The 72,089-nt window shown below is 38.1% G+C and overlaps 2 protein-coding genes and 1 non-coding gene across 3 annotated transcripts; all 3 read right to left on the bottom strand.

The window, feature by feature from the left end:
* Positions 1-59: 59 nt before the first annotated feature.
* Positions 60-166, bottom strand: LOC136207592 (small nucleolar RNA R71). The gene has a single exon (XR_010676726.1). It is a non-coding gene; the product is annotated as a small nucleolar RNA R71 (small nucleolar RNA).
* Positions 167-31,428: 31,262 nt separating this feature from the next.
* LOC136205173 (uncharacterized protein At4g14100-like) lies at positions 31,429-34,369 on the bottom strand. The gene is made up of 2 exons (XM_065995666.1): positions 33,848-34,369; positions 31,429-31,764 (listed from the first exon to the last, which is right to left on the bottom strand). Exons 1-2 carry the CDS (start codon positions 34,314-34,316, stop codon positions 31,589-31,591), a joined length of 645 nt encoding a protein of 214 aa, XP_065851738.1. The 5' UTR covers positions 34,317-34,369; the 3' UTR covers positions 31,429-31,588.
* Positions 34,370-37,295: 2,926 nt separating this feature from the next.
* On the bottom strand, positions 37,296-43,440 carry LOC136207488 (uncharacterized). The gene is made up of 4 exons (XM_065998740.1): positions 41,991-43,440; positions 39,540-40,111; positions 39,239-39,458; positions 37,296-38,975 (listed from the first exon to the last, which is right to left on the bottom strand). The coding sequence occupies exons 1-4, from the start codon at positions 43,230-43,232 to the stop codon at positions 37,629-37,631; spliced, it is 3,381 nt and encodes a 1,126-aa protein (XP_065854812.1). The 5' UTR covers positions 43,233-43,440; the 3' UTR covers positions 37,296-37,628.
* Between the last annotated feature and the right edge of the window lie 28,649 nt (positions 43,441-72,089).

Here is a 72,089-nt window from a genome sequence, read left to right as displayed (position 1 = left end):
CTTGGGACCAATTAGCCCAAGCATTTTTATAAAAATATTTTCCCTTAGCAAAAACCGCAAGAGTCATCAAAGAGTTGACATCTTTTACACAAAATGATAATGAAACTCTTTATGAAGCTTGGGAACGTTTTAAAGAACTTCAACGTTTATGCCCACACCACCAATTGCCAGATGCACTTTTAATGCAGACATTCTATAATGGATTAAATCCTACGACTAGAGGTTCATTAGATGCTATGTCTGGAGGGTTATTTATGAAGAAGACGTCCGCCCAAGCAAGAGAACTTTTGGAGGAAATGGCAATCAACAGCAGTATGTGGCCCGCAGAGCGTGGACATATACCAACGGCGAAACCATCATCCTCATGTACATCATCGGTTAAAGGTATAATGAATCTTGATCCTGTAGCAATGTTACAAGCCCAATTTTCTGCCTTATCGCACAAAATTGATAAATTTATGGCACCATGCGATCCTAATGATCCGATCCAGAGAGACATTGACTACGAAGGTATGAATGAGATAGAACAGGTAAATTTTGTCCAAGGACAAAACCAAACTACTAATCCTTATTCTAATACTTATAATCCTGGATGGAGAAATCATCCTAACTTTAACTGGAAAGATGGTAATAATAATAATAATGCAAATGCTAATCAATATCGTATAAATAATTATCAAAATCAAACAAGAGATACGATTAGCACTTTATCTTCAAAAATCGACAAATTTATAGATGCTATGAATGGAAAGGTAAGTAATCAAGACGATGGTTTTAAACGGATCGAAAATAAATTCGATCAGCTTATCAAAAACCAATCATCTAGCATCCATAATTTGGAGGTTCAAATTGGACAACCTGCTAAATCAATTCCATCCCGCAAAGAGGGAAGTCTTCCCAGCCAAACGGAAGAAAATCCGAAAGAGCATGTTAAGGCTATCACTCTTCGTTCGGGGAAAAACTACTTAGGTCCGGAAATGCCCGGAAATTCAACTTTACCTGGAAATGATTTACCAAAATCCAAAAGAAGATACGTTAAAACAAAAAGATACGCCAATTGACTCTAATCCAAAACCTTTTGTACCAAAGCCACCTTTTCCACACAGGGTCCGAAATAAGGACCATAATAAACAACTTTTATCATTTTTAGACAAACTTAAAAATTTGCATATAAATTTAACATTCATGGATGCAATTACGCAAATCCCTAATTATGGAAAATTCTTGAAAGATTTAATTTCAAAAAAGATTAGTTGGGAAGGAATTTCATCCATTTCACTTTCTGAAGATTGTAGTTCGATAGTATCAAGCAAATTACCTACTAAACTCAAAGATCCTGGATGCTTTACCATTCCGTGTACTTTGGGAAATATGGAATTCCCAAGTTGTCTTTGCGATTTAGGAGCTAGTATAAACTTGATGCCATTGTCTATTTTGAGAAATTAGGATTAGAAGAAGACATCAAGCGTACCAATATGGTTTTGCAATTAGCGGATCAATCCACTAAAAGACCATATGGTATAATTGAAGACGTTTTGGTAAAAGTTGACAAATTTATTTTTCCTACTGATTTTGTTATCTTAGATTTTGCTTATGATGCTAATTGTCCGCTAATCTTTGGTAGACCATTCATGAACACGGGACGTGCTCTAGTTGATGTGTCGGAAGGAAAAGTAGTTTTACAAATAGGTGACGATAAGATCGAGTTCGATATGAATCAAGCGATGAAATATCCTATGGAGGATTTCGCTTGTATGAAGCTTGATTTAATTGAAGAATGTGTTAATGACATTGTTCAAAGAGAAGAAATAATAGAACCTGTAATGGGCGAAGAATTAGAAGATAAGGACCCAGAGCCTTTGATTCGAGAAGATGGACCAGTTCCGCCTTCAGTAATAGTTCCACCTAAATTAGAACTTAAAGAATTACCAAACCATTTGAGGTACAACAAAGAATATTGGGCTATTAAGGAACTTAACTTCGATTTACAACAAGCAGGTAAGCTTAAGTCCAGATGGACAGGACCGTATTTAGTCGTCAAAACATTCGACTATGGTTCTTTGGAACTTGAGGAAACCAACGGCAATCGTTTTAAAGTTAATGGTAATCGATGTAAAATCTATTACGAAAATATCTCCGAAATAGGAACTAATTTCGTAACAAGATTTCCTGACATATAAATCATTTTATTTTTCTAATAGTTAGTTTTTATTTATTTTTATTTTTTATTTTTATTTATTTTTTTATTTTATTTTGTTTTAGATTATATCATTTTATTAGAATTTCAGATATAGAAAAATATATTCGAGTCATGATTTTAATTAATTTTTTGGAATTTCATGAGAATTAGAAGAAATTCAGTGATTCTCAGTTGAGAATTTGAAATTCTCAGTTGAGAATTCACATATATAGAATTCTTAAGGAGGTAAGAAATTTCTGAACTTATAGAGAATTTAAAATTCTCAGTTGAGAATTTGGGTATAACTAGCAGCCAGGAAAATTTCTGGACTTGTAGAGGATTTCAGATTCTCAGTTGAGAATTCTGATTAAAAATTGAAAGGAAAATTTCTGAACTTACCGAGGATGAGGATTCTAGGTAGAGGATCAGAAATTTGGAGTTTTGACAACTGATTTCCGTAGGGAAATCAGCGTGTCGCGACCGCGGGTCAGAATCCTCGGTCGCGACACGGGGGAAATTATGTCCAAATTAACCCTTTTTCCAGCAGATGCAACTCTTCAGAAACGAAAAATTGAGTTTTTTCATTTTTAAGAGGTTTGTTTCATGCCTTTTCATTTCAAAAACAACACCTCTTTTTATCCTAGGATTTTATAAATAGGTTCTAGAGGTTCAGTTTTCTGTCACTTTCTTTTCATCTCTATCAGAACTATCCCTGATTTTCTTACCATTCACAAATCCATACACTAAGTTCAGAACTTTTTCTTTCCAAACATCATGGCTTCCTCAAGCACTTCATCTAAGAAAGTTATTGCTTCACGCAATAAACGTGTTGATATATCAGAGCGTTACGGATGTCACTTTCCTATCTTCAATCATGAAGAGGGAAGGCGCTTCTTGAGGCTCCGATACACATTCTTTGTCGGAATGCTATACATGGATGACTTTCTTAACGATCAGTTGGGAATTAAAGATGATATGAGTCGCTACATGGAGCGATTAGGATGGACCAGATTTGTTGATATGAAGTTTCCTATAATTGGAGACTGGATATTAGAGTTCTTCTGTACATTGCGTTTTGTTAACAAACGTCGGGTGCATCTCAGTTTTCGTCGGGATGGCAAAACTGTCACTTTTGGATATCCTGAATTGCATGCTTGGTTTGGTTTTCCCTTGAAGGATACTACCCAACGTCATCATGGAAGAGATATGACGTCCACTGATATTTGGCGAATGCTCACCGGTATCTGGCCTTTCCACCCAAAACTTGCCTATAATAAGTCTTTCTATTCCAACTCTATACTGTATTTGCATAAGTTTCTGAGTCACAGTCTGTTCGGTCGCACGTTCAGTAGTGTCGTCCAAGAATCTGATCTTTATGTCCTTGGCGATATATTTCAAGGCAACGTGGTTGATTCTTCAAAAATTCTGATGGAGGGTCTTGTTGCCGCATCCAGATCAAAGGCTAAGAAGGTTGGGTTCGGGAATATTATATGTGGAATAATACTAGGGACCAAGGGCAGTATTTTTGTTCCTTGGAGTGATGCAGAATCTTTCCCGATGCTAGACTATGAATTTTTAGAATTTGAAGGTCTAGTGAAGCGAGTTTTTCGATCAGGACCAAATTTTCTTTCTGCACCAGAACGTCAAGCCTTCGTGCAGTTGAAAATGGATCGAAATAGGGATAAGAAAATCCCGATTGAAGGGGACGAATTTTTAGCATAGATCTAGACCAATGAATCAATTAAATGCAAACTTAATCCATTCATTAACTAACTAATTGATTAATAATTACATTTCAAGTTCCTAAAATAAGATTCATTTAACTTAAATTAATAAATGCACATAAATGCTTCAATTAATTTTAGTTACAAACCTTTCATAATCATAATTTTAACATTTATTACTTAATGCATTTTTTTATTTTAATTTTCCAATAATAAGGATAAACCTTTGGTTTTCCTTATCATTTAATGTTTTACATTAATGTTTTTAAGTACAGATCACATTTTAAAGGAGTACAGGTTCCAAACTATCAAGAAATTACATGAATTGAAGTTATTATGCAGAATTGGGTGACCACCGTGTGATCCGCGGCCGAGAATTAATAGATTCTCGGTAACTTCAGCAAATTTACTCCAAATTCAGACAAAAATTTTTGCTGCCCAACGCGATTCGCGGCCGCGAATTCTGGATTCTCGGTAACTTCAGAAATTTCTTCAAAAATTTCAGCGACAACATTAGTTTAAAAACGCGATCCGCGACCGCGGATACACATCCACGACCGCGACACGCGTATTTAAGGCACTCCAAGTCCGATTTTGGCCTATATTTTCCGCCTCTTCACATTTCACCCTATACCTATTCCTTTTCCTATTCTCCTTCTACCTAATTACTTTTCCTATTTCAACTCTACCTATTCCAATTCCTATTCCTACTCTACCTATTTAACTTCCTACTCAAACCCTACATATACCTATTACTTACACAAACCTTACATCACCTCCAATTTTAACCAATCCCCTACTCTTACCTTTTCCCAATACCTTACTTTTACTCTTCCCAATTTCATCATTACCCTTTTCAATCACCTACACCTTTCAACTTCAAGTCTCCACAACACCTCTACTTCATCTTCAACCTCAAGCTTTTCTCTCTTTTCTTTCAAACTAAACCCTAAACACCATAACCATGCCTAGAGCAAAGCGTGTTGGACACAAGCCGGCTGTCACTGAGGCTAATCGCCTAAGGATTAGTTGCGGAGCTTATTTCAACATTCATTCTGAAGAAGAAGTTGGACGTTTCAAGCACTTTTCAAACCCCAATCGTAAGTTCGTGGATATGCAGTTTTTTGACTTTGATTCGGTAAGAAAGCTGAACTTCACTACACAAATTACTGCTTTTATTGAAACTTTGGGATGGGATACTTTTGCTTCTATGCGTTTTCCACAAATTCAAGAGTATGTGGTTGAATTTTTGGTTACTTTGACGATGAACAAAAAGAGGACTGAAATTTCTTTTCGGAATAATGGTGTCACCTATACCGTTGATTATGAGGCTATGGGTAACATGTTTGGTTTCCCTACTAGTGACTTTTATGATAAGCCTCGGGATTTTGATAATAACTCTTTTTGGCAAACTCTGTCTGACCAAACTTCTTTTGACTCCAAAAACACTTCGAGCAAGTTGATTAAGGACAATTGTGTGTTCTTCTTTCACAAGTATTTGAGTTTTTCACTTTTTGGTCGTGTTGAGAGTTCGAAGATTCAAGTCCGGGATTTGTTTGTTTGGGATTGTTTGTTCAAGGGTTTACGGGTTGATAGCATTGGAATGCTTTTTGACAATTTATATCGTGCTTCGAGGGCTCACACCACTCAAGTCCCTCTCGGTAATTTAATCACCGCTATTGTTTTGGGGGCACGGGATGAATTGGCTACTTTTGATATGTCCACCTACCATGGATATGTTCCGGTTTTTGGACATTGCGGCACTTGAGCGGGCTCATTTATTGGTTTCTGCGGCTCCTCCTGTTTTTATTTCGTATGCTACCCGTATTGCACATCTTCGTGGCACTATGGGTGGAGGTGCTTCTAGTTCTCATAATGTAGGTACCGACGAAGAAGGAGTGGAGGACGGTGGAGAAGCTGCACCACAAGCCCAAGCAACACAAGATAATGATCCGGTGGATTTAAGGCGGATTTTGAACCAAATCAAATAATCGACAAATGAATTTGAGAATTGATGATTTGGTGGAGAACAATATGGTGATGAATGACAACCTCAATACTTTGAGGCATGCGCATCGTTCAACTCGGCATCGGATGCTTTCATTTTTCCGCCGCCGAAATGTGGAAACTTCACCAACACCTCCGGATTCCCCGCCACATGCTTAGGTTTTATCTTTTATTTTTATCTTATCTTATTTCAATTTCAGTTTCGTACATTTTTATTTTCTTATGTTTCGTACAATTTCAGTTTTTATTAATTTTCTGATGAATGTTTTTGCTATATCTTTCGTTTATTTCCGTTTGTTTTATCTTTAGTGTTTTATCTCCATTTTTGCACCCATGAGGACATGGTCGAATTTAAGTGTGGGAGGAGATATTTACATATATCATTTTATGCAAACGAATGAATGAATGAATGTATGCAAATGAATGAATGAATATATGCATCGCTTGTTTTTCAAAATACAAATGCAACGTATATTGCAACACTTTTAAATATATTGCAACAAATGAAAAAACTTAACATTTTTTTTTATGAAATATCATTTTTACATTTATAAATATCATAAGTTAAAATTTTTATGATTATTTTTAGGTTATCATTATCGATAGAAATAAATATTTCTATACGGGTAATATTTTTCAAATTTTTCACAAATCTTCGACACGATTTTAAGTAAAATTGTCTCGAGTGAATGTATTTAAGTAAAAAACAATTTCTTAATTTTCAATCTCTATTTCATATCATGAAATTCATGATACAATAAATCTTATTTTAAATTTTCAATTAGGTTTATAGGCATTAAATTAAACTAACAATTTTTTTTCGATTTTGATTTTGTCTTACATTAACACCAATTGAAGTTTTTAAGGAAACTATAGCCATAATACATGTTGAATTTTAAGTCAATATAGGATGAATGTGCTAATTTTCTTTTTCCCAATTCATATTAATTAATCAATAAATCGTATTCTTAACTTTTGGCCACGATTGAGACCAACCTTATCACAATCGAGGTATGAAAGGGAAGAAATTAATAAGTAAAGCGTACTTTTGGCCACGGTTGCGACCAACCTTATCACAATCGAGGTATGGAAGGAACGTTTAAATAAGAAAAATTAAGCGTGTTTAAAGTTTAAAGTAACGATTGCGTCCACCCATGGCATGGTCGGTACCTCTTAAGCGAACACAAAACAATTGCATATAAAGTTACGATCGAGACCACCCTTATCACGGGCGTAACTAAGCAAATAAATTAAACTTAATACTCATATATAATAATTCAAGTTTGGGAAAGGAAATTTGGTGCTTTGAAATGCCTTGAGATGAAAAACTCAATAACATGCGTGCTTACATCGTCCCGAATACTTCAATTTAAAAATTGAAATACAAGACGAATGATATATCGTATTTATACTAAGTTAGTTTGATATTTTGCGTATAAATTTGCCATACGAAGTTAGTCTTTTCGGCTTAACTAATTTAAAAGGTAAACACAAAGATATATGTCTTATTTTTATAAAGAGATTAGTTAAGGAATAAATTCAGTGAAATTTTGCTCGGAACTAGCAAAAGATTAAGTGTGGAGATTTGTTAAGCCCAAAATATACCTAAAATATCATTAATATTTACATCATTTTTATTACGAATTTATGTTATTTATATCTGTTTAGATTACTTTTACTTTCGAATATCTTTCTTTCTTGCAAGGTACTTGAATATTTGGTAAAATCCAAATAGGAACGAAAAAGGATCTAAAACAGAAGAAAAACCCTACAAAAGGAGTCAAAGATGACGTAAATCGAAAGCGCCAAGTCGAGGACACGAACGAAAGCAAGAAGTAAGAAAACCTGCCGGGCCGCGACAGTGGATCCTCAATCCGTGGCCGCGACACGCGTGCTATAACCTTTTCTCCCCTTCGTCCGTCGCTCAGCTCAGTGCTACGTCATTCACGGCCGCGGATTACTATCCTCGGTAAGTGTAGAAAATTCACCAAGAGCATTTAACACATGCTGAAAATCCAAGAAACGCGTTCGTTCAAGTGGATAAAGACGTCCTTTCACAACGGACACGACTCTTAACCAACGGATACATCACTTCAAACACAACCCTTCAACATCTATAAATAAAGAGTTGATGTTGAGAAAAAGTGTAATGAAATGCTATAATATAGATATAGAAATCAGAGCGTAGAACTTATGTCGAAGTTCTAAGTAAAAACATTTCGAGAGTTAGAAATTAGATTCTGTACAAAACAAGATGAGGTACACATATTGTTTATAGTTTAATTACAACTCAGTAGCGTTTAGACATTGTTCCAGTTTTAGTTTGCATCATGGTAGTGGCCGACCGAATCCCTATTACGAAGTTACAACGAGAAGATTGAGTAAAGTGTTCGCCCCCGAGCCTGACAACCTCCTAGGAAACCCAAGGAAGCGGAACCGATCAAGCCCTTCACTTGCACGCCCTCGAAGAACTCGATGCTCCTTATTCTCTGTAAACTTGTATCAATTTATATTTCATCTAATAAAGTCCGTTCTATTCGACAAATCGTTATGCAGCACTTATGGTAACCAATCCAATATAAGTGAGGCTGGTGTTTTCATTAATATGCACTTGAATTCAAAATCATTACAAGGAAACTTTGTTGAACACTTAGGCAAATTATCATCTCGAAAGAGTTTTAATTTGAGTAAGGGCAACTATCCCGAAAGGGTTTTGTCGCGTTCAAAGCCAATTAATTAGAGGTTCCGTCATTTATTTCATCATCATAATCGATACAAAGTTTAAGTTGTTTTCTTTGCTTAATGCAAATGAACAAATTCATTCATTTTTCTAATAAGTTCTAAATGTTCCTGTTTTGTAAAATTCATCCTTAAAATCAGATGATCTTTCTAACAATCGATTTATTCTAAATACATAATCTTATTCCAGCATTTTCAAATACTCAAAGTTCACAAATTCAATCAAATAAATTTCCTAAATTCAATTAATCCAATTTTCACTTTTCATTTACATTTAATAATAAATCCAACAAGTTCGAAATTAATAATTCAAAAATAAGTTTTTTCGTTAAAAAAACGTATCCCTGTGGGATCGATATTTTTATTACTACAAGCGAAACCGTGCACTTGCGGAAAGCACTTAGAAAGATCACATCCATAGCCCCATCACACACTTATCATTACATTGTACCACTCTACCGGATACTCATCAAGTTTTTGGCGCCGTTGCCGGGGATTTATAATTTCTTGCAATATTAGACAAAAACGTTTTATTGTTAGTCTAAGCATTCTTTTTGTATAAATTGTTTATATCAACTTTTACTAACAACATTCTTCGTGTACTTAAATTTTCTTCATTTACTTTTTTTTGTTTATGTACACCCGATCTAGGAATGGTACTCTCGTTCCTATTGATCTTGAAATCGAACGTACTCTTTGTAGGATCCGGAGAGAAAGATGGCCAACCTCAACAACGAAGTTAACCAAACCGAGGCAAACCAACGACCGCCCGTCCAACCCATGAACAACATCCGCCATGGAGGGGGCGACGATGTTGGGGTTTTGTGTCCTATAGTCAATTGTTGCAGGATACAAACTTATTGTAAATGAATTGTTCTTTATATCATTTGTTTTAATGAGATATATGTTTTATAACTATATAAAGGCAATCCCTTTTAAGCACTAAATAAAGTCTAATAAAAGGAAATCCGTAAGTTTGTTTAAAGTGATTATAAAGTGTTCATACAAGCATGAAGTGAGACAAAACTTTATAATAAACTAATAAACTTAAAACCACCCCAAGTCAAGTGATATATTTAGGATTGATATATCACAGTTGAGACTTGTATGTAACAATGTCTTCTGTCCGACAAAAAGCTGATCTCACAAGCTTCACATATATAGATATCTGGACAGTTACATAGATCCGGTGAAATGTTGTTCATTAGGATTGGGGATCCGACTTGAGATAACAGGATGGGTAGATTCATCCTTATCAACTGTTCATCTCATTGGTATTAATAGGTATAACTAATCCTCAGACTCAAAGGAATGTTAATTGGTCATCCTGAATTACTGAATGTGAGACTTTGATCCTGTGGTCCCACGATCCTTAACAGAGATGACTCTGGGGTGTGAACTGCAAAGGTTGGGTGTCACAGGAAGTAATTTCAGGGTAGTTATACATTGGATTGAGCATTTATCACTCCCGATTAATGGGAGATACATCCAAGGATCGCTTGTGGAAGACTCGACTCTAAACCCTTGCAAGGTGATAGCTTAAGAGTAGAAATTTGGATTTCACTTAACCTATCTTTTTGAGTTGACTCGGCCAATAACAAGTAAAACGAACGTCTCGCTATATGTGACTTGACATTACCCATAGTCATAAGATTCAGTTCAAGGATGTAGTTGATAAAGGATCGTATTATACCGTAACTAATACGGAAGGGTTAACGACAGAATCAACCTGTCTTCTTAACGGACTCTGGGGGAATGATTACGGACTTGCCAATAACATACTCTGTACATCATTCCGTTATGCAAGGGATTAAATATAATTCTTGAAGAAATTAATTTAATAGGTTGCATACGGCCAGAAGTAGTAAGGACCTAATGGATCACACATAAGACTTGGAACCAAAAGAGAGATGGATATGATTAATAGATGGAAGCCCAATTAAGCCCAGTAAGGCCCAAATACTAGGAGGGGGCCGAAATTTATATATGTTAGTAAGGAATTAATTTTATTCCATTAATCCTAATTAGATTAAGATTGTGAATTAAATTAATTAAGAGATAATTTAATTAGGAGTTTTAATTAGATTAATATTCTCCTATTATTATCCAATTAGGTTATTTATTATTATCCTAGATATATTAGATATATAGTGAGATAATAATTACGAATCCTTTTCCGAATTGGATTCCTATTAAGTAACCTATTCCTATCTAACTAGGGTTTAGATACAAGCTAATATATATACCCCTCCCCCTAATGAATTTCACTAAGCCTATCCCTCCCCTATAAGTGATTTTCGAAATTACTATTTAAGAGAGAGAAAAGAATTCTATTCCCAAGTTCGTGAACAAGAATTCATACGGCATTCCATCGATTGATTAATCTTATTCATCCCTCTTTCTCTTTGATCTTGTGTTGGTTTATTAGAGGCAATCTATTTTGGTTGCATCTCATAAGGGTTGAATTCATCTTAGCCTCACCGTATTAATCTTTGTGATTGGAATCTCGGAGAAGAATTGTGGGCGCTTCTTTAACAACGGTAGATTGTTCATCGAAAGGTATTCCTTCTTATCCCTCTTTATATGAAATAACGATTAACGGATCCTATGGTTAAAAGGAAGTAGGCTAAAATTTTTATACCGCTGCTATACCTTAGCCTTAATTTCCTTCAAATGACACAAGAACGATGATGGAGATCCTTGCTCCGCATATGCCCCAAAATCGCAACGGAATCATCGCTCCTACCATCCCGGCCAACACATATGAGATAAAGACTAACATGATCCAATTGATCCAACAACTCGGTCAATTTGGAGGAGAACTTCATGAGAATCCTAACGAACATCTCGATAAATTTCTTATGTGTGCCGATACTTCTCGGCGAAATGGTGTTCCGGTTGAAGCTGTACGTCTAAAGTTGTTTCCTTTCTCTTTGACAGGTCAAGCGTTGGAGTGGTTGCACTCGTTGGAGGCAGGATCAATTACATCATGGGAGGAGCTTGAGAAGGAGTTCCTTTCCTACTACTTCCCGCCATCCAAAATGGTTAAGTTGAGAAATGATATCACATCCTTTAGGCAACTTGAATACGAGGCCCTTCACTAAGCTTGGGCTAGGTTCCGGAAGTTGCTCCGAAATTGCCCACAGCATGACATCCCCAAGCACGATCTTGTAAGTACCTTCTATCATGGTTTAACTCCCACTAATCGTGCAACCATGGATTTCGCTGCAGGTGGGTATTTGTTTCGGAAATCGGCAAGCGAGGCTTATAAACTTATCCACGAGTTAGCTAGAAAAAGCGTCCAATGGCAAGAAGATCGGCTTCCCGGACCCTCACGACATCAAACATTTACTGTGGAAGACGAGGCTCCCAAAATATCCATGGTTGAGATGAATAAAAAGCTAGACGCCTTAATGGCATAAATGAGCCTAAAAAATACAGCACAGGTCCTGATGTGCTCGCATTGCGGTGGTGACCACCATGGTAAAGATTGCCAAGCCAGAAGCCCTTTTGTCGATGATGCCGAGAGCGTAAGTTATGTAAGGGGGCAGCCAAGGTACAATTCTAATTATAACTCCTATCATAACCCGAATGCTTATCACCACCGTAATAATAATAACAACGGATGGAAGCCTCAACACCAACACCCGAATTTGTCTTATGGCAACAATCAGAATGTGTTGAAGCCCCCATCCGGATTTCATAATGAATACAAGGAGCAAGGTTTGGGCCAATCCCCCAACGCCTAAGGAGGACAAACTTCTCAACCTCCTAGCAACACGCAAGACTCTACGGTAATTAATCTCCTTAAGGAAATATCTTCCCGTCTTGCTGACAATGAGGCTTTTTGTAGGGATTTGGGACATCAAGTGGCCCAATTGAATCGCCAACAACAAGAGAGACAATATGGGTCTCTCCCAACTAACACCGAACAAAACCCGAGGCCCAAGAATCGGGAGACCGCACAAGGAATTACACTCCGTAGTGGTAAGGGTTTGGAACCACCGGTTCCAAAGGCGATTCCAACCGCTCCAAAGGTAAGTGACGAACCGGAAGTGGTAAGCAACCCCGGTTCGGATCCGAAACCCATGACTTCCTCGGATAAGAATAAAGATGTTTGTGATCCAATTGGGACTTACGTACCGAAGCTCCCTTTTCCACAACGACTTAAAAAGGAAAAATTGGATCACCAATATGGCAAATTTTTGGAAATTTTTAAAAAGCTTCACATTAACATCCCGTTTGCGGGGGCATTGGAACAAATGCCCACCTATGCAAAGTTTCTTAAAGAAATCCTCGCCAAAAAGAGGAAGTTAGAGCAAAATGAAACGGTAGCGCTAACGGAGGAATGCTCCGCGATTATAATGAATAAACTCCCGCCTAAACTCAAAGATTTAGGAAGTTTTTCTATCCCATGCACGATTGGTAATGTTGAGTTTAGTAGAGCTTTTATGTGATTTGGGTGCTAGTATCAATCTAATGCCTTTGTCCGTTTTTAGGAAGCTCGGCTTGGGAGAGCCAAAGCCTACCAATATGACGCTTCAATTGGCCGATAGATCCATTGCCCGGCCGAAAGGAGTTGTGGAGGATGTCTTAGTGAAAGTGGACAAGTTCATTTTCCCCGTCGATTTTATGGTGCTCGATATGGCGGAAGACGATTCGGTACCCATCCTCCTAGGACGACCATTTCTTGCAACGGGTAGGAGTCTCATGGATGTCCACGAGGGTAAGCTTATACTACGGTTGCAAGACGAAGAGGTAGTGTTTAACGTGTACAACTCCATGAAATTCCCTTCTCATTCCATAGAGGATTGTAACTTTTTAAATTCCGTGGACTCTATTGATCTGTTTGTTGAGGATTTTTGTGATAGGTCTTCCATGGAAACCTTTTCGGATACAAATGATAATGAGCACTTGGATGAGGAACCATTGAACAAACCGTTTGTATACTCCTCCGAGATAGAACAATGTTTGTTGGCAAGGAGCCGGTTCGAGGGTTTGGACTGGGATAGCAAAGCAAAGCCAAAGTCGTCTCTCGAAGATCCTCCGACTTTGGAACTTAAACCCTTGTCTCCTAATTTGAAATATGTGTTTTTACAACCTCCTAGTTTCTTACCCGTTGTTATATCTTCACTTTTGGCAGAGGAAATGGAGGAAGCATTGATTGCGGTGTTACAAAGACACAAATGCGCATTTGGATGGACCATTCACGACATCAAAAGGATTAGCCCCACCATTTGCACACACCACATCTTTATGGAGGACGAAGTCAAACCCTCCGTGCAACCGCAACGACGACTTAACCCAAACATGAAAGAGGCAGTAAAGGCCGAGGTAATCAAACTCCTCGATGCAGGTATAATCTTTCCTATCTCCGATAGTCAATGGGTTAGTCCGGTCCAATGCGTTCCCAAAAAAGGGGGCACTACGGTAACGAAAAATGATCAAGGGGAATTAATTCCCATAAGAAAAGTAACGGGGTGGCGAGTATGCATCGATTATAGGAAACTTAACGAAGCCACCCGAAAGGATCATTTAACCTTGCCATTCATTGACTAAATGTTGGAGAGAATGGCGGGACACAAATTCTTTTGTACCCTCGATGGCCTATCCGGCTATATGCAAATCCCCGTTGATCCTTCGGATCAAGAAAAGACGATATTTACTTGTCCATATGGGACGTTTGCATATAGGTGGATGCCGTTTGGGCTTTGTAATGCCCCCGCCACCTTTCAACGGTGCATGACGGCCATATTCTCCAAAATGATTGAGGATTTCATGGAAGTCTTTATGGACGATTTTTCAGTTTTTGGGTCGTCCTTTGAAATTTGCTTAAACAATCTTGATAAGGTCCTTCAACGATGCGAGGACACTAATCTCGCTCTTAGTTGGGAAAAATGTCAATTTATGGTACAAGATTGTATAGTGTTAGGGCATAAAGTGACCGGGGAGGGAATCGCGGTCGATCCGGCCAAGATTGAGGTGATTGAGAAATTGCCTCCACCAATCAATGTAAAAGGGATCCGGAGTTTCTTGGGTCATGCGGGTTTCTATAGGCGATTCATTAAGGATTTCTCTAAAATAGCAACCCCCTTGACCCAACTCCTCCTAAAGGATGCGGAATTTAATTTTTCTTCCGAGTGTTTAATTGCATTTAATACACTTAAAGAAAAACTGATTAACATGCCCATCATGGTGAAACCCGATTGAGATCTCCCCTTTGAACTAATGTGCGATGCTAGTGATTTGGCAGTAGGTGCTTGTTTGGGCCAACAGGTGGATAAACTTTTCTGCCCAATTTTCTATGCGAGCAAAACTCTCAATGAGGCCCAACAAAACTATTCCATCACGGAGAAAGAGATGCTTGAGGTAGTTTTTGCTTTCGATAAATTTAGATCCTATCTTGTGTTATAAAAAATTATCGTATACACTGACCACGCAGCTCTTAAGTACTTAATGACCAAGCAAGATGCCAAACCTCGGTTGATACGATGGATTCTCCTCCTACAAGAATTCGACATTGAAATCAAAGATAAAAAAGGGGTGGAGAATGTCGTGGCCGACCATCTTTCCCGTTTGCAAAGCAAGCAAGCCGAATCTCCGGAACTTGTGGAGATCAAGGAGACCTTTCCCGATGAGACACTTCATATGGTAACACCTCTACCTTGGTATGCCGACATGGCAAACTACAAGTCCGGTAATATTCTTCTCTCGCACCTTACCTACGAGCAATGTAAGAAGTTCTTTCACGATGCTAAGAATTATTTTTGGGAAGAACCCTTTTTGTTTAAAGCTTGTGCTGATAATATTATTCGTATGTGCATACCGGAGGAGGAGGTAAATCATGTGTTACAAATGTGTCACACCCAAGAGCCGGGGGGCCATTTCAGCCCAAGTCGAACTATGGAAAAAGTTTTGCAATGCGGATTTTATTGGCCCACCATGTCCAAGGATTCCCAAGACTTCATCAAGTCATGCGACGATTGTCAACGGAGCGGGAATATCTCCCGTAAACATGAAATGCTCCAACAAGGAATCCTAGTTTGTGAACTTTTTGATGTTTGGGGGATAGACTTAATGGGGCCTTTCCCTAAGTCGCATAACAATGCCTACATTCTCGTGGCTGTTGACTATGTCTCCAAATGGGTGGAGGCCGTTGCCTAACCCTCAAACGACTCTAAGGTGGTAGGAAAATTTATAAAGAAAAATATTTTTACTCGGTTTGGGACCCCTCGAGCTATCATTAGCGACGGGGGTTCCCACTTTTGCAACCGTCAATTCGATCAACTCTTACATAAATACGGGGTTGCACACCGAGTATCCACGACCTACCACCCGCAAACTAGTGGGCAAGTTGAGGTTTCTAACCGAGAATTAAAATGTATTTTGGAAAAAAAGGTTAGCTCCTCTAGGAAAGACTGGAGCCTAAAGCTCGATGACGCTCTTTGGGCCTACCGCACGGCGTTTAAAACGCCCATCGGAATGTCACCTTATCGATTAGTTTTCGGGAAATCATGCCACCTACCGGTGGAATCAGAGCATAAGGCATATTGGGCTCTGAAATTTTTAAATTTTGATGTACAGGTTACAGGGGAACATCGTCTCCTCCAACTCAATGTCCTTGATGAACTTCGTCTAGGTTCGTACGAAAATGCAAAACTTTACAAGGAGCGTACAAAAAAATGGCACGATAAGCACGTGCAAATCCGGGAGTTCAACAAGGGAGACCAAGTTCTCTTATATAACTCTCGTCTCCGTTTGTTCCCTGGGAAATTGAAAAGTCGGTGGTCGGGACCATACACGGTCATCAATGCACACTCCTCCGAAGCGGTCGAAATCTAAGGCCCCGATAACACAATCTAACGGGTGAACGACCACCGATTGAAAATATACCGAGGCGGGGCTCTCCCACAACATGGCGAAGCCACATATCTCTGGACTCCATGACCACGCACGCACGAAAGTCGAGCTACTCCGACTATAAACGTAGCCCCGGTTTGTATTTTCCAAACCTTTTGTCTATATGTATTATATCCGTTTTTCACCTTCCTTTTATTTTCTTTCTTTTTCGTCGTGTGCATTTTCTTCTTCTTTCAATTTTTTTTCTGTTTTCTTTCTTTCAAGATCGTTTCGTCTCTTTTAAATAAAAACCCACAAAAAAACAAATCCTATCACTAATCCAAAACTTTTGCATGGAGCGTACACACCGGTACACCCCGCGTAGCCGAGCTTCTGCTCCTATTTTGGTACTCAAACGCACGGTTACGCGGGGCGTAGCCCTTTCCACGCCTCGCGTTCCTTTCGATTCCCTCAATCAAACTCAGTCAAAGGCGAAAAATAAAGGCTACGCGGGGCGTGCCCCATTCTACGCCCCGCGTATCCTCGGGGGGGTTGCGTACTACCACTCCCCATGATAGCTTTTCCTCTTCCCCACACCCCTTTCCCACTTCTACACTCCATCTCTTCTACCCTTCAATCATCCCCACTCTTTTCAAATTCAAAATTTCTTAAACCTCCCTCCCTCATTAATTTTGCCTTTAACCACCCCCTTAATTACTCATTAAAACCCATAAAAACTTAAAAATCATTAAACCAATGAAAATTAAAAACTCTTTACAAAACCGAAAAAAATGTTTCACCTGCCGTCCTCCACGCGGGGCGTACTCCCATTCACGCCCCGCGTATTATCCCTTCTTCCACGCCTTTTTGGTCAGAGACCGAAGTACTCGTGGCGTGCTCTCTAATACGCCCCGCGTGCCTTGGCATTTTTGGACCAAATTTGGTCAGGAGGTGGGATATGTGTGGCGTGGCCCCTTCACGCCCCGCGTACCCCACTGGGAATCCGAAACTTCCTTGGATTCCCACCCCTTCTCTATTTAAACCCCTATTTCCCCTCCCCCCTCCCTCCCACTCACTCCAACTTCCTAATTCCCTCATCTCCCTCACTCCCTTTCACCATGACCCGAAGTAAGCGACCCGCCAATGACCGTCCCCCGCGGTCCACTCGTGCCCGCTCTTCCCGTTCCCACCAAACACAATCACCACCCCCATCTGAACGAGAAGAAACACCACCTCTCACCCGTCAATATCGCGCCCCCTTTCACATTCTCACTGAAGGGGAGGCCATCACCTACCAAACCATCTCCTCTTCCACTGTCATGGCTCTCCCCTACATCAACCTCAGCGTGCTTGATCACTATAATGTTGGTCGTGCCTTCGAGGATCGCCTCCGCGCCCTTGGCTAGCACAACCATTTTTGTGCATGCCACCATATGTACACGTCATTGGTCCATGAATTCTACACTTCCCTCGCTTCTAATGGTGTCCCCGATGCCGCCCTCTTCACCTTTCGCCTTCAAAACCGCCCCCACTCCATTGACACGGCTTGGATCCGCACCCATTTCACCATGCAAACGGATCCCGGCACCACCCATTGGCCCACCGATGACACTGCCTGCAAATTCTGGGCGACCATTACCGGGTCGGACACTTATAACGTCTCCAACCTCCACCCGGGAAGCATCCTCAATCATGTCCTCTACCTCCTCCATCGCTTCATCAACTTTTACTTTTTGGAGAAATCCGAGGCCAACAAGGTCAACAAGATTGAGCTTCTTTCCCTTTATTGCTGCGAGAACGACCTTAAGTTCGACCTCTCCTACCTTGTTGCCACTATGCTCCACCAAATGCCATCACGAAGGCGAGCCAAGCTCGGGCTCGGGCACTTAGTCACTATTTATGCCTCTTTGGCTCTTGGCTCCTCCGCCCTTGAACGCCTTCACCACTATGAAGCCCGCCCCTTGGACAAAAATGCCTTCCAAACCCTCAAACACCGTGCCTCCGGGCCGGGTGAAAGTTCAGGGGCGGGCCAGCAACAAGCGGAGGACGGGTGGGACTTGGACCTCGGCCTTAACTATAGCCCACCCCTAACCATGACTTCAACTCTATCTATGCCCGGTTGGACATTTTAGAGGGGAACCAACGACGCGATCGGGCCCACTTCGACTCCCGGTTTGACACCCTAGACGCTCGCTTCGACGCCTCCGAAGCTCAAAGGCAAGCGGACCGGGCCAACTTCGACGCCTTTACCACCACCTTCTTCGCCCACTTCAACATTCATGGCCATCCTCCTCCGCCTCCACCCTAGTTTCTCTTTGTTTTTCGTTTTATGTTTTTATGATTTTGTCATTTCTGTGTTTTTCCTTTTCGTTTTTATGTTTTTCGCTTCGTGTTTCTTTTGTCTTTCGTGTTTTTAGTATTGTATTTTCTTTTATTTTAATATATATTTTACTTTCCTACGGTCTCTCTTTGTGTTTTGATTCGTTTCTTTTCCGCCCTTCTATTTTATTTTGCCCTCACTCATTCTTTACGTGTTCGTTATTTCTGTTTCTGCATGCATTAATAATGTTCACGCGAAGCGTACCCCTATATATGCCCCACGTGAACCACATTCACTATTGAATAACTACTTCATACTCAGTCTACGCGGCGCGTCTCTCTTTGTGCGCCTCGCGTATCTGAGCCTCTGGCCCCAAATCACATCAAATGCATCTCTTACGTGGGGCGCCCCCATGGGTACGCCGCGCGTAAGACCAGACCTGCAGGGTCCTTTCTTTATTTTTAATTCTATCTTTCTTTCTGTTTTTGTTTTCATTTCTTTTGCGACGTCCTTGGAATAGACGTCATTTTAGTCACGCGGAGGGCCGTGCAACCCCGCACTTACAGTTTGTCTTGCACTAACAAAAACAAAAATAAAAATAAAATAGACAAAAATAATTGAACTCATTTTTTGGCTCATAAATCACCGAACACACTACCTTCTACGGACAATAATTAAAAGTTCCGTTATTCGCCGTCAAAGGTAAAAACATCGAAACATAAAGGATCGGTTTAATTAAGAAATTTTAGTCTTGAATTTGAAGTTATAGAATTTATGCAAAGCCTAGGTTCGTACTAAACAAAAGCATTGAGTCCTAACCCACATGTTATCTCTATAATGAAATTTAAAAAGGCAATAAAAACGAGATGGTTGAAAATTTGACGAGAACTTGAAAGTACACAATTTAACCCGAAATTCTTGTGAGGTATTTTTGAGCCTAAAAGAGTTCGTACGAGAACTCTATTTCTTTTACAATCTTTCGAGAGCTTTGACTTCACTCGACTCATAGAGTTTGCATCTAATACCGGGTTAAGTACACTTATTTTGGTAAGAAGGGCAATAGATGATAAAACGAACCCACTTAGGCTAATTCCTTTCTTAAATTATTTTTCTCGTTTTTATTAACCTTTAGGAAGTCCCCTCGAGCCTATTAACCGACTTCTTTGCTAAATACCTTTTTAACATTTAACCATTTTTCCTCTTGTTCAAATACCAATAAAATCAACCGCATCAGAATCACCCAAAACAAGCCGAGGCCTTAACAAGTAAGAAGCACAATAAGTCTTCGAAATCGTTTTTGTGCCGCTCTCAAAATAAAAAGAAAAAGAAAAACACAATAAAGAGCAAAAAGGCATTCTCAAGCTCCACCCGAGCAATTTCAAGTTATATTTTACGAACTCGGTAAGGCTAAAATGAAAACACGGTGTGACCATCAAAATGGTGTTTAAACTCGAGTTTCTAAAAATTAACCATTAAAAAACCACCCACATTACAACCCCCATCCGGGTTCATTTTTAATATTGCCTAAACCATAACATAGGAGGAAAAACCCGGATGAAAATGCAAACTCAAAGTGACTTCGAGTAAGTACAAAGGAGAGCGCAAAAACACCAACCCACCAAAATTTGAGCGTAAGAGTGAAATCCCCTGGTGAGGTACAATCGGGTTCTCAAAAGATAATTGATCCCCGTTAATATTGCCTATTAAGTTTGATCATGGAGGTTTCAAATAAGTTTTGGTCGCTCATTCGTTTGCGTAAGTACTTGCCGAAAACTTTGCATAAAACTTTAGCTTCGAAATCACGCACTTGGTAAAACCAACTGGAAGTTTGTTTCTTAATTGTCTCAATCCCTTGTCTTTCGATTTCTTTTACTTGAGGATAAGTAAAACTTTAAAGTCCAAGGAGGTTGATATGAGCATTTTGTCCCTATCTTTTAGCGTGAATTACGGTTTAATTATGGACTAAATAAGTGAGTTTAGTTATAAAAATAATGTGTTTTTAATAAAATAACAAAATGAAAATGATTTTATGCTTTTGATTGATTTCCCTTGTTTTTAGTTAATTTCGGAAAAATAAACGTCAAGCTAACTCGGTCGTCGAGAATTGTATTTCGCAGGTACAAGCAAAGAAGTAAAATCCACCATCCACGCGGGGCGTCTCTATCAATACGCGGGGCGTACAAGAGAAATTCTTCAATATAAGTTTCAGAAACTTAGTTACGCAGGGCGTGTTCCAAGCCACGCGAGGCGCCAAAGTCATGATTCGAGCAATTAAACTTCAGAGGCTCAACCACGCGGGGCGTACTCCAACCTACGTGGGGCGTGGCTATGACAAACAGTCTGAATCTGATCAACACGCAGACAATTATCAATGGAATAGGCAAATACGCGGGGCGTCTGCCTGTCCACGCGGGGTGTGTTCATGACATCAGGCCTAAATCTGATCCACACACAGTCAATTATCAACGGAATGGGCAAACACGCGAGGCGTACTCCTGCCACGCGGGGCGTGGTCTGAATAACAAGACTGAACCTGATCAATATGCCAGAAATTGTCAACGGAATGGGCACCCACGCGGGGTGCCTGCCTGTCCACGCGGGGCGTGTCCTGGGGAAATGCAGAAATAATGCAACTTGTGTATTTATAATTTTACCCCCGATTTTGATGTATAAATAAGAGTGATTAGCACTCATTTGATTCATTCAATTTTCCATGTATTAGAGTTCCTCACACATTGAGAGCTTGTATAATCCTTCCGTTACTCCGCCGAAGTTCCGCTCCATCCGCATTCACCAAGCTCGAGAGTTCCGCCTCCAAGTCCTAAGAGACGACTTTGAGTCTGGTTAGCTAGTATTAAGGGCCGATTCTTCTTCCCTTTTTACTTGTTAATTAGTTTGTACTCTTTCTATGTACTAGGCTTAGTTGTATCCCGTATTTTCGTATTCCATATTTATAATACATGATTCACGATTCCGTTTTCACTATACGTATTAATGTTTATTGCTTGCTTTGATACTTATAATTGATTGTTGTGTAGGTCATTTATGAGCTCCGAAATCTATTAGGAATCACATAGGTGTTGCCTCACCGGAGTTGACAAATCGGAAATCGTAGGAATTGACGAGCCACGGAACTTACGGGCCCTAGTTTCTGATCCTAAGAATTAGAGTTGCCTTAAGGGGAAATCACGACTCTAGAACCTCACGGAGTTGTTCGGTCTATTAATAGTCTTCTTTGCAAGAGTAAAACTATTAATCGTGTATGTTTCATGTCATTTATCATAGGTTATAACTTATCATCACCCGTATCATTCGAAGAGGGCTTGAAACACATGAAAATTGTCTCACCCGTAGTTTAGGAGTAGTTTATAGTTGTTACCCAACCAACTAAAGTATCCACCGCTTAGATAACGTGTTAAACCGAGTAGTTTAATACTTGTAGATATAAATCCTGTGGATTCGATACCTGGTCTTAACCGGATTATCACTTGATACGATGGGGTACACTTGCCCATACGTAGTAGCATCTAGTAGAGTCAAAGCACTTAGAAAGATCACATCCATAGCCCCAACACACACTTATCATTACATTGTACCACTTTACTGGATACTCATCAGCTATCTATCGATCCTGTGGGGAGAGATTGGAACCAGTCATACGCTGGACCTTTTAGTGTGGTGATAAACATCCGGCACAACACTGCTTCACTTGCACAGTTAAGACCAAGCAGCATGCGGTACTTCCTTGCATGAGCTTCAGGATTATCCTCACCAGAGTAGGCTAGTATGTTTGGGATCTTAAACTGCCTATCAGTTTCCTCGGCTTCAATCCACGCAGTGAAGGGCGATTCTTGGTTGGCGAACAGATTGTGCCTAGCATTCTCCTCGTTTTATCTGCGTATCTCTGCCCTGATCTGATCTGCTATAGAACCTTGATTCCTTCTTGGGCGTCTCCTACTATGAGACCTACTTCGCTGTGAGGAAGAGGAGATGGATTCTGATGAAGGCTCTGATGGTGACCTTCTCCCTCCGCCGCCACGCCCCCTAGGTGGAGACCGTCCACCGTCTCCCCGATTTGGTGGTAGGTGTTGCATGACCTGGTGAGGTGACCCAGCTCGGCACTCATCCTCCCTTCGCTCTAGAGGTGGGGGAAATCTTCCATGCCGGGGGGATCTAGCTCGGCGTCTGTGATGAGAACGGGATTTGGATCGTCCTTTCCCATGCGATATGGTTCGTCTCCTATGCCTGTGACCATCACGTCCGCCTTTTTGTGGATCCATCACTACATTATTTTGTCCCTAATCCGCCGACGTTCCAGTTTACACTGGAGGAGCTCGAGGTCCGCCAATAGTAATTCCTGGGTTTGTCGTGTTCCTCAAGGGAGCTTGATCATTCCTGCGACTTCCCTCTGGTATATCAGAAAATAACCTTCGGTTTATTGGTATATCACTAGCAAGCTCCGGATTAACGACTGTTGAATCCACGGGTTGAGAGAGGAAAAATGACAAATCACGGTAAGCACCGGGTCTAATATAAGCGTTCTGCCATTATGATATGGTCGGTCTTGGCGGGCGACGACGATTCAGTGAAGGAATAGTTCATGTCGTGGCTCCACCTACATCCTAGTTCTCCAAATAGGCCCTTAGTCGACCCTCCATAATGGGTCCATGTTCTCTTCCTACGGCACTTGCGCAAATCTCCCAGAAGGATTCTGGCGACATGTCCCTTTCATCATGGACGGTTGGCGCATCGGGATCAATGCGACCAGCGTTTGTAGATGGATTAATTGATGGTGGTACGGGTGGTATTGTAGTACCAGTTGAGGGGTTAGACCCCCCACTTGCCATATTTGGGTTGTGAACTCAGTCTTTTTTGGATTAGAACTTCCACGCTCACCGCACCAATTGATAACTGGTGATGAACTTTCAACCGGATTCCTTCCCTGCGGGAGGGCGTCGTTGGGTTCGACGGGGGGAAGCTCCGATGCCAAAGTCAGTATATAGTGACAAAGGTAAACTGTAATGACAAAGTAGGGTTTAGGAAAGTGTGAATGTGTACCTCAATAGCTTGGAATCCAAGCTATTTATAGTCGTATAGTCGTAACCCTCGGTAACTGGAAAGTCTCCATTAATGCCTCATTACTGGCGGTTACTGATCTTATTCAAGTATGACCGTTAGCTCATTAATGGGTTATTAGTTGCCTTTATTGAGGATCAGATCAATCGTTCGACGGGCAGATCGAGGCATGATGGCGAGTCTCCCGTAGGTTTGACTACGGATAGCGTGTGGAGGAATCTATGTGATCTGCCACTTTGATGGCTTGCTCGATACGCCATGGCTTTCCTGGTCGTCCGAATACGCGGTCGTTTTGGTTAATATCCCTTTCAGTCCAGTGGATAATATCTCAATGTTATCACGTTTAATCACATAATTGTTATGTGTTATTGATGACAAGATTCATGACCGAGAGACAGTTTCATGAATTATTTCTCAAATTTATCCAACTTGTCTATGTTAGGGGTAAAATTGTTCTTGGCTGGCAACATTAGATGTAAAATTACACCATTTTAGATATTAAGGGTAAAATTGCTCCTAACCCTAAACTTTAGGGTATCCCTTATTAAAAACATGAATAAGGTGAAAAAAGAATATTCTAACATCCAAAATGGTACAATTTTATTCTTAACATCTAAAATGGTACAATTTTATTTTTATTATTAACAGTCAAAAGAAATTTTAATCCTAAATAGTGACAAATTGTATTAATTTCAGATATCATTATTTTTAAATAATAGAATTAAATATTAATATTTTTAAATTTGATGAAATATTTGAATTTTTTTGTTTTGTTTTAGAATAGATGCAGAGGGTGTATTGTAACATTCTGGTCTAATACCATGTAGATATTGTCCGCTCTGGCTAAATCCAACACCTTAGACCTCATGGCTTTAAAACGCGTCTACATGTATTGGATTTCCACCTTACTAAGAGACCCTAGTAATTTTCTCTTCATTCCTGCCTTCGTTGGCATCCCCTTAGGGGCACTCATTGCTCAAGCGTTCTACCTCCGGTGTCATCCACTCCGGACCAGGTCGTTACAGGTTTAACAACTTCTGTCTGGTTCTTCCCTAAATCACATGTCGTACGTACGTAGGGAGTCGGCTCTGATACCAATTGCAACATCTTAGTCCAATACCATGTGATATTATCCGCTTTGGCCTGAATCCAACACATTGGGCCTCACGGTTTTAAAACGTATCTACATGTATTGGATTCTCACCTTACTAATAAGTCTCGCTCACTTTCTCTTCATTTTCGATGTGGGATTCAGTTCATTACTTCTCCAACTGTCATCCCTCAGAGGTGCTCATTGCTCAGGTCTTCTATCCCGACACCACCCACTTTGAATCGGGTTGTTGCATGTACTCAATGCAATATACATAGGTACAAAATCAACTAAATGTATGCGAATTTTTGAGTTGAGATGTTTAGCAGGTGGACCACTAAATAAAAAAGGCTAAGTTACAAAATGTGATAAGTTAAAGGGGGCATCAGAGGTACTAAGCCATTATTTATCATTCCTTAATTTTTAATTTGAGATAAGGTTCAAATTCAGGCCTATGATTTTGAAAGAAGTGTATAGTATATTCCAACGAGATAAATTGATACAATTTTGCAAAAATTGACACTAAAATAATGTAATTTTGTAAGTTGAGATTAAATTGTCACTTCCTAAAAATCTTGATGTTATTTTGACACCTTATCACTAATATTTATATAGTTTTACAATGTTTTTCGATGATCAATAGATATGTCGTCATTGTTTGCAACTTTTTTTATCAAGTAGGAAAGTCTGATTTAACAATTAAATAGCGATTCAAATTACAGTAAACTAATTTGTTTAAATTTTTTGCTAAGTAGGGATAAAATTGACATTGTTTGAAAACGTTAATGGTAAAATTATATCGTTTTGTACGTTAGGAGTAAATATGTACTCCTCAAAGCAATTACAGAAAATTCCAACATTGTTTTTTTTAATGTACAAAAATAAACCATGTGATTTGTTTAATTTAGACAATCTCGTGGTTTTAAAATATGCAAGAACGAGTCTGCTCTTTGTGCAGTTTGCAATTTGCAAATTAATTCAGACACTGTATAAAAAAAATTTGTCGTGACTATTTACCCAAAAATGATGCGATTTGGAGCACTTAAAACGACTGAATTTACAAATTAACTCGCATATAAGGTCATACTTTGTAAATTAACTAAACCGTGAGTATTGTTTGACGAAAATTTGACTCACAAATCTTTTAACTACAAACTTCTATTTGAAAACTTTTAAACTAAAACTGTTTTTACAAATCGGATTAAACATAAAACTTATATTTGTACTTTCCTTTTTTTTCATATTCGACATCCCTGTCGCTCTCATTGTTATTGTTCATAACTATTTTTTCCCTTATAAATTAGAATGAGAAAGCTAAAACGAAGAAGGTGTCGGAGACGGTGACTCCACCTTCTCTCTACATTTTCTTCTATTTTGCTATTTCTTCTTCTCAGCTCTCTTTTGTCACCGTCTTTGGCACCTTCTCCGTTCTAACTTTCTAATAAGGCCTACTTAGAGGACTAAGAAGGAAGTGTGTATTTGTTCACCCTCCTTTTTATGTTTTAGTCTTCGTCTTTAGCTTCAGAATTACTTTTTCTTGTGGGTTTGAAATCTATATACCTTCTCGAACTTCTTTTTCCATCAGATTTATACCTATTAGCTATACTTGCTTCTTTTATTCTTTTTTTGGTCTTAAAGCAGGTTGGTTGAGAGGTTTGTTAGATGAGATTCCTTTATGGGAAAAAACTGATTCCAACTGTATTGACCCACTATGATAGTACCACGACTGTTGCTAAGATTCAAAACCGTTACTATAATGGTAAGAAACGACAAATATGTCGTAATCACAACACTATTAGAGAGTTCCTGTCTAAAGGAGCTGTTAGAGTGGATCATGTATGCTCTGGAGAGAATTTAGTTGATCCTTTAACGAAAGGATTAGCTAGAGAGAAATTCGAAGTACTTCAAAAAGTATAAGACTTATGCCCTTATAGAGATGAGTTACATATAATGTTAACCTAACCTATAGACTGAAGATCCCAAGAAATAGGTTCAATGGGTAACAACAACTTATGATGTAATAAGAGTCAGAACATGCATATTAAAGCATGAACTCCTGAAGCGAGATTAGATTGAGATAATAGAAACTCTCAATTAGTTCTATGCTCCATTTGGATTGAAGTACCTAGCTATAGGAGTACTTCTGTTAGACTCGCCTATGTGAATGTGGAAGCGGGGCCACTTCTTACGAGTCTAGGAAAAAACTCTAGAGCATTCACTATATCGGGATAGACATGCATAGCCATAAACACATGAGCTCCTTGAACTACACTCTGAAAAGGTTTGGCGTGATACAATGTTAAAGATAGAGTCAAGACTATTAGTCACTCTAGTATAATTTGAATTATATTCACTATGCAAGAGTTCAAATCAAAAGATACATTTGTTTATGTTCGGTTTTAATTACATTTTTGAATGAATACGCAATAAAACATTTTTAAAAATTCAAGTGGGGGATTGTTAGGCTTGACCTAATATTATAAATTTGTAAAAATAGGTTATGTGTTTTTAGTGCAATGTGTCCCTCAATGGATATGGAAAGAGTTACAAAAAGTCTCATTTGTAACTCCCCTACTAATTATTACGTAACTCCCTCATTAATTGGTTTTAATCAGTTTTTTTAAAATATTTGAAAAAGTCTTCAATTGATTATAACTTTTCTATATATAACTCTCTCTCTAATTAATATCTTAGACGTTTTATTCAACCTCCGTGATTTTTCTCTATATATATCTTCACATAAAAAATTGTATGTACTTGAATTTGTAGAAGCAAAAAAACATTTATTCTTCCTCTGATTTTCTTCTCAGTCCATTCCTTTTCAAAATTGAATAGTGAATTGAAATTGGATTGTAGTTATTCCATTCAGTAAGTCTTATTCGTGAAAATCAGAATTGTACCTACACTTATTGATTAGGCTATTTTATCCTAAAGGAGACCGACTACTAGTCTGCTTGCACATCTATAAATAGTGTCGCGAACGTCTTAAAAGAGGGACCTCGTTTGTGACTAATCTTATATTTTGTGTGTTCGGTAACTTTGTTATTTTCTCAATTCGTGCAACAACATGTTTGTTGCTCAGGGGGAGAGTATGGTAAAGTTTGTGCTTTTTTTTATGTCCTTCTTTCAAGCCATTTGTCATGCCTCACTAAGAGTAACACCTATGGATACTAATCAGATTCTTATAGAAATTAGAAAGTAGTTGATTGCAAGTTGGCCTCACATATGTTTGGAAACATGCTTCTAGTTGGCTAGTAACACTACTCATGATGACAAATGGAAACTCAATTATCTACTGTGGATAAGGATTTATTTCCCTATTGCACGTAGTCTCAAAGTCCATGACTATAAAATACTAAAAATCTTGAAGTTGGAACTCATGGGTATCCATGGGAATATATATTAAATGAGGCATTTGCATACTGAAACCGAGAATGAACTCAGAAGGGATAAACATGGCTCTCACAACAATTCATTTGGCACTGGTGCACCTTTTGGGAATCTAGATAAAAAGTTGAACATGAGCCAAAATCATGCCATCATGATTTTGGCTCGTGGTCAACTTTTTATCTAGATTCTTAAAAGGTGTAGCAGTGCCAAATGAATTGCTTTGAGAACTATGTTTATCCATTTCTAGTTGATTCTCGATTTCAGTATGCAAAATGCCCCCATTCAATATATATTCTCATGGATACCTATGAGTTCCACCTTCAAGATTTTCAGTATTTTATAGTCATAAACTTTGAGGCTACATGCGATAGGGAAATAGAACCCTATCCACAATAGATAATTGAGTTTCCATTTGTCATCGTGAGTAGTGTTACCAGCAAACTAGAATTATGATGGTAGGGTTATTATGAAATTCAGAAGGAAGGTTAAGAAATTAACGTCTTTCTCTTGCTTTGAAACAAAGTCATCGAATATGGTTTAGGAAGTTTAGTCAAATAGTTTTTTTTTTCTTGTTTGTTCCTAGAATGTATTTTATGCTCTTGGGCAGTTTTTTAGTTTCTAGATCGAGTTTTCCAGGATTTATTATCTGCCTTGAGAGCAAGGTTGTAAAAGAAGTTAGGCGTTAGTCGGGCAGAAAAGACCCTCAAGGATTAATCATAGGTTGGTCGGGGATTAATCAGATTTGTATTTTTATATTTTTTAGGACGAGTTTCCCATGATTTATTTTGTTCATGAGAAGCTAGAAAAGAACATTATTTTTACAACCTATATCGGAGTTAATGAGCAACTTGAACATATCTTCATTAAAACCTTAAATGGGTTCGGGTAAATTATATCTATAACAAACTCGACATGATAGATATCTATGTTTCAGCTCGAGAGGAAGTGCTACAGTGTGAATAGATGTAAATAGTCATAGTCAATAGTCAATATGTATAAATTTATTAGCTTTTATTGTTTAGCTTTTTACTTTTTGTGTGAATATTTGTAGCTAATCAGTGATAAAAGAGAAAACAATTTCCAATCTCTCTATTGTTTTTTACAAGTAAAAATCAATTATTATGTACTGATTAAATTAAAAGGTTATATATTATGTAACAACTATTCATTCTATAGAAAGTTATTTATTTTAAAACGGATGAAACATAATTGAAGGTGTTATGAATTTTCCATCCAAAATGTTGGTATTTGCCTCTTAATCTATTACTCCCTCTGTTTCATAATAATTGTCGTTTTGAGAAAAAATTTTGTTTCAAATTATTTGACGTTTTACACTTTTCAATGAGTATTAAATGTGTTTTTCCAACTTTGTCCTCATATAATAAGAGGAAAGAAATTTGTAGAGAAATTTAAGCATTAATTGCAAGAGGATAATAAGATAATATTTAACTACTTTTTAGGCTAATTAATAGATTTCTTAATATTTATGTAGAAACCTTAAAAGACAATTAAAATGAAACAAATGGAATATTTGCTAATATTTGTGTACTGACCTATCTAGAATGTTGATTTTTGCACCCTCGCGCATTATTTAGTAATATCTACCTTATAACCTATCAAAATTAATGAAATCTCAACTAATATGGATAGTAAGTTATCAATTCTATTAAAATCTTAACTTACCAATAGAAACCCGATCTATAAAAATTTAACAGATTTGTTAAATTTGTCATCTACATTAATTGATATTTCACCAATTTTAATAGATAGAGTGAAAATTACCAAATAATGTCGGAAAAATATATAAAAATAATAATAAATAATACGTTAAAGACCAACATTTTATATAAATCATGGATCATAGTGCTTTAAGTCTAAAAATAAAAGATTTAGGTAGTTCGATTGAATTTTTTTTTTCCTGCATTCACGAACAAGAGAACCACATAAATTACTACTAATCGGCAAATTAATATAAAATCTAATCATTTATTCAAGTCTCTAACGCACTCTTAAATCACATAACACTCAATTATCACCTAAAACTTATACATAGAGGTGTTCAACGGTCGATTCGGTCTTAAAATCGAACAAAAATAACCAAAAACCGAATAATCAATAAAATAGAGACCAAATCCGACTGAATAATAATAACAAACCAAAAAACGACCAAAAAAGTTCAGTTCGGTTCATTAGTTTCAAAAACTAAAATTTTTAATTAATTAGTAATAACATATGGATAAAAAAGTTTAATTAATTTAATTTTAATTAAAAACTAAAAAGTTATATAAATCGTTTCATCAATTACGTTAATTATTATAGAATTTATAGTGATTTGAATAATTTTCAAACGTTATTTCTAGGGGTAAGGTGTAATACCTCTAACGTTTACAACCAAGAGCAATTTTATCTCTAGTGTCTAAAATGATAAAAAATTTACCCCTAACATTGTCAAGTTGGGTTAATTTGAGAAATAATTCATCAAACTGTCTTCTTGATCATAAATCTTGTCATCTACACTTAACATGTGAGTCATTTTATCACTCATTAGTAGCAAATCATAAACATATGATTAGACGTGAAAAAAATAAAAATAAAATTAAAAATATACTGTGAGTTGGACTAAAAAAATTCAAAATATTTCGTGAAGTTATAAATACTAATCTCCAATTCTATTATTAAATTACATAAAATATAAAATATATTTTTTTAGAACAAACTGATATGCAACTGGTGCAGAATAAGAAACAAAATATATGTGTTTTATAATTGACCAAACTTGCCAACTTTAGGGATAAAATTGCTACTGACTGTAAATGTTATGGTATTTTTGCACATTATCCTTATTTCTATTTATGTGAAATTTAGAAATTGAAAAGTTTTTTTTTATGACAATATTGACTAATTGAAAAATTATAAACTAAAAGGCTATTAATCATATGGTTAATTATAAATTTAATTAGAGTCTATTTCAATCGGTTCGGTTAATTCAATAATTTTGACACAAAACCCGAACAAATTGAAATTACCCAATTATTATATAAATTATAATCAAAACCGAACCAAATAAACCGAAAAACAGAATTTTATCATTTCAATAAGTTATTTCGATCTGGTTTGATTTTTGAACGACTCTACTCACACATACATATATTCCAAATCAAAAATTTCAGTTTAGTGTTTATTAAAACGTTAAAATCAGAAACAATGTGACAATAGTTGGCCGATTAGCGACGAAATTTCCGGTTGCTAACTAGCGATTTTCGTGTCGGTGAAAATGGAGAACCTGTAAAAAGGGGCAAATTGAAATGGGTTTGGTTTTGGAAACAGTAGATAGGAGCTTGCCATTTAGAATCCTCAAAAACAGCTCCAACTTCAAAAGTCATCACATGAGCTTCCCTCCCTGCAATTCAAATCAATACTAATTCAATAAACAATGTGCACGGAAACTCTTCTTTAGTAATATTTTCGTGTTTCATATCCATTGCAGAAATAGAAATGGAAACGGAAACAGAAACTCGCAGAAATCATTACATTTTGATTCCGAACACATTTCCATAAATATTGAAAATAGAATACACGTTTCTAGTTTAGGAAACTGTTGCCGTAGGCAAACTTAATCGAATTGAGAAATCATTTCCGCTGGCATACGGAGTTGAATTCCAATTTCTACTATAATTCTAGCTAATTAAAGTGCATATTTGTCTCTAACATATGAAACAGTACAAATTTATCTTTAACGTTTTCAACTGAAATCAATTTTACTCGCATCTAATGGAAAATTTGAATGAACTTTTTTGAAGTTATTTGACTATCATATTGAATTTTTCAAAAAAAAAAATTTGAAACAATTTTTTTTGTTGGTTATTTTTAACTGTATTAGTAACACATTAAACATTTTAAACAAATTTTTTTTATTAACTTAGAAAATCTCCAACATCCTCTTAAATTGGTTCTTAAATTAAAATTTGAGGAGGGAGGATAAAAAAATCAGCTCCAACAGCCTCTTAGTGGCTCCTCAAATCACTAAGAGCCTCTCATCCTCTCTATTAATAGAGAACCTCTCTCCACCTCCTAGTGGCTTCTAACTTCATTTTTTATAAATAATTTATTATTGATGAGTCTCTCTCCTTACACTATTGATAATGTAACAATAAATAATAATTTTAATAATAAAATAATAAATAATGAGTGAATATAAATGGCATTATTGGAGATGATATATCTTATTGACTCTTAAATCACTTTTGGAGTTTTCTCTCTCTAAATCTTAACATTCTCTCTCATAAAAAAAAAGGCATAATACCCATTTGGATCTATAAACTAAGGCTTCAAAGTCAATTAGGACCTTAAACTATCAAAATCATCAATCAAGTCCCTAAACTAACAAAAAAAATCATCAATTGAGTTCTCATTCTAAACAAAAAATCTTCAATTGAGGCTTCATCGAAAATCATTCGGTTGAATAATTTTAGACTCTCTTCTCTAAACTCATTTTGAACCAACACAAAGATTATTACAGTCTATATCAAATAGTCACAGTTTATGATTTTAGATTATGATGAGAACTTAATTGATGATTCTTACTTAGTTCAAGGACTTAATTGATGATTTTGAAGCTTTAGTTTGGAGACCCAAATGAGTGTAATGTCTAAAAAAAACAAGACCTAAATGACCTTAAACCTAAAAAGTTAGAATTTTAAGCAACTTTAATTCATTAACTTTTTAGGTTTGAGGTAATTTAAGTATTGTTTTTTTTATGAAAAATAAAGTTAATGTCTACAAATGATGATTTTGAAAAATAAAAAGTGTAGTTCTATAATAAATATGGTACTCACTTCATTCCTTTTTATACAGGAATTTTCACATACACCTTAATGAGTAAGTGAATTTACTCATTCACCGTTAGATATAGGCGTATTAAATCCAAGTCTCAGGATATTTTGAATCTCAACCTTAGAATTCTAATAAATCTAGATCTAACGGTAAATGAGCAAATTCTACATGCTCATTAAAGTGCATGTGATTAAGACTGTCTTTTTATAAGTCAATCTAGCAAGTCATTCTAGTTTTCTAATAACTTTTTAGTTTAATTTTTTTTTATCAAAACATTAAATTTTTGTATTGATCTGTGTGTTTTTTAACATTTGAAGACAAAAATTTTTTTAGTTAACCAATATAAATTCATGAATTTTATTTAATATTAATTGTATTTTTTAATTTATCTAAAATAACTTAAAATAATTTATATAATTGAATAAAACAAGTACTAAACAATTTTCATTTTTAAAAATTTTCATAAGTCATTAGCAAAGTCAACCTAAAATTTTACCAACCGTATCAAAGAAAACCAAAAGTGTTGATTTATAAGAACCTGTGACCCAAAGTTTTATTTGAAATTAACTTTATTTATAATTATTTTCATTGCTATTTTTCCATTTCCATTTCAATTATTAAATTCAAAAAAAGAAAAGGAGAAAAATTACCAGTATAGAAGACCCAATGAACAGGTCGCCGAGTCGCAACATCTTCATAGTACCAAATAAAATCAACCTTCTCCCAAACATTACAAACAAACCCATCCATTTTCCGTTGACCTAAATACTTAGCTCCGTCGAGCCAATTAGGCCGGAGAATTCCAACTTCCAATTGCGCCGACGAACACTCCTGATCGGCGTCCAATGTGTAGAAAAACGAAGTTCCGTTGTTCCATTCGAGATCGTAAAGAATATTCCCTAACTGATGTTGGATGATGTTGAAGTTTCTTCCGTTAATCCAATCGTACCATAGATCGATCTTCTGGAGAATTCCGCTGTGATTCATAAATAGAATTGCGTGAAATTGATGCGGCCATGGAGCTGGACTCGGTTCTGATTTTGCCGGTGAGATAGGCGGCGCAAGGATGAAGATGAAGAAGAAGATAGAGATTGTGCTTGTGGTGGAGACTGTGGCCATTCTTTGTTTGGGGTTTTTTGGGCACTTCTTTTATTTTATTTGGGGATAAGTTTAAAATTGGGCCTTAACGTTTTCAGGATTTGCAGATTTATTATTAACGTACCGAATGATATAATTTTATGGCATCGCGTTAACAAGTAAGATCAATTTTACACTTATGTGATAAAAAAATTTGAATGTTTCGACCGTCATATTGGTCCTGTTTGGTAAAGAGCGTTTTGAGATAAAAGATCGGTTTTGACCAACTTTAGAAGTTTGACCACTGAAACCGCTAATTGAAGTGTTTGGTGGAGAGAGTTTTGGGATGAAAACGCTAATTTAGAAAAAGCTCTTAAAAGGAGCTTTTTCAATTAGCGTTTTGCAATATTAAAATTAATGGACTTCTTTAACCCTAATAGATAGCCTCCCTATTCTCCTGCGCCAAAATTAATGCCCTTATTCGTCTTTTTGCACAAACCGCTATTATCAATCAGCTAATTTTTACCAAACAGGTCTACACAAACATCTAATTAAATCGGCTAGTCAAATCAACTAATGTAATCAGCTAACATCTAACAACTAATGTAATCAGCTAACAGCTAACCGCTAACAGCTAATTCTCAAACAGGGCCTATATATTTTAAACAAGTTTGTCAATAAAATAAACCAGTTATGTTTAAATAATATGGTAAAGACTTAGACCTTTTTTGGATAGAATGTAATTAAAGTAAGGTATAAAATAACTTATTGTGTTTGGATAGAAGATAAGTGATTGTTTAATAATATAATTATATATAAAATTAAATACCATCATCCAAACAAGGCCTTAAATATTGACATTTCAACATATTGTTGTAACCGTGTTAGTAATATAATAGCTGATATTTGAAAGGTCTGATGTGATCATTAAATAACGAGTCCAATAACAATAAACCAGACTGTTTCTATTTTTGGTATGGATAAAATTGATATTGTTTAGCAACGTTAGAAATAAAATTACACCATTTAAAAAGTGCTTGCTAAAATTGGGTAAAATTGGATAAAATTGAAAAACACAGGAAAATTATAAAATTGGGTTAAATAGAAGACTCATTTACATTTTTAACCCACTTACTCAACATAATACATATCTAGACTATATTTGTGTGACTTTCCAAAATACCCTTACCCTTTCATTTTCCCCCTTCTCTTCCTTACTCGAACGGTTACTCTCCCAGACCTTTGATCTTCCTCTCTTCCTTTATATTTTGCGAAATTTGCACAATTTCTCCACATCATCATGTCTTTCTCTTCTTCCTCTTTTCATCTCTTGATTCTTCATCTTCATATTGCTAGAAAACGAAGTCATAGTTCTTCATATTTCTGTTTCTACTCGTCTCTTGGTTTCTTTCTTCTTGCACGGATCGAAGAAATTGCTATTCTACGTTATTTTTATCGTTTTTCCCAGTTTATCATATGGTTTTGTTGAAAAATGTAAGTATATATTGTTCTTCATATTTTTGTTTCTGCCCGTCTCTTGGTTTCTTTCTTCTTGCACGGATCGAAGAAATTGCTATTCTACGTTATTTTCATCGTTTTTTCCAATTTATCATATGGTTTTGTTGAAAAATGTAAGTATATATTGTTTTCTCTGCAGGTTTTTTTCTCCAGAAATTCACTTAGCGTATGCCGTTTTCGCAAATGTCTGCGAGGAGAAAGAGTCTGAAAGGTGTTGATTTAATTTCGCAAAACGATGATTACGCGAAGTCTGCGAGGGTAAAGTTCATGATTTTTCCCTCGCAGAATTCGCGTAATCCGTTTTCGCGAAATCAGAGCGTCACATTTCTCCTCGCAGACTTTGCAAAATCATCGTTTCGCGAAGTAAAATCATTCTCTTCCTTGCACATTTATATTTGCATACTTCGCGAATCCTCATTTCGCGAAGCCAAATCTTCTTTTTTTCCGTCTAACACGATTAAATTTTTCTGAAGGTGGTTGAATACATAACATCCGCAAGAAGGCGGTGTCCTTAGATGCAGGTGGGATGACTTTCCTTCTTATACGGGGAGAAATTCTCATCAAGATTTGTCACATTCACTTTAAAATGGTTTGTTATGACTTTATTGTGGCAATCTTGTTGTGTACCATAGAAGACATCCATCCCAAAAGGTCTGGACTTCCATTTCTCATCCAGACCTACAATGAGAAATTTCCGTCCAGATTCGTCACGTTCACTTTGAAATAATTTGTTAGGAGTTTATTATGGCAATCTTGTTTTAAATTTTGATAATATTATGATTTTAATGTTAGAATCCCTTGTCGTTTGGCCTTTTTTGTTATATACCATTTCGCGAATTTTGTTAAAAACACGTCCAGATTTCGCATATGCAAATTAAAATCATCAACTAAACCAAACATTAGCTTCGCAGACTTCGCATATCGTGAAAATCTGCAAAGTCAGACGGGAAAGAGACAATCGCGCCATAAAATTACAAACATATTGAGGGTACTTTGGAAAAGTCACACAAACATAGCCTAGATATGTAGTATGTTAAGTAAATGGATTAAAAATATAAATGAATCTCCCATTTAACCCAATTTTGTAATTTTCCCGAAAAACAAATGTTTATGTTTATTTTAGAAGAAAATCAAAGTCTAATACATCTACAAGCTTCAAGTGTTCAAAAAGTTTTAAATAACTCATATTCTTGTTCAATTACAATAACCTCATATTTCCCAATAAAATTTGATAAATGCCGAAAATTGTTCAATTACAATAACCTCATATTTCCCAATAAAATTTGATAAATGCCGAAAATGGAAAACACGGTCCACCAAATGTCAATGTGCTCACCACGTGTCAAAACGAAAATGTCTAATATACAAATAATTAAGAACTTTTGAAAGTTCAAGTGACAGTTGAAATCTTAGAATTACTCAATGCAATTAAACAAGAATAAGGAGTTATTGAATGCAATTGGACAAGAATAAATGCTGCTTGAATATGGTTGGATAAGAATATGGAGTTATTTGGAACTTTTGAAAGTTCGAGGGAACAATTGAAAATTTAGACCAAATACATGGGGGCAACGATAGATGTATTAAGCCAAAAATCAACCTATATCTACTTGCTACCAACAACAACAAACGGACCCGAAATCTAGCAAGAAGTTTAACAAAATCGTAATTCATTATGCTACAATTCTAAAAAATTCTACTACTATAAGAAGTGAGAAATAATCAGGTAAATTTTAAGACCTAGAAATGACAAGGAAATTAAGAGCAAGTTGAACCTGAATTTGCAACACCTCACTTTGAAAATTTCCAGAACATATTGTACACTTTTGTATCTGTCTAAATATACTTCATTCCCGAAATATATTGCTGTCTAGAGATTATAGTCTGGGCTATGGCATAAATAATTCCCAACATCCCCAATATCTTTATCTTAATCACATCCGATATTATGATCGACGGAAGATTCAGAGGCAGTGTGATCAGCGGCTTTGAATCCGCCTGCTTCGTGTAACTCCATACAAATCTGTTGAAAAGGATATGGCTTGGGAATGTGAGAATTAGAAGGGCTAAATTCTTGACTGCAAAGAACCAATCGGGACCTCCGACTTCTATACCCCAACCGGTATTCCCGTGCCATACCTCTTCCCAGATGTTGTACAAGGAAGTAATCACTAAGTAGGCGGATATAGCAACTGCGACAGGGAAATACCTCTGTTTGTCGCCAAAACCAGCAACGAAATCGGAGTCCTGGTTCAGGAGGAGTAGAATGGGAGCAAGGAAGAATATTGCTTGGTTTGAACCCCCGGTTAGATTCACGTTCAAGATAAGGCATATGGCGAAGCACATTATAGTTGCAACGTTACCCACTGCAGGCATCCAGGCTCCCTCTGCAGCCATTCTCTTAATTGTGAAAGTTGGCACAGTGGAGGATCTGCGTTGCTGCATGAACCTCATCCGTGGAGCAAAGCTTGTTGGATTGCCTTCACTAGAATGACTGTGCCTAATTCCGCCCCTTTCAACCGCCTTTTCCCGCATAAGTGAGGCAAGTTCGAACTTTATCTCCAATGCTATGAGCATAAAGATTGCTGCGTATAAACCGAGAAGAGATGTCCTTGCACCCTCAACGGCTAGCAGAGTTGTGAGCTTCCTATCTTCTTCTCCCATATCTGCAACTCCGTCTTCAAGGATGCTTTTGATTCTCACTTGACCTTCCAACAGATAAGTCACGGGAAAGAGAGCTACGAGTAGCGCAAATACCCATGGTAGTAACTTTGTGCTCGAAGCAGATGGAAAATGGGTAAAGACAACTAACACGGAAGTGCAGACCATGGTTACAACAATGAGCGCATGCAGAACCGCAGCTTGTAGGAAGTACTCAGCAGATATATATACTCCAAGAGCAACTCCGATAGCTATCGAGTAAAATGTTCTTAGCTCCACAATGTATTTTATAGGTATGATAGATGTCACAGCAGCTAGTGTGAGCAGAATTGCCGCAATAAGTAACCAAGATGGCCAGGTAGGTTTTGATGCCAGAAAACCATATATTGAGATGTCATCAGAAGATTGGCGAGCTGCTTTGATTATGTCAGAATGGTAAGTCCATGCCAACGGAATCGGTGGCTGCATTAGAATAAACAATACACCTGTAGCCACAACTAGCACAAGACATCTCTTTGCAGACTACAAAAAGAGAGGAGAATCTAGTCAGTCAAATCAAAATATAAATTTCGGATGAATTCGAAATGGCTTGTCAACAGATAAAACACTTTTGTTTAGAGAAATTTATTTATCCATCAAATGCAGTTAGTCAACACAAGAAAACCCTTCATCACTTATTCAATGACGTAATTCTTAGTGCCTTCCTCCAACTAATAATCAGTAAACAAAATAAAAGTGCATTCCACGGGAATAAAAGGACAAACAAAATTAGATGACATGCTTACCAAGACATGAGAGAAGTGCAGAGCAACAATTGGTAGACAAGCAAATCCAGTCAATACAATGCAGAAGCCCAAAAGTAAACCATCAGTAGGAGGCCTTCCATTCCACCACTGAAGAGCTTCAAAGATTGTTTCACGGCAAAACCAAACAGATAATGCAACCACTGTAGCATGTGTATACCCCTGCCACGGCTTCATCTTTGAGCCTGTCCGTGACTTATCCCTGCATAATCCAAAAAGAGAACATTACACGGGCACACACAGACTTAATTGAGAAAATTATTATCATTTCAGGAATACGAACTTGTATAGAAGTAACGGAGGAGAAATGGCCAGTAACAGTATAGCCGATACCCATACAACAGATTTTGATGAAAGAAACAGCATGGACAACTTTGAAGAATACAAACATGCCAAAATCCAAACTGCCTTGGTTCCAATTCGATTGTCCACAGTAAGTCTTCTCACCAGAGCCAAACCAAGAAAAGTTGTCAGAATAACCATATAGCTTGGATACATCACATCATCTTCCAGTCCATAGAAGTATATGCCGGAGTAATTAAAAAATCGATTCTCAATATGGCATAACAACAATGCATGGCTGATCAACCCAAGCTCAACCAAAAAATGAAGTTTTGATGGAAGAAGAGCTAAACCAGGAACAGTCATGGCTATGATGACACTTGCAACTATGAGTTTACAGAATGACTTGAGGGACATGCCTGCCAACCAAATATTTAAATCCCAGAAATTATGAAGCACGAACCATGTCACTATCAAACTCCCAAGGACAACAAAGGCAAAGTAGGATGATAGGCTTTTCTTGGTGAAAAAGCGAGCAAAATAAAAACCAGCAACTGAAGGCAGAGGGATGAACTGTAAAAACAAGGGATATATTAAATACTATCTGTTAAACAATTGAATTTGACTTATTTTCCTCTTGAAACTATGAGCAAATTGAATTAGAAGATATGGTAATGTTAAACAAATATGCACCCAAGAAGGCTACAGAAGATTGCACAATAAAGGATATTATTCAACTTTAAAATCTAAATATCATTTGAATTTTCATCCAGTCAGTAAGAACCTAGTTGCAGCCATACAATCTATACAAACAAAACATGTAAGCAGCGGACTCAATTGAATTCTATTTGGCGTACTGCAATATTGCAAACAACAATTATACTACCCACTTGAAAGTGACACCATAAAGATGATTAAACAGGAAGGCCACTAACTGCAACTACGACACACATATAGTAAACAGAAGAAAGTCTAGAAAAACTATGATTACGCGGAGGGAGAGGGGGAGAGAGAAAGAGTTGATTAATGACTATTAATCTAGATCACTGCACAAAATTTAAAAATGAGACTGCTGATATACTAATTGCAGGTGGTCCTTTGTAATGTTTATTGGTCTATAATCTATCTATCGTAATCTCAACATGCACTAATTCAGACAACCATGATAGATATATGGCATTAATAAAAAAAAATTCATAGTTTGCTTAACTAAGCGCAAAGTTTTGAGCCCCATTGTATAGCCAATAACTCCAACAACCATGTAGGCATTCTTTTCATCTATACAGCCAAAGGCGTTGCAGAACACAACAATTATATCAACATGATAATTTCTACAAATTCCAGACATAGGTTGAGTAAGTTCGAGTTTGTATTAGCAGATAAAGGGCACATAGTCAATTTCAATAAAAAATTTAAAGTCATTGTTCCATTTGAAAACTCAACGGGCAGAAGCCCACAGGGTGGGGGTGGCAGAAAAAGGCTTTTTAATGACATATTCAAGGGACCACCAATAATATGTGCAAGGGTACGTTCTCCATCATGACTCACTATTTTCCGTGGAAGGCCCTAAGAACACATCACATTACCTCAAAGGCTCAAAGCTTAAATGTTGAGTTCCTTCCAAGAGCTTACACTTTACAGTTTACATGCTTCAACTAAATTCACAATCAGAAGCCCAACTTTCTAGAAAGCATTCGCAGCAACTAAGACTAGAACATTACCACAATGTCTTTTTTCAAGTGTATAAATCACTCCTACCTTCAGGAATATGATCACAACTAAGGCAGCTTGGAAGGGGCTTTGGGCGGCCCGGTCGCACTACGCGTCCCCGCTGAGCGAGGGTCCGGGGAGGGGTCCCACCACAAGGGTGTACTGGGGGCAAGCCTTCCCCTGCCAATTTATTTGGCAAGAGGCCGCTCCTAAGACTCGAACCCGTGACCTCTTGGTCACACGACAACAACGTTTACCGTTGCGCCAAGGCTCGCCCTCCTTGGAAGGGGCTTTAGGCAAAAAAAAAATATATATATGTTTCAATTCTGCTCACTATGTTTTAAAACTGAAACAGCAATTTATCTCTTACTTCAGAGCCTCATTTTACTTATGGAATTAACAAAATAAGCACCCTTTTATCCGTAAACACATCAAAAGGGATGCAATGAACAGACAACAGAATGAAGTAATTTGAAGGCTTAATGTTTCCGGAATCCTCACCATGGCATCCGAGCATAGCAAGATATGCAGAAGTAATAGGACTTCCTCTTCCATTCAGTTTCCTATAGTATTCTCCTTTTTCATTTAGTTCAAAGTGCATCCTATGATCTTTTTCATTTAGTTTGAAATGTAAATTCTCTTAAAATTAAGCTGAAAACAAAAGCACATCCTATTGCTCAACATCTCAAAGTAGAAATAGTGTAAAATACTGCCAAATAAGTATAAGGAATAAAGGGCATACCAACAAAGGAAATCCCACAACGATGGCTGCTGCAGCACTAACAATTACAGCCAAAGCAGTGAAAGCTAACGAGCTGAAAGCATCAGAAATCATACCAAGTGAATAAGCACCAGCTCCAGTAGCCCCTCCAAGCATAGTCAGAGTAACAAGAAGATAATTCAGCGGTGGAGGAACCTGAATGTATCGCCCAAAAGAATGGAAAACAACTCTAATCTCCAAACAAAGCACAACGACAACCAAAGCAACAGCACCATTTACAACACGTATACTATGTAGTTGATGCCCATTCTTAGTAACCCACCAGAGTGCACCCCTAGTGGACGCATAGAGTTGGAATAAGAAAGGGATAAAGAAAAGAAGAAACAAATCACAGACAGAAGCAGCAGATGAAAATATCACTGAATAGTGAGATGCAATATGAAATAGCAAAGGGAAAAAAAGCAAGTTCAATGTATGAATACAACTCTCTAGAGGACTGAGAATGAAGCTATCCTCAGGAACCTCTCCGCCGTGATACTTGGCTTCCTGTTTGGACTTAAAGGAAGAAGCACGAGGAATTGCAAAAAGCCAATAGAAGACGCAATTGAAAGCCATGAGATAGTAAGAAGCGTTATTCATCCCAACTGCGGAGATGGTGGCCCAGGTGAAGAGTGTGGAAGCTGTGAAGGGAACACAGGCGAATAAGAGACGCTCGAGGGTAACGACGATGCCAGGGTTTTCGAGCTGGATCCACTTGAATTGAAGCGAAACCCATACCCCGATTAGGAAATTAGCAAAAGCACAAAGCAAAACAGCGAGAAGACCTAGAGGGAGCGAAAATGTGGAGATAACAGATGAACTGAAGAAGAAAGCGATCTGACCGGCAATTAGAGAGAACCACACTCCGAAAAATGCACCTGGTTTGAAATTAAGAGAATCAAGGATGTAAGCGACCATAAGACCAAGGGTTAGCGTCGTCACAACAGGAGCACCACCGAGGTCAAGCAGAAACGCAGCGCAAGGAACGAGTGCGATGGCGATTCTCGGATTGTGAGCGAAAGAAGCAGGCAAAAATCGGGATCTAGAAGGAGCAGAAGATGAGGATGATGAAGAAGGAGGAGGAGAATGAAAGTGAGACTTAGAGGTAGGGTTTTGGTCAGGGGAGTAACCGCGGCCATTGTTGAAGACGGAGAAAGAAGGAGCACTTGCAGAGGTTGCTATGTAAGGCCGGAACGGCCTTGATTGTAGCTCCGGCGGAATCATATTCGCCGGGGGTTAGATTATAACGTTCCGATGGAAGGGAGTGGAGTGTGAGAAAAGAGTTAGAGAAGATCTGAGAAAGGAGAGATTGACGAAGACGACGGACTGATTTCGGTCATCTGTGAGATTTGGGAACGGTGACGTGTTCGGATGAATGTGGACCGTTGGATCAGCCACTAATCAGTGGGGTCCATTGCTCATATGAAGTTATCAACCATTTTCAATGTGACAAAGAGAGTGATCTCTTCTCATTCCATTTTGGATCATTTTTTGGAGAAAATGTAAAAAAAGTAGGGGTGGGCAAAAAAAAAAAAAAAAAAAATCGGTCAAACCGATAATCCGAACCGGAAAAAATGGTTAATCGAACCGGTGGTTTTTTTAATGGTTAAAAAAATAGATAGGTATCGGTTTCGGTTTAGGGTTAGAATGTTCAAAAACCGCGGTTAACGGTTAACCGAACCATTTAATAAATATAAATTTTAAAAAAAATATATAGGCCATTTGACTATAAAGGCAAGACAAATATAAATATAAATACATAGATTATATTGCTTAATATAAATACATAGATTATAATATAGATTAATATAAATATATAACATAGATTATACTGCTTTATGTTGTAATAAGTACTTTGACGAAATATTATTTACATTTCTTTATATTTTAAATGTAAACTTGATGGATTGTTTTTTAGTTCGGTATTTATGTTTGAATTCTAAACTTTTATATGAATTTGTTTCGTTTGAATTTTTGAAATTATGTGTATTTTAATATTGTTTAAAAATTTAGGTTTGGGTAAAAATTTAACCGTTGATTTTTGGTTAACTAGTGAGAATTGGTTAAAAACCGTTAACCGAAAAACCTAACCGAAATTAATGGTTAATCGGTTGATGGTTAACCGATTGATATGGACCGGTTTCGGTTTGGATGGTTAAAAAACCGTTGATAATGGTTCGATTAATTTTTTTACCTAATGGACCGGTTAACCGAATCGTGCCCACCCCTAAAAAAAAGTATATAAAATAATTAGAAAGTATATATATTTCTTTTTTTTTATAAAAATTAAAAAATATATTGAACAACATACATATATTGCTCAAATTTTTTTTTTTTATAATAAACATGCTTATTTCAAGGGATATAAACGGGAAGGAACACTCATGTTCCCTGACTAGTCGGGAATTCTCTATCTCTATACCCGTGAACTAAACGAGGACAAACTTATCTCCATCTCTATTCTTACGGAGATTCTCATTCCCCATTTAAAGATGTTCCAAAAACGTTATCCACATTCCCTATCCCACATTCTCTGCGGGGAATGGACCATGGAGGCAGGTTACAATAAAATTCTATTTGAATCTGATTCCTTGACCACTGTTAAAGCTATTACTTCAGGAAGTTTGGATCACTCTGAGTTTGGTGACATTATTGGGCAATGTCGCGCACTTTTATCATCTCAAAACGGTTACACTATCCGTTTTATTAGAAGACAAGCAAACGGTTTAGCTCATGCTTTTGCTAGAGCGACCTTTCAATTTGCTAGTCAGTGTTACTTTGATATTATCCCTAGTGGGTTTCCTCTTTCTGTGTTAAACTTTTGCCGGCTTTTAGCTCATTAATGATATTTAGCTTCAAAAAAATAAATATTAACAATCACTCTCAAATTTTTCAAATCACAAAAAACTAAAAATTGAAAACAATCAATCACCTGATTAAAATGTACTTAAATCATCCAAAAAAATCATTTATCACGGGAATAATTGGGGATCCTCATCAGGGATTAACGGGGTAGGGATATCTTTTCCTATCCCCGTCCCATGGTGATCCTTATCGGGGATTCTCCGTTCCGTTTACATCCCTACTTATACCATTCTATTAGATGAAAAAATAAAATGCGAGTACAGTAAAAAAAATAAAAAAAGTAGTAAGAAACAAAACCTCATATAAGTACAATATAAATCATAAAAGATACAAGAAATACAACGAACGATAAAATCATATACTTCTTGTAAATCATATATTTTGTTCTATGAATTAAGGATATAAAATATATTTTTTAAGCTTAAAATTTATGAATTGAGGTCTAAAATTTTATAAATTAGAGTAATTCATAGATATGATATGTAGAAAATAATAAAATATTGAAAATTAAATTTTGTAATATGATTTAATTATAATTTAATTATAATTTTAAAATCATATGATTTTCATGTGTACACAATATATTAAAATGTAACTGGAATTGGTCCAGTCCAAAACTTTGAGGCCTAAAGAGCTAAAAGACCAAAACAACCTTCACATGAGGTTCTACGTGGATCAAACTAAAACATAATTTGACTTGGTCCAGCCCAAAAAGATATAGAGGTATTAACGTGGTATAATCTCGGAATAAGTTACCAAAATAGTCTCAAGGTTTTTAGGAAATCGGGAACAAAATGATAAAATTTTAGATAGTTGATATCATGCAAAATAACATCACGTGAATGACGTCAGTTCCGTCTTCTTTAAAGCTAAAAGGCACATGCGAGAGAGGTCGGCCGAAGACAACGATCAGAGCTCCGACCTCCTATAACAAAAGAATCATCTAGAATCCCATGAGATAAAATATTTCTTCTAGGACTCGGATTCCTTGAGGGATATGGAAATCTAAGCTCATAAGAATTCCTAAAGAAGTGATAACCTTAAACCTAAAAAAAACTTTAGAAATAAACATGTATTAATGTACGTTAACTACTATCTTACAACTAGTTCATACCCTTAAATCTGATCTAAATTATAAACGGACTTAAGCATCGGAGCTGACTCGCTGAACTCTAACCCCATCTGATCTACGTTACTGTTTTACAGATTCACTACAACCATGGCCGACTCTAGGGGGTGTTTCCCTAGGCGCCGTAGGGCCTCACCAATTTGTGAAGCTTCAGATTTGGTTTTTTTTCACAAACCTCCCTTTGTTTAATATTTTTTTAATAAAAACCTCCATTTAATTTTAATTCAACAAACACAATTCCTTCTCTCCTCTTCAATTCCAATAAAAAAAAAAAAAAAGCATAAATCCAAACCATTGATCTATCCAAAATTTTATTATTTGACCCCTTACATATTATTTGATTATATTTGGCCCATAATTTATCCCAATTGATAAAATTTTACCCAATTTCACTCCTTATGTACAAAGTCTTTATATGCTTTTCTTGCTTCTTTCGGAGGCTGTAATCAGGTCGAGCCGAGTTTTGGTCTACTAATGCTCGGTTCATCAGAAAATTGAAGAGCTCGAGCTCAACATTCTGTTCATGAGCTCCTCACGAGCTTGTTGATGAGCTTTTCTTGTGACCAGCTTGTTAATTCAATTCACGAACTTCGCTCGCAAACAATTCATTAATTATGTTCATTAATTATATTGATTTGAATTTTTTTTCATACAAAACTACATATTTTTAAAATCTACAAAACCAAAGTTTACATAAATTTACGTTGTTTTACATTTCTCTCCTTATAGAAATATTATTATTAAAATAATAATTGAACCAACCTTGCTCATGAGCGTGTTCATGAACATTATAACCAAACTTACTCATGAGCTTGTTTGGAGCCGAGCTTCGCCGTGCTCAAACTTGACTCATTTATAAATCAAGCCAAATGTGATCGAGCTTTTATCGAGTCTAACAATGATTCGCTCATGAGTGGTTCGGCTCATTTACAACTCCGAGTGAGTGACTGGTGAGAATTTCAATTTCACTCAAATAATTGACATTCAATTGAAATTTTTTTACTATAATAATTACCTAGAGCCTCTAAAATGTTGGAGCCGGCCTTGACTATATTATCGAATTGTCAACACAGTTTGGACATTTAAGCAATATCAGGTAGTTACCAATACCAATAGCTCAATGAGCTAAATACTGATCTAACCCTTCTTCACATTGTTTAAGGTATCATTCAGTATCTGGTAACCTTTTTTTTATAGTTTCGTCTGCTAGACTCAGCTTGATCTTGTGGTGAAAATGAATTTTGGGCCTATGGGCCTAGTTTGGCATTCTAAATCCTAAACAGGTCTTAATGGGCTTGAGGTGTGGTGCTGACCTTTCTGTTGACTTTTAATGGGCCTGTTGGGCCAATACTTTGGACACTGGTTTTTTCGGACATGTCCTCTTTATTTATAGGGAAAATTACACAGAAATTCATCTTTTGACAGCTATTTACAATTATGTCACGTCATAATTTGGTGATATGACTTATTTGTAATTTTGTACTTAATTATGATATTCATGTATTTGACCCTATTTTATACTCGTCACGGCCCATATGGCAATAAAAATTCCAAAACAAATAGAGATTTTGACCTCGTTTTTTTTTTTGGATTACGGTCACCACACTTGAAAAAATGGCTAGGGAAAGAACCTCCGACAATAAGAATGTATTACCCTTTCGGGTTAGCATACTTTAATGATGTAACTAGTTTTTGGCCCGTACGATGCACGGATTCATTTTACCATATAAATATTAATAAAAATATAATCTAATAATTACAATTAATGATATAAAAGTGCTATATAAATTAAATATTATTATTTTATTTTCACATTTACTTTAAATAATCTTTTTATAGATAAATATAATAATATAATTAAAATTAATATATTATATATTATATTATATTTTTTATCAGTAAAAAAGGAGGAAGTAACACATCAGCTCCATCGTTACTGTTTTATATTATATATAGATAGATATGGAGAGAATTAGAGAGATTTTAGAGATTAATTTAAATTCTGTAGAACTCTTAGATATAGTACGGATAAAATAATCTTTTTATAGATAAATATAATAATATAATTAAAATTAATATATTATATTATATATTATATTATATTTTTTATCAGTAAAAAAGGAGGAAGTGACACCTTAGCTTCATCGTTACTGTTTTATGTTATATATAGATATGCAGAGAATTAGAGAGATTTTAGAAATTAATTTAAAGGCTTAATACATCATTTGCCCCCTCAACTTGTCCAAAAGGCTTGATTGGCCCCCTGAACTTTCAAAGTGTCCCGATAGCCCCCTGAACTTGTATAAAATGTTCAGTTAGCCCTCTGAACTTGCGTAAAATGTAATCAATTGATCACTCTATCGCAAAAAAGTAAGTTAAATGCGGAAGATGTATTGTACGAGTCTTAAAAAAAGTAAAATGACCAAAATCGGGGTATACAGTTCTAATATTAGAAAAGACAAGTCGTATAATTGAGTAAGTAATAACTTCATTTTTAATTTATTTTTTAATTATGTAATAACATTCCAAGATGCGTGGAATACATCTTCCGCATTTAACTTACTTTTTTGCGGCCGGGTGATCAATTGATTACATTTTATGCAAGTTCAGGGGGGCTAACTGAACATTTTATGCAAGTTTAGGGGGCTATCGGGACACCTTGAAAGTTCAGGGGGCCAATCAAGCTTTTTGGACAAGTTCAGGGGGCAAATGATGTATTAAGCCTAATTTAAATTATGTAGAACTCTTAGATATTATATATTATATTATATTTTGGGTAAAGTTCAAATAAAACCCATGTGGTTTCACTAATTTTCAGATAAAGGACTGTGGTTTACTTTTTGTCAAAACGAGGATTGAGGTTTCACACTTTTAATAATGCTATTAAAACTATCTTTAACGACCTGAAAATGAAAATTTTCAAGAATTAAAGTTGTTCAATGCCATATTTTCTATGGAACTACATTTTCGATTTTAGAAAATCATATTTTTTGGAACTTTCTCTCTCTAAACATTAACTTTCTCTCTCTTTACCAAATATCATCTAAATAATCTCGAAATAAAAAAGTTGAAGAATTAAAGTTGCTTGGAATATTAGTAGTTTTTAAAATATGTCATTTTTGAAGTCGTCAAGGGTGATTTTAATAGTATCAATCGAAAAAGTACTTATTTTGCTAAATTTGAAAACCTCAGTCCTCGTTTTAACAAAAAGTAAACCACAGTCCTTTATCTGAAAATTAGTGAAACCACAGGGGTTTTATTTGAACTTTACCCTTATATTTTTTATCAGTAAAAAAGGAGGAAGTGACACCTTAGCTCCATTGTTATTGTTTTATATTATATATAGATATCATTATAAATAAAGGGGATAAGGTGCAAAAATACCACTAACATTTACAATAATGAGTAATTTTACCTATAACGTCTGAAATTGTATAATTTTACTTCCAACGTTAGCAGCTAAGAGCAATTTTACTCCTAGCGTTGTCAAATGGAATCAATTTTAGAAATTATTATAAAACACAGATATTTTATTCCTTGTATCATTCAATTTAAAGAACTTACCTATATTTCTTTCTCCTATAATTCATATCTTTTGAATCTCAGTTGAGCTTGAACTTTCTTTATCTTGTTCTTCTTTCTTGTTTTTTAAATATATTATTATATTTTTAATATGGCAAAATACCCATTTGGCTTCCCAAACTATGACTTCAAAATCAATCAGGTCCCTAAACTAAAGCAAAAATCACCCATTTAGGGGCGGTATTTAGCAATACCCTAATATTTACATGTTTCTCCATGTTTCTGTTTCTGTGTTTTTTTAAGATATTATGTTTCCGGGTTTCAATATTTACATACCCTAATAATAACCTCATGACTATAAAACGAGTCTACATGTATTCGAAATCTACCTTACTAATAAACCTCGGTCGTTACTATCTCCTTATTCCGATATTGGAATCATTCATGCTCATATCGCTATCCTTTAAAACTGTGTCTTGCTTAAACAATCTACCCGACACCACCCATTCAGAACCTGAACCTGATAACCCCTAAAACGTTTTGTTTTAATGATGAACTCCATGAACTTGCTAATAAGCCTCGATTACTATCTCCTTATTCCCGATATTGGATTCATTCATACTTCTATCGCTAACCGCTTCTTGCTTAAATAATCTCCCCGGCGCCACTCACTCCATACCGAATCCTCACAACCATCTTTTCAAGAATGGAAAGTTGCAATAATTTGGGCTTGAAATTTGATATTTGATATAACAGTCTAGTTTAATAACATATAGATATTATCTGCTTTAATCGAAATCACATTCCTTAAGCCCCGTAGTTTTAAAACGCGCTCACATATATTGGAAACATTTATAACTCAATTTCTCTCTCGCCATTTTCGGTATGAATTTGAATTCATTTATACTATCTTTTAAAGCGAATTTTACTAAGGCATTTCACCTTACTTAGGCATTTCGCCCCATGACTTTAAAACGCTGTTACATGTCTCTTTCCATTTTTGATATGAGATTAATTTCATTCTTACCGCTCATTGTTGAGGCCTTCTACTGTGACGTCACACACTTCGAACTAGGTCATTATAAGCTCACCAACTTTCGCCTAGTTTGTTGCCAAACCACATATGGTACGCGTAGAGTCAGCTCCGATATAAATTGTAACAGTCTGGTCCAATACAATGCGCTTATTGTTCGCTTTGACTAAAATCCAACACCTCGAGACTCATGGTTATAAAATGCATTTACATGTATTTGAAATTTACCTTACTAATAAACCTTGGTAGGTCACTATCTCCTTATTCCCGCTATTGAATTCATTCATGCTCCCATTGATATCCCTTAAAACCTATGATGCACAAAAACTCATCATGATACACGTTTCAGCGTTTCCGACAGATGTGGGAAACAGAAACTCTCGGAAACTAATACGAAACGTTTCCGAGCATATTTTCGTAAGTACTCAAAATATGAAATACGTCTCTCAGTTTTTAAACGGTTTTCTTTGTCTATTTCGACTAAAATTCTAGAAATTATTTTGCAATTCCTACTGAGTCTAAGATTAGGAAAATTGAAATTTCCTATTATTTGACCGGTAATTCCTTCCTTGTATCATTCAATTTAAAAAACTTACCTATATCTCTTTCTCCAATAATTCATGTCTCTTGAATCTCGATTGAGCTTCGACTTTCTTTATCTTGTTCTTCCTTCTTGTTTTTTAAATATATTATTATATTTTTAACATTTACACGTTTCCCCATGTCTTCGTTTCCTCTGTCTTTAGAAATTATGTTTCCGCTTCTGCTTCTGCTTCCATTTCCATATCCGTTTCCGTTTCCATACCTATCACTATCTCTTATAACCTCTGCTTACTTAAATAATATATCCGACGCCACTCATTCCGAACCCGATCATGACAACCATCATTTCAAGAGTGGAAAGTTGCAATAATTTTGATAATTCACATTAAAATACACGTACAGTACATGAATCAATTCACAGTAACAAATGTTCCCATTGTCTGAAACACATGAATCCTCCATGGAAATCACTTTCAATGTTTGGGTAAGGAAGAACAAGAATGACCCACATTCATAGTCATATCGATTTCACCACCCCACCCTTAGGGTTAGGGCTATCTATCTATCTATCATAAGGACGTGTCCTTATCCAGAACAAGGACTGAATTATAATATTGACAGCTGCAGAAATTGTCTTTTCCTCCCGACATAACTCCAACACACGTGTGCCCTAGTTTTACTCTCTTCCAAATATGCCTAACCATTCATTTTGTTTGTCATCTCATAAAGACATGTTCATTCATTGTTCTTTGCCTTAATACATCGTTTTCCGCCCGTCTGAAAATGTTGATTGATTCCCTGAACTTATAAAGTGTCTCGATAGTTTATTGACTTATTTAAAATATCCCGATAATCTTTTTAACCAGTAGTGCATACAAGATTATTCGACTGGAGGGACCGATTTTATATGTACGTGTTTTTTTTTTTTTTTTGCTTAATTGAATCTATTCAAATTTTTTCAGTATAGGTATGTGTTATAATCTGAGTCAATAATCAGTTTTTAAGTACCTAAAACTTTTCAAAATTAAGCTACATATTATGTTTAAAATTCTTAACATATAAAAAAATGTGTCTAATAGAAAAAATCAGATTTAGGAGATAGCCTAATAAGCTAAAAAAATTTAGAAATTTAGATTTAAGAACGGTATAATATGTCAAAAAAATTAGAAATTTGGATTTAAGGAGACCTAACAGACAAAAAAATAAATAAATAGAATTTTGGATTTAGAGAGAGAGCCTAACTGGATCTCGACCAATTTTGGAGGTACTAATTCAGCACCCGATCTAAATTTCTTGGAGACAGGGAGCCGAAACTACTCGTGGCCATGGTGGTTCTGGCGGCCCCCTGTATCCACCCTTGCTTTGAACTTACATAAGACGTAGTCAATTAATCACTAGATTGCAAAGAATTATGCTACATGTGAAAAATGTCTTACGCCTTGAAAAAATCAAACTACTAAGGTCAGGGGCGGATACGGGGGCCCTCCAGCCGTCGGAACTGTTGAAACACCTTTCCACATGATTTTGATTTTACAAAATTGTTTAAGTATAATTTAAAATACATATTCTAAACACACTAAGTTTAAATGCTTTGATTTATTCTACTAATGTGTTTGTTCAATGTTGAGTTAAAACTGTTATAAGACATAAGGATTAAAAGGCCCAAGCCCAATACGGAAGCCAAGGCCCAAGTCAAACAACTCAGTACAACTCGGTCCGCGTATGTCAAGACGTTGCCGTTTTGAACAAAACGCAAATCAGCAAAAGGAATGATCTAGAAGACCTTCGGGAACAACTTCAAGATGAAGCTGCTGAGTAGTCTCGACAAAGCGTACAAGACAGCAGCTGGCAAAGCAAAACTTCCAGACAAAGTATTTCCCCTTTGGGCAAAGTTCAGACGACACAGTATGATGTCTAGTTGACTTTACCATAAAAGGAGAGACAGTTTGCTGAGCTGACCGAGGACAGAAGATACACAATTCTGATTGGCCGAGAGCTCTGAGCAAGTCAGGATGACAACAACATGTAGCCGTTTCCCTCCAACGGTCATTTCGAAATTCGAAATGACCGATGCCCAGACGTCTTTATAAATAGTGCCATGAGAAGCTTCACTCAATACAGAACTTGATCAAGCCATTACGCTGACCAAATTTCTACAAGTTCTGCAAGCAAAGAAGCAAAGCAAAATCTTACACTACAATTCTTATATCTGTGTAAAAGTCTAGAGTGATTGTTTCAATCGTCTAAAGTGTCTTAGCAAATCTTTGTATAGGACAAAACACTTATCATTTCTAGAGATAGAAAGGAGAGGCTGAGTACTCGGTTTTAGTACTCAGCGAGAGATTAGGATTGAGTAGAGGTATAGAGGAAGGTACTCTTGTCATACTCAGTTGCTGATATTGTAAAAGGTTTGAGGCTCTACCTTTAAAGAGCTCAGTAGAGGATTCGAAATCTCGGAACGTGTTCCGGGGACAGGACGTAGGCTTAGAAGAAGCCGAACCTGGATAAATCTGCTGAGTGAAGTATTTCTTACCTTTAATTCCTTATTTATATTGCTTGCTTAAAATAACCAAAAACTGACCAAGTAAAGAGGTCAAGTTGAGTTGTGCGCGTTGAACGTCTGAGCTCAGGAATAGACTCTAAGTGCTATCTCCTGACTCAAGCTAAGAAACTGACCTAGTCACCAGTTGACTAAGCCAGTATCTTGCTGTTTACTCAGCGCCGCTGTTAAAACCTTTTTCCTTAGAAAAAGAAGTCTGCCCTAATTGCAAAAAAGTTTAAATAGTTCCTAACCCCCCATTGGAACTATACTTGCAACCTTTCAAGGGACCAACAAGTGGTATCAGAGCTTAAAAGCTCACTCTAAAAGGTTTAACAACCTTGAGCTGATCCCTACCATGGGCGAAAACAGCACTCGGTTTCTCCCTGGAAACCAAACAACTCAAATACTGCCTGAGGGGCTGTCCATTACTAGGCCTCCCCTATTATTCGGGTCAAACTATACCTTCTGGAAGAATAGGATGAAAAACTTCATTCAGGCTACAAACATGAGTGCCTGGCTAGCTATAGTCCAAGGCCCATTTGTACTTGTCGAGGTTGTGGCTGGCCAAACAGTTGTAAAAGCTGAGGCCAAATGGACAGAGGATGATCTTAAGAAGGTCCAAAACCATGCTTCGGCTATCAATATGCTTCACTGTGCGCTCGATGCTGCAGAATATAATAAAATCTCAGGTTGTGAGTCGGCACAAGAGATCTGGAGAAAGCTGGAAGTCACCTACGAGGGAACCAATAAAGTAAAGGAGTCCAAGGTGAATCAGTAGATGAGACTGTACGAGCTGTTCGAGATGAACAATGATGAGGGCATTTCAGACATGAATGCAAGGTTTACCAACATCATTAATAAGCTCAAGAGACTTGGGAAAATCTTCACTGAGGAAGAACAAGTCAAAAAGATACTCAGGAGTCTTCCTAAAGACTGGCAAGCAAAGAAGACAGCAGTTGAGGAAGCTCAGGATTTAACCACCTACAAATATGACGAACTCATCGGTTCATTGCTGACCCATGAGATATCCATGAAAAACTTTGAGGTGAAGGAAAAATCTGAAGACAAGAAGCAGAAATCCCTTGTCATGAAAGCTGACTCCACTGACGGGAGTTCAACTGACGATGAGGAGATGGCTATGTTCACAAGGAAGAGTGACAAATACTCTAAAAAGCCTTACAAAAAGTTTGATAAGTATAAGGCTGACTCAAGTGACAGCAAATACAGAAAGGACAGCTCAAAGCCCATTACATGCTTTGAGTGCCATCAAACTGGCCATATTAAGTCAAACTGCCCCACGCTGAGGAAAGACAAGAAAAGTGGGAAGAAAGCAATGGTGGCTACTTGGAGCGACAACAATGAGTCTTCATCTACAGAAACTGAGGCCACCGAGGCAGCAAAGATATGCTTCATGGCTGACGAACTTGCTGAGCCATGCGTCTCTGAGCATGCTGACCTATCAGAAGATGAGGAGCAATCAAATGAGGTAATTTCTCTTCCCAGCTCAGAAACGATATGGTTAATGCCCTGAGTGATCTCTATACACTTGTCAAGAAGTGTAATAAGAAAGTTAGAGCACTCAGCAGGCGCTGTGACGAAGTGGAAGAGGTCAAACTGAGTGACCTCAGATACCTTCTTCAGGACAATACAACTCTGCATGATAACATGAAGATCATACATGCGTCTGTCTCTGAAGTCCAGTCAATTTTAAAGAAACTGAGTAAGGACGTCACAACTATCCAGAACCAACTAAAGGTTCCAAATAAAAGAAACAGTCCTCTGAGAACTCAGTACCAAGGTACTAAGCAGAGATGGAATCCCCAGCGAAAAGTCCAGTGTGACTTTTGTGGGAAGTTAGGACACACCACTAAGGTGTGCTGGCACGCTCAGCACTGGGGTGCTGACAAGTCAGTGAAACATCCTAAACAGAAGGTCAGTTGTGACTTCTATGGAAAGAATGGCCATACTGTCCATGTATGTCGCCATAAAATAAAATATGATGCTTTACCTGTTGCACCTAACAAGCAAGGACCCAAAAAGAATTGGGTACCTAAAAGTAACTAGTTACAATGCAGGTAAGCCTAAGATGTGCCGAGAAGTCAAAGATGTGGTATATTGACAGCGCATGCTCAAGGCATATGACGGGTGATGAAACTCAGTTCATCACGTTTGAGCGTAAACGAGGAGGGAGCGTAAGTTTTGGAGACAACAAGAAGGGTAAGATAGTAGGGTCAGGAACCATCGGAGGTAATCCTACTATTGAATCTGTCTCCCTAGTCAGCGGACTCAAATATAACTTACTCAGCGTAGCTCAGCTATGTGACAATGGGAGAAAAGTTATATTTGATGCTACTGGATGTAAAATATACGAGGGTAAAATAAATGAGTTAATATTAACTGCCCCTTGAATAGATAATGTCTTTATGCTAGATTTAGAGAAAAAGTTTTCAAAAACTGTGTGCTTAGTATCAAAGGAAGAAAATTCCTGGCTATGGCACAGGAGACTTGGTCATGTAAGCATGGACCTCCTGGCCAAACTAGCAAGAAAGCAATTGGTTGAGGGACTGCCTGAACTTAAATTTCAAAAAGATCAATTATGTCACGCTTGCCAAGCTGGAAAACAAACCAAACAATCTTTTCATAGCAAAAATATCGTCTCAACTAAACGTCCGTTAGAGTTACTACACTTGGATCTCTTCGGTCCAGTCCAGCCGCTGAGTCTGGGTGGAAGAAGATTTTCCTTGGTCATTGTAGATGACTTCTCTCGGTATACGTGGGTTATCTTGCTGACCAGTAAGGATGAGACCTTTGAGACATTTTCAAATTTGGTTAGAAAAATTGAAAATGAAAAAGACCTAAAATTAGCTCACATCCGTAGTGATAACGGTGGAGAATTCAAAAACCAAAAGTTTGTTGAATTCTGTGAAGCCAGCCGCATTGACCATAATTTTTCTGCTCCTAGAACACCTCAGCAAAATGGGGTTGTAGAAAGGAAGAACAGAACTCTGGTTGAAATAGCCAGGACAATGCTGGATGAGCATAGGCTTCCAAAGTATTTTTGGGGAGAGGCTGTTAACACAGCATGCTATATTCTTAATAGGGCTCTAGTTAGACCTATACTCAAGAAAACCCCGTATGAACTTTGGAAAGGACGAAAGCCAAATATTGGATACTTTCGTGCCTTTGGCTGTAGATGTTTTATTTTAAATACCAAAGATAGCTTAGCAAAGTTTGATTCAAAAGCTGATGAGGCTATCTTTTTGGGCTACTCAATAAACAGCAAAGCATACAGAGTTTTTAATAAACGAACTCAAGTTTTAGAAGAGTCAGTACATGTAGAGTTCGACGAAACTGACCCTGCAGGTAGATACCAGCCGCTGTCCGAAGATGATCCACACTCAATAACCACCGCTGACCAAGAACCAGCTACTGAGTCATTCACGAAAAGGCTGACCAAGATATAAGAACCGAAGAATTTCGCTGAAGCTGAGTACGATGAATTCTGGATGATCGCAATGCAAGAGGAGCTCGATCAATATAGAAGAAACGATGTATGGGAGTTAGTGCCTCATCCAAAGAGTCAAAAGACCATCGGAACAAGATGGGTCTTCAAGAACAAGATGGATGAACAAGGAAACGTAGTCAGGAACAAAGCAAGGCTTGTAGTTCAGGGCTACAGTCAGCAAGAAGGTATTGACTACGGTGAGACCTTTGCCCCAGTGGCAAGGCTAGAGGCAATTAGAATTCTATGTGCATATGCATCTTACATGAACTTTAAATTATTCCAAATGGATGTCAAAAGTGCATTTCTTAATGGAGTTATAAACGAGGAGGTTTATGTAAATCAACCTCCAGGTTTTGAGGACCCTAAGTTCCCAAACCATGTTTACAAACTCAAAAAGGCTCTGTACGGCCTCAAGCAAGCACCATGTGCTTGGTATGAGAGGCTGACCAGTTTCCTGCTGACTAGAAATTACGTCAGGGGCAAAGCTGATACAACCTTATTCATTAAGAAAAAGGGTAAAGATACCCTGCTGGCACAAATTTATGTTGATGATATAATATTTGGTGCAACTAACGAATCAATGTGCAAGGAGTTTAGCAAACAAATGCAGACTGAGTTTGAAATGTCCATGATGGGAGAACTCAACTTCTTCCTCGGTCTTCAAATTAAACAAGGAAAGAATGGCATCTTCATCAGTCAAGCCAAATATGCCAAGGAGATATTAAAGAAATATGACTTGGAGAATTGCAAGCCAATATCCACTCCTATGGGCACTGACACTGTCCTCTGCGCTGACGAGAATGGTAAGTCAGTAGACAGCAAATTATATCGAGGTATGATAGGTTCTCTACTTTACTTAACAGCCAGTAGACGGGACATTCAGTTTTCAGTATGCTACTGTGCTAGATATCAATCTAACCCTAAGGAATCTCATTACATTGCTGTAAAAAGAATCCTTAGATATTTGCAAAGCTCAGTGAATGCAGGTCTATGGTATCCAAATACTCATGATTTTACACTCATCGGATACACTGGCGCTGACTATGGACGGGATAAGCTAGAACGTAAAAGCACCTCTGGAGGATGTCACTTCTTAGGAAGCTGTCTTGTATCCTGGTTCAGCAAAAAGCAGGCGTCAGTAGCCTTGTCTACCACTGAAGCTGAGTACATTGCTGCTGGTCATTGTGTTGCTCAAGTCCTATGGATTAAGCAATAGCTTGAAGACTATGGTGTTCAAACGAAGACAATTGAAGTCAAATGTGACAACAAAAGTGCAATTGATCTCTCAAAGAACCCAATTCAACACAGCAGAATAAAGCATGTCAGCATCAGACATCACTTCATTAGAGACCATGTACTCAAGGGTGAGATCAAGCTGACCTTTGTCCCAACGGACAAACAGCTTGCGGATATCTTCACGAAGCCACTGGCCCGTGAGCAGTTCAACATACTGAGAGAAGCAATTGGTATGTTTAATCCTCTTCAGTAAATTTCTGTGCTAAATGAATATGAATGCTGAGTGAATTACTATGCTGAATGATTGATTGTTTGCTGAGTAACTCATCGAAACAGACTGAACATCAAATAATGAGTAAACTTGCACACTGAGTAAATTAGTTTAAACTTAAACTTAAAAATCATCCCTTTATGCAATACTGACCACTCAGAATATCAAACGCTTAGTATTCTACATGCTGAGTGTTAGATCTGTTAGAATGAATGCAATAGCACGCGTATAGCCCTAGGATGACGTATTCGCTGTATGTGTCATAAATGCCAGGATCTTTGTCGGTACATAATCCCGAGGCAAAACTGACACATGGATTTGATTAAATCCACACCGCTCATTCCATCTATAAATAATGGGTAATTTCCCATCTTTTATTCTTTACGCTTAATCAAATTCTAAGGCAAAGAAACTTTCTCTCTCAAGATCCTTCTAAACCTTCCCCATCCTTGAAAATGACTAAGATATCCTACAACGTCTCCGGTGCCGGCCACCAAAAGACTAACTCCGATGAACCTACTGGAAATCCTCCTACGCCGAGCAAAGGAAAAACTGGCCAAACCTCTGGTCAAGGAAAGACTGTGAAAGTCCGAACCTACTCCAAAGTTTTTGAGAACGTACGAGAATGGAAAGTTGAGCCCTCCAGATGGGTCTCAGAACACTTCGTACAGAACGAACAACCTTTCTGCGAATGGATTTCACAAAACGGATGGACGGAGCTGTTTTTGGTTAGGGATGAAACCTATCCTGACCTAGTGAGGGAGTTTTACCACAACCTCAAAGTTGCCAATGACAACACTGACTACCTGTGCACTGAGGTGAAAGGAAAAACCATCTTCATCAACCCTCTCTACATAGGAAATCTTCTCAAGCTAAAAACTGAGGGAGCAAGGCTGAGAAGATCGGGAGATCAGGACAAAACTGACTATGCACACAACTTTTGCAAACCTGATGGTCACTCAGGAGAAGTGTCAGCTTCATCAATGGGTCAGCACCAGAAGATGGCTCACTACTTTCTGACCTACTTCATCTACCCGAAGATCAACTGCACTACATCAGCAACAAATTTCGAGCAGTGCTTTATATGGCACATGCTGACGTACACTCCCATCAACATACCGGTCTTCCTCGTTGCTGGTTTCCTTCGAAGCACTGGCACGATGCGGCTTGGATCACTCATCACCAGAATCCTCATTGACCATAAGGTTGATCTTGAAGGTGAGGAGAAAAATCGAGGATCTGAGATAACAGCTGCCTCACTGAGGGCATTGAAGTTTGGACAGCCCTTGAAGAAAGGTAAAGCTGCTGCTGCTGGCCAAGCTGAGGGAACTGCTGAGCCTAAGAAAGGGCGAAGGACTAAGGCCCCAGCTTCCCGCAAGAGGAAAACTGCTGAGACTCCTACCAAAAACGTTAAGTCTCCAGCAAAGCGACAGAAGTCACCTGGTAAGTCAGCTGAGAAAAGAAGCAGGCAAGGTGAGCCTGGAACTGAGGAAGCTGTGGAGCAACCTCAGAAAAAGCAGAAGTCTTCAACACTGACTCTACTGAACGCCATACCTACGGACTTCATTGTACCGGGTGACTCTCACTTCACCCAGTGTCAAGGTACAGAAGCTGAGCATGATGAACATGAGGTTCAACTAGATGATCACTTCATCTCTCAAGTTGAGGAAGAACTTGATGGTGACAGTACTGAAGAAGAAGAAGAAGAAGCCAGTGGTCAGGATGACGCTGAGGACTCTGAGGAAACAGCCAGTGAGATTGAGGTTGAGCATGCCGATACTGAGTTGGCTGCTGGAGTTGAGCAAGTACTCGACCAACACACTGTTGATCCAACTGAAGAGCAAGCTGACCAGCCTCATACTGAGCAACAAGAATCTTCCCCTTCTCACTCAGGAGAACCTGATCATACTGACACTCCACCTCGTAGAAGGCGAAAGTTGGTCAAGGCCAGTGAGAAGCTAGTTAGTGAACCTCCTGTGCAACTACCAACTCTTCCTGGCTTTGTCGTCTCAAAGACAACTAAGGACCCTTCTGCCGTCAAACTCAAGTTTTTCAAACGCCAATCCACTTCCACTACATCGGCGCCATTAGAAAAGCAAGCCTCTGTTTCTTCTCAACAGGAACATGCCGACCCCAATGCTTCTGCAACATCAACCAGTCAGGTTGAGCCGTCTACTATTCATGCTATTTCCTCAAGCATGGCGCTGACTCCACACACCTCTGCCGTCAGCACAGACAGTATTCGCATTACACCTTCTGCAACTCAACTCTCTGCCGATCAATCAACTATCCCTAAAACTCAAGTGCAGATTGAGAATACTATTCCAGTCACTGACCTGGTAACTCCTTTCACTCCTCTTCCTTCCGGTCATACTGATATCCCTGAAGGTTCACAAAGCCATCTGAATGCCACTGAGTCCGGCAAAAAGATCATTGACTCAGTGCAAGCATTAATCAGAGACCTTCAACATTCCACTTCTCCTGCTGCTGGATCTTCAATTTTTGAGACCACCCAGCTCTCCCAGGTCACTCAGCTTCTCAACGAAGTTAAGGGACTAAAGGATCTGCTGAATGTCGTCTTATCCTTCCAAGCACAGCAAGCTAAGCAGGATTCAATTGCCAAGCTGGCTGAGATCCAGCTGACAACTGTGCAACACCTGAACTCTCTCCATCAACAAGTCCAGAAATTGTCAGCTGTGAACACTGACTATGCCACTTCATCTGAAATCAAAATGCTCTTTGCTCAGCTTCATATTGAGCAACTTAAGGCCAACGAGCAAATGGTGTCGTACAGTCAGTGCTCAGTAGAGCAAATTGGTGAGGCTATAAGGTTGCTTAATCTGAATAAGCAAGAGATGGATACTGACGCAATGAAGCAGAACGAGATGATGACTCTCGCACAACAAACTTTCAACCACATTCGTCATAACAACATTCAACGTCAGTATTACGACACAGCTCTCTTAAAAACCTTCCACCAAATCTTTGCTGGCCTTACTGAAGCTCTTATCTGACAAGGCAAAGCTCAAGCATTCAGCGTCAATATGCTCAGTGCTACTGATCTCAAAGTACCCGAAGAGGTCTCAGCTGATGGAGTTGCCATTTTTGATGGAGTAAATGAAAGCGCTGAGAAGCTTAAGGAGCTATCCCAAGAACTGACTCGCGCTGTATTAACTGATGCTTTCAGACTCCCTGAAGTTGACAAAACGGAGGAGAAAGAACATGCAGCAAGAGCTCAGCATGAGCGAAGTCAGTCATCGCATCACAAGAAAAAGAAATAGATAGGCTAGCCCAGTTTTAGACTGAGTCACTTGTAATCTAATTCTATTTTCCTTATCTATAAAAATTTTGCTGTGTAATTACTGACTTCTATCTATATATCATATTTGCATCTCTTATTCAAATCCTGAGTTATGATATATGTTATTAAGTACTGAGTCATTATGTATCTTCAATTAAATCAGCTATGTTTAATACTTGTAACATTCATTGACTAAATGATATGCTGATAACATGTTTGACATTGACCTATGTGTTTATAAAACATTCTGATAAGAACTCATTGAACAACAAATTACTCAGCGCGCTCTATATGACTAAAACTTCCGCTTAATACTGAGTAAATAGAATATGTTGATATAGCTGACCTATATCTGAAAACTGACCTTAGACTTACTCATTTAAACCTTTAAATGTTTTGAGTAAAACTAAGTCAGTAGCTCAACCCTTACGGGGGAGTTTGCTCAATTATACTAGGTCAACTATTATGGGGGAGCTCATACTGAGTTCCTCGCTGAATAGTTTTACCAACATCAAAATGGGGGAGTTTGTTGAAACACCTTTCCATATGATTTTGATTTGACAAAATTGTTTAAGTATAATTTAAAATACATATTCTAAACACACTAAGTTTAAATGCTTTGATTTATTCTACTAATGTGTTTGTTCAATGTTGAGTTAAAACTGTTATAAGACATAAGGATTAAAAGGCCCAAGCCCAATACGGAAGCCAAGGCCCAAGTCAAACAACTCAGTACAACTCGGCCCGCGTATGTCAAGACGTTGCCGTTTTGAACAAAACGCAACTCAGTAAAAGGAAGGATCTAGAAGACCTTCGGGAACAACTTCAAGATGAAGCTGCTGAGTAGTCTCGACAAAGCGTACAAGACAGCAGCTGGCAAAGCAAAACTTCCAGACAAAGTATTTCCCCTTTGGGCAAAGTTCAGACGACACAGTATGCTGTCTAGTTGACTTTACCATAAAAGGAGAGACAGTTTGCTGAGCTGACCGAGGACAGAAGATACACAATTCTGATTGGCCGAGAGCTCTGAGCAAGTCAGGATGACAACGATATGTAGCCGTTTCCCTCCAACGGTTATTTCGAAATTAGAAATGACCGATGCCCAGACGTCTCTATAAATAGTGCCATGAGAAGCTTCACTCAATACAGAACTTGATCAAGCCATTACGCTGACCAAATTTCTACAAGTTCTGCAAGCAAAGAAGCAAAGCAAAATCTTACACTACAATTCTTATATCTGTGTAAAAGTCTAGAGTGATTGTTTCAATCGTCTAAAGTGTCTTAGCAAATCTTTGTATAGGACAAAACACTTATCATTTCTAGAGATAGAAAGGAGAGGCTGAGTACTCGGTTTTAGTACTCAGCGAGAGATTAGGATTGAGTAGAGGTATAGAGGAAGGTACTCTTGTCATACTCAGTTGCTGATATTGTAAAAGGTTTGAGGCTCTACCTGTAAAGAGCTCAATAGAGGATTCGAAATCTCGGAACGTGTTCCGGGGATAGGACATAGGCTTAGAAGAAGCCGAACCTGGATAAATCTGCTGAGTGAAGTATTTCTTACCTTTAATTCCTTATTTATATTGCTTGCTTAAAATAACCAAAAACTGACCAAGTAAAGAGGTCAAGTTGAGTTGTGCGCGTTGAACGTCTGAGCTCAGGAATAGACTCTAAGTGCTATCTCCTGACTCAAGCTAAGAAACTGACCTAGTCACCAGTTGACTAAGCCAGTATCTTGCTGTTTACTCAGCGCTGCTGTTAAAACCTTTTTCCTTAGAAAAAGAAGTCTTCCCTAATTGCAAAAAAGTTTAAATAGTTCCTAACCCCCCCTTGGAACTATACTTGCAACCTTTCAAGGGACCAACATGAACCACCATGACCAAGGGTAGTTCCGGCCCCGTCTCTACAAAATTTGAGGCTATGCGGTGCTAAATTACTGATTTGATTGAACTTTGATTGGGTATTTGACCTAAAATTATTGAGTATTTTATTAAATTGGGGATTGTTATATGATTAATACAAAATTAACTCATTGAGGTTGTATTTAATTAAGATTCGGAGTGGTTAATTAACTCATTGAGTTTGTATTTAATTACAAAATGCAACTAGATTAATATATGATAGATGAAGAATTTCTAAAAATTTCTTAAAAACGACTCAATCTTATTTTATAGTCCAAATCTAGCTTAATTTTGAGAAGTTTTACATTGGTACGTAAAATTTGGTTCTGGAACGCTGAGATGATAAAACCTATATATTCGGAAATTTTTTGAGTAAGTTCGATTTAAAAAAAAAAATAGGCACGCAATTGTAAAATCGGCCCCCAACGGACCAATCCTGTAATCGGCACTGACCAAGGTCAGGGTACATTCCAAGACACGTGCAATACACATGTCACCAGGGCCGTCTTAAATATTTTTGGACCCTGTGCTAAATAAAAAAATTAGGTTATATTTATTAAAAAAAAAAATATTTTCATATAACAATAATGTTTCTATGAAATGAAACATCAGATTTTTAACATAATAAATATAATAAAAATAATAAAATTACATATTGTATAATAATAAAATTGCTCTCTTAAAATTCTTAGACCGTTAGACGATATTTCCTGGATAAGTTAACATTCATTTAAATTTTTAAGTAATAAATAATAAAAATAATTCAATTAGATATTGTATAATAAAAGAAAATTTAGACCCCTTAAAATTGCGGCCTTGTAAAGAGGAGGTGTTTGTATTCCCTCCTCTTACGCTCCTGTTTGTCGTATGCAACTTACTTCTTTTCAATCAGGATAATTTAAATAAGTTGAGGAAACTATCAGAACACTTTAAAAGTTCAAGGGAGCAATCAATCTTTTGTAACAAATTTACGAAGTTAAACGCACCATTGATCACTGAATTTGCATAGTTGTCTTAAAATGGTCATGATGGCGTGGCGCGCGGTAGAGCTTCTACGACGAAATGTGTATTATGTTAAGTGCGTTACGACTATGGATGTGATCTTTCTAAATGCTCTATCTCTACTAGACGCCACTACTTAGGGGCAAGTGTACCCCGTCGTATCAAGTAATAATCCGGTTAAGACCGGGTATCGAATCCACGGGATTTATAACTACAAGTATTAGACGACTCGGTTTTATACGTTATCCAGGCGGTGAATACTTTGAGTTGATTCGGGGAACAACTACAAACTACTCCTAACTACGGGTGAGACAAGTTTATATAACAAAACTCTACGAAATGATATGGATGGCGATAAGTTAAAATATGACAAACAATGACTCTCAATATATAAACGGTTAATGTTTTACTCTTGCAATGACGACTACGTGTAGTGTGACCGATCCGTGAAGTACTTAGACTATGTGGTTCCTAGTCAAAGCGTGTCTAATGCTTGGGACCAGAAATTAGGGCCCGTAAGTTCCGTGGTTTGTCAATTCCTACGGTTTTCGGAGCGTCACTTCCGGTAAGGCAACACCTATATGAATCCCTAAAGATAGCTCGAATGGCGTCGGAAATCGTGTTCTCCTACATAATAATCAATTACGAGTATCAAAACAAGTAGCAAACATCAACACAAATATAGAGAAAGAGATTATGAATCATAAATCAAAATATGGAGGATGTAAATGTGAAATACAACCAAGCCTAGTACATAGGAAGAGTACAAGCTAATTAGCAAGTGAAAAAGGAAGAATCCACCATCGGAACTAGTTAACCGGACTCAAGGCCGTCTCTTAGGACTTGGAGGTGGAGCTTTCGAGCTTGGTGAACGGAGATGGAACGAAACTTTGATGGAATATCGGGATCAACGAACAAGCTCTCAAGGTGGAAGAGAATTGCTATGTAAACTAAAATCTCAAACTATCTAACAAGAACTATCTTAAGAATTATATATCAAAAATGTATACAAGGTCTAAGATAAGGTGTCTAAATGAGTGCTAGTCACTCCTATTTATACACATCAAGCTAGGGCAAAATTGTAATTTCATAAGATACAAGCATGGAGGAACATGATTTTCTGCAGATTTCCCATGATACGCCTCGCATATGGTGGAGTACGCCCCGCGTATTTGCCCATTCCGTCAGAAATCTTCTGCATGTGGACCAAATCCAGATCTTGTTGTCTCAACCACGCCCCACGTAGACTGGGATGCGCCTCGCGTGTTTGAGTTTCTGAGATTTTATTGCTTGAATTGGGTCATTTACGCACCGCGTAGCTGAGGCACGCCCCGCGTAAATGAGTCTCTGAGCTTTTTGCATTGAAGAACTTCCTTACACGCTCTGCGTGTAAGGTGGTACGTCCCGCGTAGGGTAGTTGACTCAGGGAGACCATGCAGTCTGACTTTCAGGATTAGGCTTATCATTTCTGACACATGTTCCACGTCTCGCGTGGTTGTTGATACGCCTCGTGTATTGCTGAGTAGATCCCGGTACCTATGGATAGGGCAATTATTTCTGACTAAGTGTTCCATGCCCCGCGTGAGGAGTGATACGCCCTGCGTATTTTGGTAGATTTTCACTTCTTGCTTGTACCTGAAATACAATTCTCGAGAGCCGAGTTAGCTTGACGTTTTATTTTCTAAATTAATCAAAAATAAGGAAAATTAACCGAAAGTACGGAGTTTATTTTTATTTTGCTATTTTATTAAAAACACTTTATTTTTGCAATTAAACTTATTTATTTCTCTTAAAATTAATCCGTAAATCACGCTAAAAGATATGGATGAAACGCCCCTATCAAACCTCCTCGGACTTTAAAGTTTTACTTGTCCTCAAGTAAAAGAAATCGAAAGACAAGGGATTGAGATTATTAAGAAACAAACCGTAGGTTGGTTTTACCAAGTGCGTGATTCTGAAGCTAAAGTTTTACGCAAAGTTTTCGGCAAGTACTTACGCAAACAAATGAGTGACCAAAACTTGTTTGAAACCTCCATGATCAAATTTAATAGGCAATATTAACGGGGGTCGATTATCTTTTGAGAACCCGATAGTACCTCACCAAGGGATTTCACTCTTACGCTCAAATTTTGGTGGGTCGGTATTTTTGCACTCTTCTTTGCACTTACTCGAGATCACTTTGAGTTTGCATTTTCATCCGGGTTTTTCCTCCTATGTTACGGTTTAGACAATATTAAAAATGAACCCGGAGGGAGGTTGTAATGTGGGTGGCTTTTTAGTGGTTAATTTTTAAGAACTCGAGTTTAAACACCATTTTGATGATCGCACCGTGTTTTTATTTGGGCATTGGCAAGTTTGTAAAATATAACTCGAAATTGCTCGGGTGGAGCTTGAGAATGCCTTTTTCTCTTTATTGTGTTTTTCTTTTTCTTTTTGTTTTGAGAGCGGCACAAAAACGATTTCGAGAACTTATGGTGCTTGCTTATCAAGGCCTTGGCTTATTTCGGGTGCGATTTGATTTTGTTGGTATTTAAACAAGAGGAAAAAGGGTTAATTGTTAAAATGGTATTAACAAGAAAAGTCGGTTAATAGGCTCGAGGGGGTTTCCTAGAGGTTGATGAAAATAGGAAAAATAATTTAAGAAAAGAATTAGACTAAGTGGGTTCGTTTTATCATCTATTGCCATTTTAACCAAAAATAAGTGTACTTAACCCGGTATTAGGTGCAAACTCTATGAGTCGAGTGAAGTCAAAGCTCTCGAAAAGTTGTGAAAGAAATAGAGTTCTCGTACGAACTCTTTTAGGCTCAAAAATATCTCACAAAATTTTGGGTTAAATTGTGTACGTTCAAGTTCTCGTCAAATTTTCAACTATCCCGTTTTTATTGCCTTTTCAAGTTTTATTATAGAGATAACCTTTGGGTTAGGACTCAATGTTTTTGTTTAGTACGAACCTAGGCTTTGCATAAATTCTAGAGCTTCAGAATTAAGACTAAAATTTCTTACTAAAACCGATCCTTTGTATTAATGTCTTTACATCTAAGGACAAATAACGGAACTTTAATAAATTTCCAAGGGAGGTAGTGTGTCGGAAAAATTAAAGAATCAATAAATTAGTTTAATTATTTTATTGTTTATTTAATTTTTATTTTTGTTTTTGTTAGTGCAAAACAAACGGTAAGTGCGGGGTTGCACGGCCCTCCGCGTTATTAAAATGACGTCTATTCCAAGGACGTCGCAAAAGAGAAGAAAAAAAAAAACAAAAATAAAGATGGAATGTAAATTAGAAATGGGACCCTTGAAGGTTAGGTCCTACGCGAGGCATGCCCAGGGGGGCGCCCCGCGTAAGAGGTATGTTTTAAGTGCGTTTTGACCAGAGACTCAAATACGCGGGGCGTACTAAGAAGGGCGCCCTGCGTGTTTGAGTTTCTGGGCGAATTATACAAAAAAAAATGGCGATCACGCGGGGCGTAAAAGGGAGTATGCCCTGCGTGAAGGTTATTAATGGCTCAGAAATTGAGAAAAATAAACAAACGAAACGTAAACGAAAATCATAAATATATTAAAACAGAAAAGAAAGTACAATAAAGATAGAAAAAGATAACAAAAATAACAAAGGACACACCTAAAATGACACGAATTAAAATAAACACGAAAAAGAAAAAGAAAATACAAAACAAATGAAAACATAAAAAAAAATGGAAACTATGGTTGAGGCGGAGGAGGATTTCCGTGGATGTTGAAGTAAGAGGCGAAGGAGTTGGTGAGGGCATCGAAGCGAGCATCGAGATGGGCCCGATCCTCACGCCTTTGAACCTCGGAGGCGTCGAGGCGAGCATCGATGGCATCGAAGCGGGAGTCGAAGTGGGCCCGATCTCGGCGTTGGTTGTCCTCCAAAATATCCAACCGGGCATAGAGGGAGTTGAAGTCGTGGAGGGGTGGTGGACTGAAATTGAGGCCCATGTCCGAGTCCGAGCCCTCCTCCTCGTTTGAGTGGACCGCCCCCGAAGTTTCACCCGGGCCGGAGGTAGGGCGCTTGAGAGATTTGAAAGCATTTTTCTCCAAGGGCCGAGGCTCAAGACTTAGAAGGCAATCAAGTGCAGCCTCGCCAAGATCGGTGGTGGCGAAGATGGTGATGAGATGGCCCAACCCGATTCTCCCACGTTTTCGGGTGGGCATGTGGTGGAGTTGGATGGCCACGAGGTAGGAGAGGTCGTAGGTGAGGCCGTTTGCACAACAATAAAGGGCCAAAAGATCGTGCTTATTGACCTTAGTGGACTCGGACTTCCCCAAGAAATAGAAGGAGATGAAGCGGTGGAGAAGTTGGAGGATTGGATCACGGATGCATGTCGGGCGGAGGTTGGAGATATCGTAATCATCGGACCCGGTGATGGAGGTCCAAAAATCACGAGGGGAGACACCCTCGGGCCAATGTGCAATGCTCGCCTCCGCTTGTTTGGTGAAATGATTGCGGAGCCATTGTGTGTTAATTATGAAAGGTTGGTTGTGGAGGTGGAAGTTGAAGAGGGCGGCTCCCGAAACATTGTTGGATTCTAGGGAGGTGTAGAATTCCACGACCAACGAAGAGTAGACATAGTGGCGTGCCGGATAGTGATCGAGCCAATTTAGAACACGGAGGCGGTCCTCGAAGGCACCTCCAACATTGTAGCGATCGAGAACGCTACGTTCAATGTATGGGAGCTCCATCACGTGGGCGGCGGAGAGTGTTTGGTAGGATTGGGCTTCCTCTTCGGTGAGAAGATGGAAGGGAGCCCGGTATTGGCGGGTGAGTGGTGGTGTTTCTTCCCGTTCGGGTGGTGGTGGTGGTTGTTGATTTTGGGTGTAAGAGGTACGGGCCCGAGTGGACCGCGGGGGGCGCATGTTGGCAACTTGTTTTCGCCTAGCCATGGTGTGAGTGAGGGATTGAGAAAGTGTGTAGGAAGGTTGTGGGAAGTGAGAATGAGTTGTGAGGAAGAAGAAGGGAAAAAGGGGAGTTATTTATAGGGGAGGAGTGGGGAATCCAAGGAAAACTCGGATTCCCAGAGGGGTACGCGGGGCGTGAAGAGGCCACGCCACGCGTATCCCACCTCTTGCCCGTTATTTGACACGCAAATAGCATGGAACGCGGGGCGTGAAGGAGAGCACGCCTCGCGTATTGCACCTTCTGACCCTAATTTGGTGGAAGAAGGGCGAGCACGCGGGGCGTAATTGAGGGTACGCCCCGCATGGAACGAGCAGTTTTCGGTTTCAGGGAGTTTTCTTGATTTTTATGGGTTTTAATTGTTTATTTAATGTTTTTATTATTTTAATGAATAATTAAGAAGGTGGTTACAAAAATAATGAAGAGGGAAGTTTTGAATTTGAAAAGGTGGAGAGTGATTGGAGGGAAGAAGAGGTGGAGTGGAGAAGTGGGAAAGATTTTTGGGGAAGAGAGAGTGATGGGAAGAATGGAAGAGGAAAAAGCTGCCATGGGGAGTTGTAATTCACAACTCCCCGAGGATACGTGAGGCGTGCCCTAGGGCACGTCCCGCGTGTCCTTCCACGTGGCTTTTATTTCGGGGCAACTATTTATCGAACGTTACGCGGGGCGTGGAAGGGTAAACGCCTCGCGTAACATGCCTTCTACTGCGGGCAAATGGGTCAGAGACGCAGATGCGCGGGGCGTATAGGTGTGTGCGTCCCGCTTGGCTTATTTTCTTTGGATTAAAAGTGGGATTTGTTTTTCTTTTGATTTATAAAAATAAAATAAAAATAAAGGTAAAAAAAATAAAAATAAAAAACAAATAACATAAAAGAGAGAAAACTGAAAATAACATAAAAGAGAGAACAACTAAGAATAAATAAAAGTTGTAAAACGGTTATGATACATATAAACACAGGGTTTGAGAAATTCAAACCGATGCTACGTTTAGAGTCGAAGTAGCTCGACTTTCTCATGCGGCGGCTTACTGCAAGTTGTCCGACTTGGAACTCGACGGGTCCGAACTTCTACTATGTAGGAGCGTTATCGCCTGTCCGGACTCCCTATTTTTGCCCCGCGGGTTTTGTTCGGTGTTTGCCGGGAGGGTTCCTAGTGGCCTCTCCTGTTGCTGACGATTCAAGTGGGCTACTTGGCGGCTAAGGTCCCTGCAAAACACCTCACTATCGGAAAGACGGGTTAAAATATCCTTCAACAAAGACGTGACCGACTGGCCATGTACATTATCGGGAGGCGGAGCGTTCCGATTACTGGGCATGGCTTGTGATTGCCCTAGCCCGTTTTCCCGATATTCTTGATCAAAGCCGGATGGGGGCCTCAACACATTATTATTATTGCCATATGACAAGTTCGGGTGTTGGTATCGAGGCCTCCATCCGCCGTTATTATTATTGTGGTGGTGATAGGAGTTCGGGTTAGGATTGTACCTTTGATTGCCTCCTATGTAACTTACATTTTCGGTATCACCGGCGAAGGGACTACCGGCTTGGCAATTAAGTCCATCATGGTCTCCACCACAGTGATTGCACATCAGGACCTGTGCAACCTTGTTAAGGCTCAACTGGGCTATCAAAGCGTTAAGTTTTTTATTCATTTCCGCCATGGAACTTTTCGGAGCCTCTTTCTCCACGGCGAACGTTTGATGTCGCGAAGGTCCGGCAAGCCGATCCTCTTGCCACTGCACGCTTTTCCTTACGAGCTCGTGGATGAGCTCATATGCTTCACTGGCCGACTTCCTAAACAGGTCCCCACCTGCTGCGGAATCCACGGTGGCACGATTAGTAGGTGTTAATCCGTGATAAAAAGTGCTTACCAAATCATGCTTGGGGATATCGTGGTACGGGCAGCTTCGAAGCAACTTCCGGAATCTTGCCCAAGCCGCATGAAGGGCTTCGTGTTCGAGCTGCCGGAAGGTAGTGATGTCGTTCCTCAACTTGACTGTTTTAGAGGGCGGGAAGTAGTAAGAGAGGAACTCCTTCTCAAGTTCCACCCATGATGTAATCGAACCCGCCTCCAACGAGTGCAACCACTCCAACGCTTGCCCTGTCAAAGAAAAAGGAAACAATTTAGTCGGACGGCCTCAACCGGTACACCGTTTTGCCGAGAAGTTTCGGCACACATAAGAAATTTATCTAAATGCTCGTTAGGGTTTTCATGAGGTTCCCCTCCGAACTGGCCGAGCTGTTGGATGAGTTGGATCATGCTAGTCTTGATTTCGTATGTGTTGGCCGGGATGGTGGGGGCAACGATTCCGTTGC

This window comes from Euphorbia lathyris, chromosome 9 (genome assembly GCF_963576675.1).
Source record: "Euphorbia lathyris chromosome 9, ddEupLath1.1, whole genome shotgun sequence".
NCBI classification, from domain to species: Eukaryota; Viridiplantae; Streptophyta; class Magnoliopsida; order Malpighiales; family Euphorbiaceae; genus Euphorbia; species Euphorbia lathyris.
This window is presented reverse-complemented; position numbering and strand designations above follow the sequence as displayed.

Excerpts from the sequence above, each read along its gene's own strand:
- LOC136205173 (XM_065995666.1), bottom strand. The coding sequence starts at position 34,316 with ATGGCCACAGTCTCCACCACAAGCACAATCTCTATCTTCTTCTTCATC. Across the intron at positions 31,765-33,847 it reads TCATTGGGTCTTCTATACTG|GGAGGGAAGCTCATGTGATG; the intron begins GTAATTTTTCTC and ends TTTGAATTGCAG.
- LOC136207488 (XM_065998740.1), bottom strand. The coding sequence starts at position 43,232 with ATGATTCCGCCGGAGCTACAATCAAGGCCGTTCCGGCCTTACATAGCA. Across the intron at positions 40,112-41,990 it reads TTGTGGGATTTCCTTTGTTG|TTCATCCCTCTGCCTTCAGT; the intron begins GTATGCCCTTTA and ends TTGTTTTTACAG. Across the intron at positions 38,976-39,238 it reads TGCACTTCTCTCATGTCTTG|TCTGCAAAGAGATGTCTTGT; the intron begins GTAAGCATGTCA and ends CTCTTTTTGTAG.